This window comes from Mchenga conophoros, linkage group LG18 (assembly GCF_057382185.1).
Source record: "Mchenga conophoros isolate Kocher_MC1m ecotype Shallow Benthic linkage group LG18, M_conophoros_male_GT1.1, whole genome shotgun sequence".
Taxonomy (NCBI): domain Eukaryota; kingdom Metazoa; phylum Chordata; class Actinopteri; order Cichliformes; family Cichlidae; genus Mchenga; species Mchenga conophoros.
Window position 1 is genome coordinate 24,724,483 of NC_140543.1, and position 72,089 is coordinate 24,796,571.

General features: G+C 42.1%; 2 protein-coding genes and 1 long non-coding RNA gene across 4 annotated transcripts; 2 read left to right on the forward strand and 1 right to left on the reverse strand.

Moving 5' to 3' along the window:
* The first annotated feature begins 2,427 nt into the window (after window positions 1-2,427).
* LOC146553859 (uncharacterized) lies at window positions 2,428-20,702 on the forward strand. 2 transcript variants are annotated; one of them, XM_085255768.1, is made up of 5 exons: window positions 2,428-2,853; window positions 3,455-3,774; window positions 15,607-15,668; window positions 17,989-18,199; window positions 18,522-20,702. In XM_085255768.1, exons 2-5 carry the CDS (start codon window positions 3,645-3,647, stop codon window positions 19,019-19,021), a joined length of 903 nt encoding a protein of 300 aa, XP_085111894.1. In that variant the 5' UTR covers window positions 2,428-2,853; window positions 3,455-3,644; the 3' UTR covers window positions 19,022-20,702. The 2 variants fall into 2 exon arrangements, with proteins under 2 accessions (XP_085111894.1, XP_085111895.1); XM_085255769.1 differs by lacking the exon at window positions 2,428-2,853 and having other exon boundaries at window positions 2,993-3,774.
* A 270-nt stretch (window positions 20,703-20,972) lies between these two features.
* Window positions 20,973-23,570, reverse strand: ptger4c (prostaglandin E receptor 4 (subtype EP4) c). Its single transcript, XM_085253673.1, has 2 exons — window positions 22,482-23,570; window positions 20,973-22,353 (listed from the first exon to the last, which is right to left on the reverse strand). The coding sequence occupies exons 1-2, from the start codon at window positions 23,334-23,336 to the stop codon at window positions 21,760-21,762; spliced, it is 1,449 nt and encodes a 482-aa protein (XP_085109799.1). The 5' UTR covers window positions 23,337-23,570; the 3' UTR covers window positions 20,973-21,759.
* A 14,077-nt stretch (window positions 23,571-37,647) lies between these two features.
* LOC146553861 (uncharacterized) lies at window positions 37,648-39,572 on the forward strand. The gene is made up of 3 exons (XR_014889558.1): window positions 37,648-37,934; window positions 38,367-38,454; window positions 38,748-39,572. It is a non-coding gene; the product is annotated as an uncharacterized LOC146553861 (long non-coding RNA).
* The last annotated feature ends 32,517 nt before the right edge of the window (window positions 39,573-72,089 follow it).

Here is a 72,089-nt window from a genome sequence, read left to right on the forward strand (position 1 = left end):
CATAGACGTTTGACTATTGATTGATTTGATTCCTTAGCTCATCCCTTCAGCTGTGCCTCGAGAGATAGAACTGAAGCCACTGACACTGTGAAGTTTCACCGCTGTTTACTCTGCGCACGCTCCATCCATCCATAATAGCAGCCCCAATCAAGCCACATGCCGACGCTTTGCTTTATGATTTGTTTGTATGAACAATGATACAACAAATCTGGTGGACGCCTGCAGGAATGCAGCTTTGAAATGCTGGGATGAGGCGGTAATTACTGGAGATTTATCAGCGCCGTGTGTACACTTGTTGAGCTAATGTGGAAACGGGGTGCTGTGCAATCTGCTGTTTTGCTGCTCTCCCAGCTTCATTGTGCTCTCTCTCTCTCTCACAGGTGTGGCCTGGGGGCTTTAAAGTCAGAGTATTGGAAGAGAGGAGTTCCCACTTGAAAAGTGAAAACAAATTTAAATGTGGGAAGAAGCCCAAGAAAAGAGAGTCACCTTTTGGATAAAGAAAGGACAAATGGGCGACAGGGGCAGTGACCTGTGCCTCCAGAAGAGACCAGAGAAACGTTGGAGAGAATACAAAAATATACTCCGAGTCTCCTTCACATGACAGCACTCTTCTCTCTCCCCTCTGTCTCCCAAAAAGTGATTTCCAATGCTTCTCTGTGTTTTCTATGTGTAATACCTTTGCTTATATTGCTAAGTAGACAGCAGTCAACAGGAATTAAGAAGGGATTATATATAAAATAAAGAAATGACCTGTTTTGCAAGTATCTCTATAACCTACATTACAATCAATCCAGTCCAATACCTCGATAGAACTGTTAGTTGCAATTTCTGCTTCCCTCTCGGCCAGATCTCTCTTAAAAAAAGACATTTTAATGTCAATGACACTTATTTTACCTGCATAAATAAAGGGTATATGAAATTGATGTCGCCAAATATTTATTCCAGCTGTTACCTTGTAATCGGAATGATCTTTCTTGCTCAAAATGGCTTGAAATTATAGGTCAACAAGCCATTTGCGGTAGTTCAAATACATGCAATCACTTTTTGCAGTAATCCAGTGCCTGCGTGTGTGTTTGTGTTTGTATGGCCTGGAAATGTGTGTGTTTTGCTTGCATGGGGTTTAACTGTAGGTGTACAAACAGTGTCATGCTGTAATTCCCTTTAACAATACTGAACAAGTTCATCGCCATAGCTCACAATGATGGATGATGTGGACACACTCGTTAGACACACTTGGATTTGTCGTGCCCTCTGCTCAAACTGCCACCTGCTTGCGGCCTCATTTGAAGTGGTGCCTGGCTCTACCAAGGAGGGAAACTTACATAATTTGGCAGATAGAGATGATATGTGTGAAAACTGCTTCAGGCATATTGAAGGAATCAAACAAAGTTCAGTTTTGACATCTCTAAACACTTGTTTTGACATCTTTGATTCATCAGTAAGTCCCAAATATTCCAGAATTTTATGATCCTGGCGGGTCTACCTTTTCTCCTGTTGTTGCTGAGCTCATCTTTCTTATCTGATGGTACATTCCTGCATGTCAGGCACCTCAGCTGTGCGCTTTGTTGCCTTGTTGGTTGCTACTATTAATAGTACTTTGACATAGACCAGGGAACCTCCCTGCATTTGTCTCTGCCTCAGCAGAGTGGGCCTGCAGAGGACAGCTATTTACCCAGTCTTTGTGCTCAGCGGGCCTCAGTGTTTGCCCTGCAGGGAGTGCCTCTGCTTGAGGGCCTTTTCGTGTGAATGTGGGTGGGTGGGTGGAGTGGGGTAACAGAGAAGAATGGGATAAACCCTATAGGATGGAGAAGGAGTGGGAAAGGTGCTTGATTTGGATTGCAGTGATCAGGGGTCTGGGGACTGTCACATGCCCATCCTTCAAATAACAAGCCCAGGCCAGGGTAGGACATTTAACATCTGAGGGCATGAGTGAGTGTGTGTACATAATGACGTCCCGTGGGTGCATGTGTGCATGGAAAGATGACAGAAGACTACAGAGGCACAAAGGGTCAGGGAAAGGACCCAACAAGGGATGCAGAAATAGTGCAGGGCCAAAGTCTTTCGGGCCGACCGTCATTTGGGGTCCCAAATGGATCACAACTCACCTATGCATGTCTCAGTGTGCGCATTCACGTGGGATATACTGAAATTCTCACATTTATCAGTCCCGGTGTGTAAACAATGAAGGCCAAGAATCTTCCACTGGAACAGTTTTCTAGAAACGCTCCGTGTCCATCCCATATGACAGTCTCCCCCACTCTCCCTCCCTCCCTCCCTGCTCCCAGCGCAGGAACAAAAAGACATCTGAGCCATGCAGATGAGGAACAAAACTCAGAGCACTTTGTGCAGCCGCCACTGCGCTCCAGTTTCACAAAGTCTCTGACAGGGGGAGCGGCGCGCTGTTTTTACGCATAGCCTCCAGTCCAGCAGCCTATTGTAGATATTGTAAAGTAGCCGCGTAGTACATTTGTGGAGAGGACACAGCTCTGATAAATGGATACCTGAGTCCAGAGTAGAATAGCTTTTACCAAGAGAAAAAACAAGATATGCGCTTTTTGGAGACGCTGCGTAAATGCGTGACGCATGGACTTTTTTCTTTTTATTTTGACCGACAGAGGAGAGGTTTTCTCCGTTTTAACTTCAAATTTCAAATCAAATCAAATCAATCAAGCCAACAGATCCACAAAAAGAAGACAAAAGGGCTTTCCATGTGATTTTTTTTAACCAAACCGTGACCGCACAGTCTATTCCCGGACGTTTTGTCGTAAAAGAGACGCAAATCGTGCTTTGAAAACTTATTTAGTCATTAACCATAAGAGCTGTTTGGAGACAAGACCGAACAGGTTACTAGAGGTAAGAAGCGGAGAGTCATGCCTGGAAAAACTGGCTTCTTTTCATTAAACGCTGGTTTGACGTGTCAGCGGAGACGTAGTACAAGAAGCAGATTGAGGGCAAACATTTCTTGCACTTCTGACTGTTTGACCGACTCTCCTCGCTTTCTCTTTCTCCGTGTTGAATTGTTTGTGTCACCGCAAACAAACTCCCCGCTAATTAGATTTTATATAGGCAGTAACCTGCCAACACCAGTTAGCTGTAGAGTTTTATTTTCTTCGTCCTGGGTAGATGTAACCGCCTGCAAAATGTCTTTCTTGACAAGTCATTCGGTCTCGTATTTCAGACCAGAATATCGTTTCCTTTAGACAGCTTCAGATATTTTTGAGAGGGCTTGTAGAAACAAATATCTTGAAGTTTAAAAAATGTTGATTTTTTTTCATCACAAATAATACAGAGTAACAAAATAATGGTAACAAAAAGATGGGAAACTGCCCCATCCTTTGGTTATATTTAATTCATAGTTCAGTCAGACTTGAGAGCCATATAAAACACAACGAACTAACTTAACTCACTGGTTATTACTGTGTATTTACCATCCACTGTCTCTTTTCTTGTTCAGGGTGCTGAGGCTCTACAAGAAGGACTCCGGCCATAGAAAAAAAAGCATTTTTGGCCCCACATAAAGGAGGAGGAGGCGCTTCTTGCCTTGAAGCTGAGACGTTTTTAGATGGATTCTTTATGTCTGCTTCAGCACCGGAGCAGACGGTCTGCTCTGAACATTTGCAAGCCGTGACAGCACGTTACAAAACATGACGCATCGTAGCGTATGGATTGCCAAAAACATGAGCTGCTGCACCCAGCGCGGAAGAAGGAGAAGAAGAAGAAGAAGCGGCTTCCCTGTCCTCTGCGGTGCGGAGCAGGACGCGCGCAGGACAGCTGGTAAGGCGCCATTCAGGGTCCGTGCAAAGTTGCTCGAGAAGTGATTTAAGACTTTGTCACAGCGGTTTAGAGTGATGGTGCTAATATCTTTATGCTTGCTGTAAAAGCAGACCGGGGCCTCTTGTCTTCGTGTTTGCTGTGACAACACTGAAATGATCGTTTGATGTTTGATTTGCTTTCACTTCAGCCGCTCTCAAACCTCCCCGCACGCACCTGCCAGCTGCTTTGGACTCCTCTGACTCTTAGGATCACTGTGACCTGGATTCAGAGCTGGGCTTCATTCACTGTTTATTGGGAGGGCATTAATGAAACGCAGTCTCGTAGGAGGGTAGTGGATGTGTTTGTTCCTGTGGTGTTTATAAAGTTAAGTTATATGAGTTATAGTCAGAAGTGTTTACAAGGTGCCAGAAGGGGAAGGGGGGCCTCGGAACTGCGGAAAAATATAAATCAAAGGTACTGTGGTTTTATAGGTGTGTGTGTATTCTCAAAGAGAGGACAGTGGCAGTCAGAAGTCCTCCAGTGTGATCCCTTCTGTGGTGGGCTGCAAATCTAAATATCAAAGTGCCGATTACACACATACAGAGAGAGAAACAGAGAGAGAGAGAGAGACTTACAGCTGCGTGTGTTCTCCTCCTTTCCAGAGGCTTTGAGGGGATCATGGCCAGATGAAGTCTTTAAGCTTCAGGTGTTGTGACATTCAGGGTATTTTGTGTTGATCACTCTGGCTTTACCGCTCTGTTACTGTTTCGGGATCTATTTCAACTTTAATCTGTATTCTTCTCGTTCCTTGCATTCAGACTTTCAGCATCCGGTGATTTCCCTCCTGAAATGTCAAGATTTGTCTGCTCAAAAACGTGATTATGGCTAACTGACTCACACATTTGTACATGAACTTTCATGCTTACACTCTGACTCAATGACCCTGTGACTCACACAGTCATATACATACAATGTCTCTCTCACACACACTCACACATGAGGCCCATTTGGAGGGAGGCAGGCCTCTGATGTTCAGAGCCACTGAGAGAGTCAGCAGTGTTTTCTCGATTTTTCTCGATGAATCTCTGTGTGTCCAGGCGCTTTGGCATCACCTGAGACTTGTCGCACGTCCCCAGCAGGCGTCGCCCGCTGAATTTCTGTAAAGCCTGTGAAAACTTGTCATGCCATTGAAGCGGCCTTGTTTTTACTTTACTCTGGATTGTTTCAAAATCTCCAGTTTGTTCTCAGGAGGAACCTGAGGGTATGGCCTCGGCTTCAGGCATCTCACACTCGCCCGTCACGCTGCCACAGCTTTCACTTCCTCCAGTCAAAGGTCATGGGGGTCAGTGGCCCCGCTGAGGGTCAGGTACAGCCGGCCGGCATGCTCTCTTTTCCAGCAGCCTGCTGATGTGTGGTCTGGCTTGTTTTAACTGGCATGTGGCTTTGCAAGAGTTAGCGTGCCGTTTGTTGGTGTTACGGTGTTAACTCTTTCTTAATCTGACGCCAGCCGGGGTCGCAGAGGAGCCACTTAAACACTTATAATCAAAACTAAAACACGAGTTAATTTAAATAAAAGCATCCTCGTTGATAGACTTGGATCCGCTGTGACACTATTTGTCTTCCCCTCTGGTTTTATTACTCACTAAGCCTTCATCCGCAGGGCCTGATACCTCAGTTATTACGTGGTGTGTTTAATTTAATATTCTGGGACATATTGAGGATAAAAACACTCATATCTTCTTTTTTCCTTTAAAGCAAGATTGCATCTCTCAGATTTGCCAAAAAAAACATAACCTCTGCTTCTGCTGACAATCAAGTGGAATGAAGTGAGGAAAACAGCAGAAGGTAGGGGGAACATTCAGTCACTTCTGGAGGTTTAAAACAAAAACAAAAAGTCCCACAAAGTTTGGAGCAGAGTTGTTTTACGGGGGGACTTTAAACAAAGTAACCATAAATCTTATAAACTGATCATATTGACAATTTTAACATCACACATCTGTCTCACCAGGCAAAACCTGTTAACTTTAAAGCAGATGAGAACTCGACAATTCAGTACAAATAAATAATATTTACTAAATATTGATCATTAGAACAGCATCCATCAGAGCACAGAGGTTATTCTGAACATCCTGCTTCTCATAGGTTCATTTTGTTTGAAAATAAATCTTTCATTACAGCATGTGTGCTTTAAATCGAGCTGCTCAGATTAGAACGACTGATAGAAAACTGAACTCTTGTTTAACCTTCAGAATGGCATCATGAGGATGACGTAACACTGTTTGTTATCAAATTAATGATCAAATTGGTGAAAATTAACAGAATGATAATATTAATAATTAATCAGTAAAGTTTACTCACCAAGCCACTGACCTATCAGATGATCCGAATTTTTTGTATGCCTTCAAGTCGAAGGTTAAAAAGTGTCTCCAAATAAGAACTCACGTTGTACGTCTGTCGTGGGAATTTAAAAAGAAACGTGATCGCAAAGTAATTAAAGTGTGACCAAATACCTTTTATGCCTAATCGTCTGATAATGTGTGGCTGTATATTTCCTGGATTAGTCATATTGACAACACGAGAGATTAAAAAGCAGATAAAGCCTTGTGCTTTTAAGAATAGAAAAGCTGATTTCCATCACAAACAGTGAAACCTACTCATTGTTCACTGAGCACATTAATCTGACTGACTTCAGATTAAAGCATATGATTCATTTCACAGCAATACTGATGCAGTGCAACATTCAAGCAATACACCAGACCACAATCTTTCCAGATTAATGGACACCCGTCAGTAAAAGATGGATGCGTGCTCTGCGCAGGGAGGCTTGTCTTCGTCTGCGCCTCTGCTTCGGTGTGTGTAACGTTACTCTGGCTGTTTTGTCCCAGCACTAATGGAGAGAGCGCAGGGAGAGAGATTGATTATGCAACGTGAGGTGCCACAGGGCAACTTCAATCTGGAAGTGCTTAGAGTACGCAGCGAACCACAGTGATTCCTTCAGGGCAAATTGAAGGAGGCATGATCTGACATAAAGGAATTTCAATTTGTTAGATGTATTCCTTCAGACAAATGCTTCCCATGCTACTTCTGTTTTCTGTGTCCCTGCTTTTGTAGCGCTGGACAATCTCGTGTAACTACACAGGGGGAATTACTCCTTTCTGTGATCTTGGATTGTTTTCTTGTTGTCGAGCACTTTGGCTTTTTTTTTAAGTTCAAACACTTTAAATTATTTAGAACAAAGCAAAAGTTAATATGTTTGGAGCCGCTGATGAAACATAAAGCTTAACCTTTGTGCTTATCGTAAAATCTTCCTCTTAAAACAACTTTTTCTCCGAATACTGAAGAATGTTAACTAGCCCAGCGCCATGTTTGTGTCTCTGAGAGCGCTTTTTGATACAATAAGCTGTATTCTTCTGAAATTAGCAGGTCAGATTCATTAATCATAGCGTCTGAGGGCCGCTTTGAACTATCAGGCCAGGTCATTAGAGCCAGCCTGTCTGGGGTGAGAGAGGGTGACACGGAAACACTTTGGAGAGCGCTGGTTCAACCAGACCCAAGTCACACTAATAATGACCTGCGTGTGTGTGTGTGCGTGTGTGTGTGCGCGCGCACATGCGTGTGTATGTGTGTGAGAGAGAGAGAGAGAGAGAGAGAGAAAGAGAGGGAGTGTGTGTCACTTATAACCACTTCTCTGAGAGCTATTCTCAGGCACAGTGTGGGCTTAATTTGAAGAAATAACAACATGAGATTGGAACAAGAAAAGGTTGCAAGGGTGCAGGAGGGGGGGGGGGGGATTATGGGAGAAGAAATTTCAGTGTGGGTGTGTGCATTTGTGTGTGATTTGCACTGCCAGTTTTTCCTGGAAATATAAGCTTTACAGTGTTTTGGCGGGGGGGAGTTTATGACAAATGCATGTGTGCGTGTGCATGTGTGTTTTCTATCTATTCCTGTCCATCCCTCTGTGTTCTCCCCCGCTGTCCTTTCTGCGGCCTTTTAAGCGCTGCCGTCCTCACAAACACCGGAAAGTGAAATCCTATCCTCCGATCATCGCTCCAGCATAGCTAAAATGTGTTCCCATTTAAGGTGAGGCTCAACCAACGGCTCTCTGTGTGGCTTCCTTTTAAAACCAACTTAATCAGGCAGGAATTTGGGTTATTAGGGTCAGGGACACTGGGAAGCAGCTTTAGTGAGAAGCAAAGTGAAGGGAAGCGAGACGGTGAGGACACAGATGTGTCGCATCAGCTGTTGCTGTCTTTAACTCATGGGAAAGCAGGCGGTGCGCAGAGAAAGGTGGTGTCCCGTCTAATTTACCTGATCGGGTCACGAGATGCTTACAGGTCTGATGCATTGTGGGATTCTGTGTGGATAATTAGCGATAACTACACTATAGCTAAACTTTCCAGTGACCCTGCACACTTAATCTTGTCTAGAGGCGGTGGTACTAAATTCCAGCTGATGTGGAAAAATCTAGAAGGTTTATATGCTCATTATACCGGAAACCTACTGAAAGCTTGTGTTTTTCTAGCTCTCCTGCTAATTTTAGCAAGGTATTCGCCACTTTAACATCTAAAATTTAGCAACAGATACAAGCAGTGTCAAACACAAGCTATCAGAAAAAATCACATAGATTTTGAATTACTCTATTATTGATTATTTTGGGCTGACTGGGAAACCAGTTGTGTGAACGACAAAGCAGTTGCCCCGATACTCAACAGATTTGGAGAAACATTAGCATTGATTCAGTTGTGTTTGTGTCCTGCAAAGTTAGCAACTAGAGGGTGAATTCATTGAAACAGTTTCTTCTAAAGTAGCAGACATTTCCTTCAGATGATGAGAACAAAACTGAACTAAAGTAAGAGTGAATGCTGGACATGTTCCCGCCACTTGCAAATGAAAAGCTTTATTGAGTGCAGTTAGCTTAAAAAAGCTAAAATAACCTCTCTGTTGCTTAGCTGAACTATCGAGCCTTCAGATCATTTTCTGAAGGTTTGTCACTGCGAATGAACCCTTTACACATCACATGCTGACGTCTGATCCCTTTTCACTACAAAAATATTGAGTAGTGTAGGATGTGACAACATTCGCCATAATTCATAGACTGGGACATGTGCAGCAGCAGATGATAATGGATCAAAACCTCATATCTCAGAGCCTTTTTGCAGCACATACAGATATCTGCAAACACTGATGATACATAATAAAATTATTGGTTTTTTTTTTTTGTTGTTGTTGTTTTTTTTCCTAACACCTCAGTAGGTATTACTATACTTCTGGCTCTTGGAGGCTTTAAACCAGTTTAAAAAATCAATGTGCTTTTTTCCCTCATAATGAAATGTAACTGACAGATTTATGCAAACATACAATCAACAGAAACATCAAACGCCCATTGTATGACGAATTTCTCAAAGAAGGTGTAATTAGTAAGGTCCATATAAGGCATGCAAGACATGTAAAAACAAATGGAAGAGTCTGATTTGCATTTCTGAAATTTCACACCGCTGCAATGTGGTCACTTTACATTTTTACTTGCTTAGTCATACAATACGTCTGATCATTTCCTCTCCGTTGGCTCTGTTACAGCCTCAGCTTTCTGCTTCATTGAGAGCATGTTTCCATTCGTGGAGTCAGGTGGCTTTGGCCATTCAAACGACGACAGCGTTCTCTCTCTCTCTCTCTAACTCAGTTGCAATAAAGCCATCAGGGCTGCCGCTCAAGGTGAGCGCGCTGGTCATGGATGACACTTTTATGACCCGCAGAAAAATGCATTTTACCGTGCTTGTTGTGACCCAATGATCCCAGCACTTTGACAGTCTGCCATAACTCTTTCTGGCAACCTGACCCTAAATGTGTGAGGGCGTTAATCTAGAACTGTTCCACTTCAAACACATTGCTCCCCATGAAAAGTGCTTCATCCCACTTATCCCACCAAGAAACCATTAAACACTTTTTTTTCCTCTGGAGTTTCCTCGCCTCAGAGAAAGCTGCAGGGTCAGTGAAGTAAATCACTTATCACTCAGGTTTACTATTAGGCAGCCAATAAGTTTAACTCCAATAGGTATGTCTAATGAGGTCCAGGTTGTGGTGTTTAACTGCTCGAGTAAAGCATTTTCTTTTCCGTTCTTTACTTTTCGATCCAGATTAAAGCTCATTCTAGCAGTATCTCTTAAGTTCATGTGGCAAATATGTAAGCAAACAGCTGCCTGTTTACACATAATGTGATAAGACTTCTGTCCACGTGATGAATGTAGGAAGCAGGCCTATCAACTATCAAAGAAAATTACTGGTGGACTGAAATTAGAAACTGTCTATAGCAGCCGATTGGTCGCTGGGGCTGCAGAAATCATACATACACCAAAGGCTACTCTTTTTAAGTATATCAAATCATTTCATTAAATAACAATAGACTCTAAACCGTCCATTTTCTTCTGTTTGTCCAGCTCAGGGTTGCAGAGAGCTGGAACCTATGTAATGCAGAGTACACCCTGGTACAGGTTGCCCGTCTGCTGAAGGGCTACCACGGAGAGACAAACATTCACACTCGCAGTCACACATGCACATGCAGCCAATTTAGAATCATAAATTAACCCAAAAGATGCTGGAGGAAGCAGGCACAGGGAGAACATACAAACTCCAACCTGCAGATTCAAACCCAGGATCTTCTAGCTGTGAAGTGGCGGTGCTAAACCACTGTGCCGCCCATATCTGAAAGCTGTTACCTGTGTGAAAGACTGTCAGACACCTACGGGCTCAGATGTTGTCGCTCAGTTATAAAGATGAAGACATGTGGTGAGGTCATACGGATTCACTCCTCACCATCCTCTTCCAGGCACTGCGGTGTCCACACCTCTGATTATCCCGGCCTCCTCTGTGTGGCCACAAGTATGTGTGCGTGTGTGGGAACTGTGAAAATTTAACAAAAATAGTTCGTGTTTCTGTGGCAGGGAAAGGATTACAAGAAAAGACCAACAGGCGGAGAGACTGTACGTGCACACATGTGTGTGTTTCGGGGGGACCTATCTGAACCGAGGCATGGGACCTGCTATCTGTTTCTCATTTTAGCGCCGTTCTGTGGTTTTCCAGCAGTGACAGGCCAAGGAGTGGAAACTGGCACTAACGAGCAATTACATCCTGCCTGCCTGCCAGGGATTATGGGATTACAGGCTGACCGGGCTTCAGTCTGCGCTCCCTTTCTGCACTCTCATTTTGTCATTCCCTTGCCTTCCTTGTGTTCGCGCTTATCTTTGCTTTCAGACCTCTCCCATTCAGTGGTTCAATTATCTTTTTCTCATTTTTCTTTCCCCTGGAAAGTAACCCATTGTCTATTTTTAATTCTCCTTACTCGTTTGTTCATTATTATCTCATTCTCCTTATCGCTCCTCCTCCTCTTCCTCCTCCTCCTAGCCTTTTCTCCTTTTGACTTCATGGCCCCCTCACATAGTTTAAACATGCTGTCGTTAACCGCTGAAGAGTGAAATTGGTTTAGTCGTAAAGGGGAAGAAAGGACACTTATCAAGAGCAAAATACATTTAATGTGCGTGAACTTTTAATAAGAAGGGTGAAAATGAGAAACAAAGGGTAGAGGGTGAGAGTCAGGAGAATGGCACGTTAATGTCTGAGTTTAAGCCGTAGCCCCAAATTACAAATTTGTCCCAGAAGACACAAGTTTTTACTGTTTAACGCCCTGGAGTGTTTTGTTTTGTGCAGATTAATGAAAAAAAAACCCCTGAAAATCCTGTCAACAGCATGTTACAAGCAAGATTAAAGTAAAGTTCACGCTGGTTAGATGCATATATCTGTGGAGCTTTGGGGCACAAGCTGGTATTATGCTACCTTTTCAAGGGGACCTCCCCAGATTTCTTGGTGTCTGGTAGTGATCAGGCGGCTCTCCTGGTGTTCAGCCTCTTTCTCCTCTTACAGGTGTCTTTTATTGAGCCAGCGGTGATTTACTGTACTCTTGTTTTTCTCCTCGCTCCTGCAATCAGGCACCGTGGTAGTGACAGGTTAAAGCTGGAGGTCAGAACATTTTACCGGCGTTCACACAGCAGAAGAGAGAGCGACTCTAATAGGAAGTTATTATCGGCGTTTGGGTTTTGTGGGGAGACTAAACACCAGAGAGCTTGGAGCTTTTTTCTTTCTTCACAATAGTGAGAGGTTTATGGAGGCTCTGTGAGTAACGCTCAGGTCTGTAATAGTATACAGTGAACCCACAGATCACTGATCAGAAAAACATCTTGGTGAGTAATAGACGGGAAATCAATGTAATATTTATACGGCCTTACAAATGTACAGTATAGCTGCAGAAAAGTTCAGGGAAAAAAGAGTGTTTGAGACAAATGTGTGACAGATGTGTGAGGTATGTCACTAATGAGGCCGATTATGACTCAGCAAGTAGAACAGCAGATTCTGCACAATATGTTTAAATGAGGATGAAGGAGGGCCTAAATGATTCTTTGGGTTTTATTATCTTATAATATATATTATATTAACTTTTATCTTTCAGACAGAAAAGTGAAATCTAAAGAGAGACATTTTACTGACTAAGCTTATACAGTTGCTTTTTTTAAAAACAAAATTTAGATGCTGTGTTCCCCTAAATGAATCCCATATTGCACTCTTATATAATAGAAAAGCATGTTTCTGTGTTGCATCACTTTTGTGGTTTGTATGTTTTGATGCTCGTAAGATGAAGGCCCAAATTATCCCAAATTATTCCCTGCTTCAGTTCAGCATGCATTCTGTCCAGTTAACTGATGTTAGTTTTACACTTGGGTCCTCTTTTCTAGAAGCTGGTGTCTTTTCTTATATCTTAAATAAATATTCCCAGAACACAGTCCGCATCCACCCTGTGCAAGCACTTAAACACCATTTGGAGTAGCTATGCACTCCAGTCCTGTAAGCTCCGCGAGTATTAACTGGCTCTGTCTTCATGGGTTGCTCTCGCTTTTGGAGAGGTTGCCCACTTAACTAACTGTGAACAACAACCGCACCGCCGAGGAGCAACAACGTAAATGGAAGGTGACAAGAACTCTTTGCTGCAGACATGCAGGCTGATGGACAAACCAAAGCCTTTAATCAGCCAAACAAGGAAGAAACATATGCTTAGCTGTCTAAACACACACACACATATACTGTATATATCAGCAAGCTTGTGTCAGTCTGCAGCTCTTCAGGACCTTCAGTGGTGTGCTCTTTTTTATTTCCCCCTCTCTCCACCCCTCAACTCCTCCACCCATCTCTGAAAAGCCTGGAGGCGTCGGGCTGTAAACAGCTCCACAGAGCCAGCGTGAAATGAACCAGCAGACAGGCCCATGTAGACTCCCAGCTCATTGATCTAAAAAGGGGTAAACACTCCCAGCTGTGGCATTAGGGGTTGAGAATGGCACCTCTCCAGAGACTCGGTGAGGATCTGCAGCCCCGTGTCCCACTTCACACTGCTGTTAGTTTCTAAATCAGCTCAGAGACAGTCGGAGATACAGAGCCCAGGAGTTGGAACGCTTTGGCTTTATGTCGCAGCGGCGGCGTCTGTTATTCTGGCTGAGTTACGATCAGTTTGTCTCTCAATGTCCTCTTGTTCCCTCGCCCAACCCTCAGTGTGTGTAACCTCACTTTGCCTGGACTGGATCACCACAGCTGGAACAAGCAGGATTGCATAAATGCACCAACAGGTCTTATCAGGACCTGTGATCCATAACCTTTTGTCAGTCTTCCATCTCACTGCACAGACAGAACTTCTTTGTGACTGTTAAATAAACATGGTGCGCTGCATATCGGCGAGATCTATAGAGACGTGAACGGTACACGCTGGAATACGCTACAGTGGGCGTGCAGTGTTGCTGTATGTAGTTCAGTGCCAAAGTTACACAAAGCCTCTCAGAGATGATAGATGTGGTTTCAAAGATGTTGGAGGTAATTGTGGGCAGAGTGCTGTTTCAGAAAAAAACATGTTCGTGTCACATTTAAACAAGTCAAGCATACATCGCTGAAGTAATTCATTTATTAGCAGGCAAGCGGGGAAATTTCATTTACAAATAGTCACAAAGCGAAAAAATGAATTTAAGCAGAAATACAAAAGAGACAAAGAAGGCAAAGACTAAATGAAAGTGAAAAGTGAAAGTTTGGTCTTTAGGCTTTTAAATAAAAATCCCTGATTTGGCATCTTGTAGACTAAGCATCACCTGATTATCTCATGCTTTTAACCTTAATTACCTCATGTTTTAACCTTGATTACATCATATTTTTTAACATTGATTACCTCATGTTTTTAACCCAGATTACATCACATTTCTAACCCCAATTACCTCATGTTTTTAACACTAGCCTTGGAATATACAGAAATCTCGATCCAACCTCAATATTAATTGAAATGTAATCAAAAATCAATCATACCTGCATTTTTTTATGCTAATTAACCTCCTAGGACCTGTGGACATCACATTTTGGGTTATTTAGACTAAAATACTCAATTTGTCTCTACATGGGCCTGATATCCACTCACGAGGACATTATACTGCTACTGTTCTATCAAAATTTTAAACAAATATCCTCATATGTGGCGCTTATTTTTCTTAAAAACAAAAATAAGGTTAAAAAAAATCTGGTAATTCTTTGTTTTTACATTCATCAGGTCCCAATAAGCCCAAATATCAAAGAGAAATTAAAAATTCATGTCGTGGAAGAGTTCGGGTCTTAGGAGGTTAATATAGTTCCTTGTTTTTCCATTCATCATCATTTATCTAATGTGGACAAAATGTTCCTGAAATTTGAACATAAACAATTCCTTGATAAATGGGCACCTGCTGACGAAGATCCTGTAATATGATCAAACGCTCCAGAATGGCTACTAATGGACCTTGTGATTACACAGTGTTGTTGATGGCTGTTTCTGAGATCAAGGATGAACACTCAATCTCAATCAACGCTCACGATATATTTGGGTTCTGGTCTAATATTTGGACAAAGAAATTGATTCCAAGATGCTCCACTGGACTTTCAGAGTGGCAGCTGAGGTGTGTATATATATATATACATATATATATATTTTATAGTTCATACATGCATGTTCCCAGTCCAAACACCAGCTAATCAAATTATTCACTTAACCTGTGAACTGGTTACCTTTAAAGCTTCCAAGCAGTGTGAGCCACTGTTTTGGTGTCCGGCTGCCTTTGTTGAGCATTTTAAAGATGTTTTTCTTAAGTACTAAAGCAATATAAAGAAGAAACACCTACAACTTTGTGATAGTCTGATCTTCTTTGAGTTCCCCTTTTGGGAGGCCACAGTTTAACCTGATGACCTCATGTTGCAGGCGCTCCGCAGCCAGCACAATCCTCCACACAGCACGTACTATATATAAACATCTGCATCCGTGACACTTCTTATCACCTGTCCTGCATCTCTGTGGTTTTTGTCTGGGACCTCCGTGAAGTGCTCTTGCCATGCCTGGTTCCCCCTGCTTGTACCTCTGCCACAGGAATAACCCTAAAGAATGCCTTTGACAAGTAAATTGCAGATACTGGCTTTTGTTGCCGGACTGGGGTTGTTTGCATGGATGTATGAACAGACAAGCCAACACTAGCCACAGTAACTGGCAGCATACACTAGTCTCTTACTGAAGCAGCAACCAAAACATTGTCCTCATGTACTGAGGACGTGATTTATGTGACATGTCGGCTTGCTCAGGGGCCCATGGGCCTGTTTTCTTTTACAGTATCTGGACAATTGTGAATGTATACACACCATATCGCCCGCATGTTGTCCCTTTAGTTTATGTTATCCTTTTCAAAGGAGTTCTAGGAGGAGGAAAGTTGAAGCCTTGTTCTTGTTCTTAAATTCCTCTGTCCCTCTCTTTCTTTCCAGGTGGGACCAGATGGAGGATTCGGAGGGCGGATAGACAAGACGTTACTTCTGCAAAGGGCAAGGTTTGTCTGCAGCAAGCACACTCATACTTACCTCTCCTCCAACTTCTGCCTGTTTTTCTCTTCACCTCCTTTCTGTTCTCCATCTTTTTCAAACTCACTTAAATGAAATCCTCCTCTGTACATATAAGCTCACCTTATAAGTTTTCAGTTTGACTGTGCAGACCACTATAAACCAGAGGAAGAGTTATGTGTGTGTATAAATTGTTAATGAAATCCATCCCCACCAGACTCAGAAATGAGCTTTTCATGAAGCCCTGTCAGCACCGAAGCTTTCGGTGTTAAATGATAAGCCAGCGGACGGAGCTTGATCCAAGGCGGAAATAAAGCACAGTTATTTGACTTAAATATCACTGAAGATGAAACAGGCTTGAGACAAAGCTGCCGCTGCAGCTCTTTTGAGGGGCTTATTAAAAACCTGTGTGTTTTAGAAGCTCTTCTGAGTAGAATCTTATTATCTTTATCAGTTTTATATCTGTAAAGCTCCCCGTCAGCTGAGTTTTGTGGTTAGGCAAATTATTCCTCTGGTGTTAACTGATATTTGTTTGTAATTACACTTCTCTGAAAACTCGCTGCCTTAGAAACCTTAGAACTACTCTACTTACCTTAATATGTCTTAATATGTCTTATACAATCTACATTAAAGAACTGTTATAGATAGATAGATAGATAGATAGATAGATAGATAGATAGATAGATAGATAGATAGATAGATAGATAGATAGATAGATAGATAGATAGATAGATAGATAGATAGATAGATAGATAGATAGATAGATAGATAGATAGATAGATAGATAGATAGATAGATAGATAGATGCCAACCAGCTCAATATTTCTTAGTGCAGGAGGAAGAGAGCTCCAGAGCCGAGGAGCAGAGCGACTGAAGGCTCTGTTCCCCATAGTGATAAGGTGTGAGGGTGGAACAGTAAGATGAATAGCAGATGATGATCTGAGAAGGCGGGAAGCAGTGGTGATATGGAGCAGGTCACACAAATATGAAGGAGCAGATTTATGGATACACTTGTATGTAAGAAGTAAGATTTTAAAATTTATCCTGGCTTCTACAGGCAACCAGTGAAGCTGCTGAAGAACTGGAGTAATATGAGCTAGTTATGACCCGAGCTGCAGAATTTTGAAGAAGTTGGAGTTTATGAAGGGACCTTTTAGGGAGACCAAATAGGACGGAAATTACAGTAATCAATACGGGACGTAATAAGACTATGGAAAAGGATGGTAGCAGCATGGGAAGTGAGGAAGGGACGGAGTCGGTTAATATTACGTAAGTGGAAGTAAGCAGACCGGGTTATGTAATTAATGTGAGACTGGAATGAAAGCGTATTATCAAGTATGACACCCAAACTCTTAACCTGAGGGGAGGGAAGGGTAGGAGAATTTTCAATGTTAATGGAAAAGCTGTGGGATTTGGTTAAGATAGATGGTGTACAGCCTACACATCTAAATTATACAGTGTTTTGATCCTTTTTAAAAAAAAATCACCACTCACGCTGTTTCTGAAGTTTTGCGTGACCTGATGTTGACACGGTTTAAACCAGGGGTGGGGAAACTCCAGCTCTCAATGGCCAGTGTCCTGCAGGTTTTAGATGTGTCCTTGATCCAACACAGCTGATTTAAATGGCTTCATTACCTCTTCAACATTTCTTGAAGTTCTCCAGAGGCCTGGTAATGAACTAGTCGTTTGATTCAGGTGTGTTGACCCAGGGTGAGATCTAAAACCCGCAGGAGTTCTCCACACCTGGTTTAAACATTTCCACGGTAACAGCGGCTTCCACAAGCAGAGATGTCACTTTTATGATTGTGGATAGAGTAGTTCTTTTCCACGCCATCACCATTAAAAATGTTTTTTGTTGAAATAAGGTTGATAAAACAGATTCGTGGTTTACAGGAGCACAGTCATTGTTTCGGTCTGCTTTGGATAGTCTCAACATTCTGGCTCAAAATCCCTATGGAGAATGTGTGGGACGTTTACTTTCAGAGGTACTGAGGGTACTGACAATTAGAGCCGAATTGTCTGTAAGTTGATATTATTATCAATCTATTGGTATCGGTATTTATATTGACTGACAAATGAAAATTAAACTGTAAATAACAGCTGGAAGAAGAACCTTCAACCATGTTATGAGGGTTCACCTTGCATAGTTTGTCCACCAGAGGGCACATTTTCCCTGCAAACACAACAACCAGCTGACCAGAGCGGAGGACTTTATTAACTATACATAACACATTTTAGGGAAATCTTTTTATGTGTTTGAAAGAGAATATATATCAAATAAGAACCAGCTGACATACTCTGTCTTCTTAGGTGCTGCTGTGGGTGCTCATTGCTTTGCTGCCTCTGGTGGAAGGAGCTCATATGAAAGGTGGTGCTGGTGTGGGATCAGACTCAGGCCACACTGTGGGCCTGCTGGGAAACCAGGAGGAGAGACAGCTTCCTGTGACGCTGCCTGAAATGGTGGAGGATAAGGAACAGAAAGAAGACAGTGACCCTTACTCTACTTGGCACCCTCTTTATGGTACTGAAGCTCTTTGGAAAGTGTTTTTGAGTGACTGATAACGCTAAAAAGCTCTCTCTATATATACATGTGCAGTCCATTTACTATATAAGTCATAGCACATAAGCTTTACTGAGCAGTACTAGAATGGAAAGATGGTTGAGAGAAGTCTGAGCCTGCTTTGTGTCTCAGGCCTTACAATACACTTACACGTGAAGTCATTTTATATTAAAATGCAGACGTGAGATTGTAGATTACTTAAGAAATATACCCCACTGCTCATAATTCTGTAAACTGGTGTTCACTCCCAGCCTACCATTTCCTTTCTTTCCTTCTCTTTCAGACCCTTTTGTAATGGATGAGGTGGATGACCATCCCAGCAGTCGCTGGGTAGGACGATCACCACGCTCCTCTGATCCCACAGAACCTCAGCCCAAGGGATCATCGAAGAAAAAGAAGAAGAAGAAAGAAAAGGAAGAAGAGACAGAAACAAGGAACAGAAAGGGTAAGGGGAGAAACGGACACCCGAAGCAGAGCAGCAGGCACTGCCGTGTGGAGAAGAAAGAGATGAGGGTTCGGGATCTAGGACTGGGATTTGATTCGGATGAAATCGTCCTTTTTAAGTTCTGTGTAGGCTCCTGCCAGGCCGAAAGAACAAACTATGACCTAGCACTGAAAGCACTGCTGGAGAATGGCTCGCTGCCTCGACGCACCGCCCGCAAGGTCAGCAGCCACCCCTGCTGCCGCCCCGACCGCTACGAGCCAGTATCGTTCATGGATGCCAAGACCACGTGGAGAACCATCCAATCGCTCTCTGCCGCCAGCTGCATGTGCATGGGCTGAATGATGAGTACAAACAGATAAGTGCCCAGGATGGATAAAGCTGAAGAGCCTCTGGCTGGATAGTGTGTGTGTCTGTGTGTGTGTGAGGCCCCGTGTTTAGGATTTGGCCATATGGGGGCACTGTCTCACACAGAAACAGAAAAGAAGAAGAAAAAGAGGCCACTTGTTTGCCTCCCTGATACATTTCCTGCTGAGAAGGAAGTGGGCTGGCCGCAGCTGGACATTAAGGGCCAAGGTCAAAATCAAGAGACTGAGGGGGAGGTCATTAGGGAAGCCCAGTCTGGATACTGTTCCCTCATTAAAGGGTGAATTCTTTTTAACTGAATAACCGGTAATTAATGCAGGATACTAAAGCCTGGTTATTATACACAGAGACCTTCTTCATGTGTTTGATTTCATTTGGGCGAGACCTGAAGGCTGAAGCTCAAGCGATGTAAAGAAAATTTACAGTTAAAGGACGCTTTGTTTCCATTCAGACCATTCATGCTCGGTGAGAACAGGTGTTTCCACAAGATTCGTTCTCTTCCCGCACACAGACAGGGACATTACATTGTGTCTTCTCTATGTTCAGGTGAACTCAGCCAGATGGATGCCATGCATCTTCATGTATTACTGTATAAAAGTAAAGTATATTTATTTTGGATAAATTATTATTTATTTATTATGGCTTCATATGAGAGCTGTTTTTATGAACTCTATTGTAGATAATATCTATTTATTGCCAAGATTCACTTTTCATGTCGACAGTTACTTGTGCTCGCATACAGTACATTTTTTTTCTTTTCCAGATGCTGATTTTCACACTTACCCAGCACAGAAAGTCAAACTTTGGCTAAACAGTTTCTTCTAGGCAGAAGTAGATTGGATTTCTAAAATCTGGTTATTGATATTTTTTTCTATTGAGCAAAACAATATCCAAGAGGTCAAATTCTTATTTACTTTTCATCCCAGACTAACAGATATTGGGCAAAAATGGACCAACATTGAAACAATGTGGAAGAACTGATAAATATTGAATTTTGTTTACTTTGAGAGCATCTAACATAATTGAGTCTGGTGAGATATCTGTGTTTGTGGTCACCTTTGTGCTGGAAATAGTCATTTAAACTTTAATACATACTGCATTGTATGTACAGTGTGTAGTGAAGAGGATCAATTATGGTTTTCCTTTGCTGTTACATTGGTGGATGCTCTGTTTTAAACACTAAATACTGAGGTTATTGTATGAACAACTAATCCCAGTGAGCCAAACACTCAACTTCAGACAGTTTCTCGATGTGTCTTCAGAATAACCCCAGCCTTGATGACTGACATCAGCCTTTGACCAAGTAACATACTTACCAGTGGCCATGTTTTGTGTCCTATCAGTCCCAGCAATTTTGTGCTGACTAAATGCTCTAAGATATGAACTGAAAGTTGTGTTTTACAATGCAATAACTTTGTTTGATTTTTTTTTTTTACCAGCTATCAGTTAAATTGTTACCGACCCAGAATTTTAGAACTCGTGCATCCCTAATCTAGACGACAAGACCTTGAAGGTGATTTTTAGTTCTCATTCATACTCTCACTATGTCGCTCTGTCCTTATTATTATTATTATTATTATTGTTATTATGATGATTATAAAGCTTCCTTTATTTTTGTATGTTATTATCCTCTAAGGGAATAAAGTTTTTTTTTATAATATACATCATGTTAGTACACCTATTATTCAGACTATTCTGTCCAGTTATCTGTGCAACAGTTACTGGTGTGAACTAACACCACAACTTAATTTGCCGATGAATTATCCTGTAGCGCCACCTGCTGGACTAGAATCTAAAGCGAACTGCAATGCTCGTTTTGACGCGAGAGGAACTTGCTGTCCTGCCACCTGTCTGCTGCCAGCTGGTGATGTCTGCTTTAAAAACTTATTGTTCTTTATTGAGCAGAACAGGCAAAACCGGTGATTTCGCTGCCTTTATTTATCTGCACAGACCAAATAACACATCCAGTAAGCACCTGAGCTCACACAGGTGAGGGGAACAGTGTTTTTTTCTTCTTCTTTATTTTAAAATAAGATTTGATCACATTTGCTTTTTACAACAGCAGTTATTAAAACACGAAAGACCATACCTGCATCATGAAGCACTGTTACATGGCACTGAGCGAGTTGGCAGCATGTAGAAAAAATAAATAACTAAATAAATTACACCGCCCCCCGTAAAAGAAATGTAGTGCAACAACACATGTAAGGGCGTCGCATATTTAAAGAGTTTTAAACCCATGAAATGACAATGACACGCACTTTATTTGTACCCACGGGGTATGAATATTTAAATTTCCAAGTTTGGAAATTTCTTTTATTACGGTAAAAAAAAATCTACCACATACTGTTCTGGCTAAACTTTTTTTTTAAGGTTAAGCAGCATGAAGAAGTAAATGTTTGGTCTCTGTGATTCTTTGGAACTGACGTGGTTCTTCAGTTCACAATCTACTGTTGAACTGCTGCGCTGGATCACGTGGATCAAACCTGAAGCACTTTGCTAGTTTTCAGCTCACGTTAAATCATATGAAAACTGTTACCTGCTGTTAATGGTGACGTGCTGATTACTGCTGCAGTTGTTACTGGATATTATTTTACACGATGTGACACTTGGCGGTTTAAACCGATCAAACGTGATTAAGTCACAGTTCGGAGATCTTCCCCGGTTTGGCCGAGGTGCTTGAAAACTGCTGTCGGGAGTTCGTGAACTTCACTCAGAGACACTTCGCAGACTCACAGGAGCTCGGTGTGCTGAACGTGCAGGTAACGATGTCCATTCTCCTTATGTGCGCAGGAAGCAGCGGCGTTACGCTGCGCCCTGGAGATGCCTTGGCTGCCTCCTGTTTGGAGTTACCCTCCACCTCGTCATCACAGCCAAGGGTCGCGGTCGATTCGACGCTGAACGGGTGAAAGCTGACACGGGCCGTGTCGTACTCCCACGCTTGTCTCAGGGCAAAGTCTGTAAAAGATTTATTCTGGATGAGTCCGTGATGGTCCCGGTCGTTTCTGTAGCTGGATGTGCGTATGGAAGCGTAACTGGTATCGTTGCTGTTTAAAGACTGTGGAGAGTTTTGACCCTCTGCCCAGCCGATGTTGTCGCCGCCTCCATCCCTGACCCTGTTAACTGTTCTCTTTAGCTTCTCGCAGCCCTTCAATAGCAGGTTTTTGCGACACAATATGTACACCCAGGGGTCTAATATGGGATTGAACGAGGCGAAGCGGACTGCCAACAGGTCGCTGCGATAGTCGGGCTTCATCCCAGCAGAAATGTAAGATGGGCCATATAGTTGGTTAACAAAGATTCGCACCTGTGAGACAAAAGCATGACAGAAGATATCTGAGTTATGATATCAAATAAAGCTAAGACCAGTAACTGAATGTGCACTGGGTGCAGACATAAGAGAACAAATAGAAACAAATAGTCTGTTGCCCTTACCACTAATGGGATAGAGCAGACCAGGAATACGATGGTCATCAAGATCATAAGCCAGAACATTTGGATCTCTGCCGCAGAAGTGACCGAAGGCAGCCGAGGGAAGCGTCGACGGGAGCACCCCTGCTCACACAGCTCAGTCCTGACTATTCCTGTCCTCTGGTTCATGCCCACCAACGTCCTGCACACCGCCAAGTTACACAAAACAGTCACTGCGATCAACATAATCATCACGCCGCCGTACAGAAACGAGTAGCAAGCTCCCAGCGGATCCATTGCTCTCCAGTCGAGAAAGCACCAAGTCCCGGGGATTTGGCTAACGTGCTGTCCGAATCCAAAACTGGGCATAATACACAGCACGATGTTCGCCAGGTAGGTGACCAGGAGCGCAAACCGCGCCATGGTTCGGTCTATGTGCTGGGAGTAAAAGTACGCGTGATTTATGGCCAAGTATCGCTCCACAGCCATAGCGCACAATATAGACATGCCGGCGGAGCCGAAGAAAAGCATGGAAAAGGAAAAGAAGTGGCAGAGCAGCGCTCCCCCTGGCCACCGGCTAGACACGTACGTGGCGATTACCACCGGGCTCGTGAAGCACGTCCCCAACAGGTCCGTGATGGCCATACCGCAGACCAGCGTGTAGAAAGTGGTTTCCTTCTGTTCTTTTTTGGAGACACACAGCACCACTATGGCGATGAGGTTTCCTAGGACGCCCACGGCGAACATGGTGGCTGAAGTGATCAGAGACTTGTACTCGAGCCGAAGCGCAGGGAAAGCGCTCTGGTTAAGCGAGAGAAGCTGTGACGGCTCAGAAACGTTTGTGTCCAGTTCTTCAAACGCGGCAGTGTGGTTGATCATTATTAAACAAAACAAAAAAGCAGTAACAATGCACGAAGATTAAAGCACGAAGGACTTTCAGTGACCTTCAGAAAAGTCGCTCTCCAAAATGCTTCTCCAAAAAAATGAAGAGGAAAAAAAATCACATTGCGTGGAATCTTGTGCTCATAAACGCATAAAGCACACAGCAGTGAAACGTATGTTGTGTTCCAGCACTGTGTTCGGATCCCGGCATAACCACAACAGGTGTGCCTGTTTTTGTTTTACACCACTCGGATTTGCTGGTATTTAAGCTCTGTGCTGATGTCAGGACAGTGACGTGCGGGCTGGAAGCGCGCAGGTTTCCGAGGATCTCATGTCTCAAAGTACAATCATGCGTCTTTTCCCCGATGGCCTTATTAACCCCGCAAGTAAAACTCCATTAGTCTCAGCTCACTAAAGCCGCCAGGCAAATGACAATAGCTGGTATCGTTTAGTGATTAAACTCCTTTTGTCTAATTTTTGGACGGACTTACAAAGTGTACGCCATAATAACCGCATTAAATAGGCTACATTTATATATCTCTACAGCCACGTAGAGCAAAAGGTTAATCTGTTTTTAATAACTTATTTTACCTGAAATTTTTAAATAATGATCACAAATTTTCATAATAAAAATACAAGCTCTCACTGATTCTCACCGATTTCATAAGGAGGCTTTCTGAGATTCACATCATGTGAGAATGCTCTGGATTACGGCTCACTGACGTGCAGTTTGCAACAGTATCCTCTTTATATGGTCCACATATAAAGGTGGAGATCAGCAAAAACTAAACTTCAGCACCAAGGTCAGCGCCTCCCCAGCAACTGGCACCACTCCCCACCAAAGTCAACCTTCAGCAGGCTATTGGTTATTGGTGGCTGTCCGATTGAGATGCAATCGATGACCTTCCAAAGAGAAACGGATTTTGTTTGCTTGTTGCTATTTTGTTTTGTTTTTTGTAGTTTGAAGACAGCTACCATTCCTTCACAAACTATAAAAATACACCCACCTCTTTCATATCTTTTTTTTTTTTTTTGTGTAATCTGATGTCAAAATCGAGCACGGTGCTATCAAATGAAATCCACACATTCCAGCGAAAAGGGCAATCAATCAAACGAGCATGGAGGTGCACATGTCTCTGTTGAAGAGGACTCGAGGGAACAAGCTGTCCATGTTGCTGTTAGCTAAATTGATGGCTCTACAGCCACTAATGTTAATCTGTGGTGTATTGTCGCATGAATGTGGCCCTATCCGAGGCAAAACAGTCTGAGTGAGGTTGAGCTCAACACCGAAATATGACATAAAGGGAAATCAGAAACAAAAATAGAGATATTCTTGTGATGACGGTGATGCTTGTCAAGTGAATCAGCCCTAACAGATAAGCGAACCGTGTTAAGAGTTTGCATAATGAGGGGTTCTTTTTGAATTCCTTGTTTAGAGTCCTTGGGTCTTTTGTAGCACACGCTTCATTCAGTTTAAAAAAAATCATCCAATGCACGAGACGTTTCAGGTGTTGTTCCAAGAAATGATTGTCTGTGATTTTTATGTCTTACACTTTTGCTTTTGTTTGTAAGTCAAGACTGTTTTGCAAAAATCTTCATGACTCTGCGTCATTTTGCCTACTCTGTATTCTATAATGATCAATCCAGTCCTTTCTGGCTACTTAAAATATCTTTATATAAAAGTGATGTTGTGTTTGGTGCGGCTTTTGAAAAAAGACACTTTTAATGGCAATGAGACTTTTTACCTGCACAAATAATGGATATATAAAAGCCACAAAAAGTGGAACGTTCTTTCGGGCTGAAAATGATTGGATGCCATTCATGAGAGATATGTTTGGCACATATTTGACACATTAGAGGCCAAAAGGTCATTTATAACAGTTTACAATCACTTTTTTTGGCACCATACCGGCACCCCAAGATGCACAGTCTAAACATCAAGAATAACGTCACAACAATGTGATTGGTCACTTGCAATGTTGAACCTGGAACAACATTTTCATGATGGTCTGGGAACAACACCAACACGAGGATATCAGATCATCCACGAGTCAACACAGTACACGGTTGCCCACCAATTTATCAAACCTCACCCAGTTTCATTTACAGGAAGTTGCACTTGGTTGACTAAATTCATTTATTTATGAATCTATTTACTTATTCAGATAAATATCTGACTTGCGGCAAACAAAGATGGGGGAGTGTGTATTAAAACTGAATTTGAAGTTGACGTTCAGTGAGCTGTGAGATTGCTATCAGCCTCGTCGCAAGCTCGATCGCCTCCTTTCTCTCTCCTATACGTTCATACATACCTCCATACATCGGATTAGTCATTCCACTAAGATCGACTAAATGTCGAGAGGAATTAGCCTGTGGGTGAAATTATAATTTCAGAAGTCATCATAATGAATAATTTACTACTTCTCTAAATGTTGTTTAGTCTTTAATCCGTTCATATTTTTTTTCAAAGCGTTTGGATTGAACCAGGGCAGTCTAGGAGTCAGACTGCACGACGTCAGCCCACAGGCTCAGTGATGAGGAGCCGCTCCCTTGCTAATTGGGAGTTAATTACGCACAGACTGTTAGAGCAAACTAAATGGAGCTCAAAAAACAGTGGACGTTTGCTGCAATTGTCAAGAACGAATCTCTTATCGTCTTATCGAGGTGGTGATTCACAAACTAACCACACAGTGACAAGTCGTTCTGCTGAAGTCTTTGCTTTAGTTCTAATGGTAAACACTGATAACGGTGGAGAGCGTTGTTGATGTTTCCCTGCTGATTGTCAAACTTATATGCTGCTAATCATTTCTGACATTTTTATATAAAGTCTGAAGTAGAATTATTTACTAATGTGAAATGGAAAGCACAATGTTATCCCTGAAAACAACGGAAGTACTCAGATACATATATCTCAATATTAAAATCGATTTTAATGTTTGATTTTCCACACAATGCAGCTTTATACACACGTACAAACATACATAAACACACAGAGCGGAAACAGCAGGATAATCTAATCGGTGGAAATGAAAGAATTCATCATACACAATAGGAGTAAGATTTGTCTGACGGTGCGCTGTTGCAGAGTCTCTCCGTCTCTGTCGGTGTAAGTGGATTCCTGTCCCGCCGTCAGGGACAGATGCCTCCTGGGTGTGTGTTCGATTGTGGGTTTGAAGCGTCCCTTTCTGTTGTAATAACCAAACGCCTTCAGAGATCAGCAGCTCTGATGCTCACACAATAGTATACTCTTTCTCCCTTCGACTGAGCACACATGGGTTTAACGCTTTTGTCTGTGTGTCTTATTCTCACCCAATACATGACGGACGATCCCTATTCAAACTACAGGGCTTTAATCACTTCCAGAGATGGGCAGTAATCTCATTACTTTTTTCAAGTAACGAGTAAAGTAAGGGATTACTATTGCAAAAACGGTAATTAGATTACCGTTACTTTCCCGTAGGAACGCTGCGTTACTGCAACCGTGATTTTTTTGCCAGAATGTCTCACGACAGTGATGTAAGCGAGTGCGACGTTCGTGACAACAGCTGTGTGCAGATCAACAATGGATCACATATCGATTGTGGGAGAGAGTATGAGCATGGAAGTACTGACCTTACTTTGAGTTTGATTCCATAAAAAGTGACAAAAACATTAGCCTCCGTTGTGCATGGGAAGAAAACTTCTTTTTACAGCGAAAAAAAACCCCTAAACAAGCACCAAGTGTGCAATGACATAATGGGAAACTCACAGAGAAACTGCGGATTCTTCCACTGACCGCTGCGGCACACCTGCACCAGGGTAAACCTCCGCCTACCGCAGTCCTGCTTTACAGGTGAAAATAGAGCAAAAGGACCGCTGAGTCTTTGACTTTATTTATTTTCTGCTGTGTTTTACTTGCATCTATTTGAAAGACTGAGTGTAAACACAAAAAATATTTTATTTTATGTGCTGGAATGTGCAGAAAATAGGTTTAAATGTTAAACTAATTTATTCAAGTCAGAGAATGTTGCATATAATTAAATTTTTGCTTGATGCATAAAGTTAAAAGATTAAAACTGATAAAACAAGTAAAAAAAGAGACTTTTCCATTTGATTACATTTTGTATGATGGATTATGCAGAAAAAGTAGAATTGGGCTGAAAGATCTATCGCTTTATCACCTCTTCAGGTTGTAAATCGTGTTTTTAAAAAGTAACTAAGTAACTAAGTAATTAATTACTTTTGAAAATAAGTAATCAGTAAAGTAACGGGATTATTTTTTGGGGGAAGTAATCAGTAATTAGTTACTGATTACTTTTTTCAAGTAACTTGACCAACACTGATCACTTCTCAGACCCACTAATCAATTGTCCTTGGAGGTCATAAGCAGTACTGAAGGATGCTGAGATCCTGTTGAGCAAATTCATTACGCTGGCTGTAAAGGAAGGTTGGCCATTACAGGTGTGGCAAACAACAGTTGGTTAAATGGTGTTAATGACTTTTAGAGGGCACTTCAGTTCTCACTGTGAAATAACACAGAGCAGCTTTAGAAGATTCTCAATGGTTGTTACATTTTTAAAAAATCCCAGGAGTTGTTTCTGTCTTCAACACAGGATCAATATAGAAGCTGGCTATTGATCAGCATGTGATGCCTTTGCAAACAAAATGAACGTTGTCATACTGGCTTAACTGCTGGCAAGATAATGTGATATCACCTGTTCACAGGGGAACGTGTAAAGCAACTTCAGCTGAGCACATGAGTTCATCTGGTAAGCTTTTACAAATTGGTGGACTAGCTGTTGTGTCCTGTTTTCAGTTCTAACGTTACACTATATTAGCAAAAGTAACCACTCGCTCATCCAAATTATTGAATTCACATTTTCTAATCACTTTCATGGCCACAGATGTATGATATCAAGCACCCAGGCATGCAGATTGCTTCACCAAGTGCAATGCAAAGCATTAGATGGTGTCTAACCAGATCCCTCCTCTGGATGGCATTTCCTTGGCCTCCAATTACACTGTGAGAAATCTTGGAGTCATTAATTTTGACCAGGATCTTTCCTTCAATGTGCATTTTAAACAATTATATAGGAATGCTTTCTTGCATTTGTGCAATATCACTAAAATTAGTCTAATTATTAGACAGTTTCAAATTAACACCATTCAGAGTGTGCCGAGACACCCTCCCTAATTTTAATATTAGGCTTTAAACTTTCCTTTTTGATAAAGCATTTGGCTAGGACTGGATCAGGTGACCCTTAATCTTCTCTTAGGATCCTGCAGTAGGTCAAGGCTGCTGGGGGTTTCCCATGATGCATTGAGTGTTTCTTCTCGACTCTCCTTTTGTTCATTCACTGTGTGTTTATAGACCGTTCTGTATTTAATCATTAGTTATTATTAATCTCTGGCTCTCTTCCTCACACGCCTGAATCCCAATTAGCAATTCCTGACTAAAACCAGGAAACGCTGGTTTATACTTGGGTTTAATATCGGCACATGCACATATGACAAAATAAATAGTTTCTCTCATTCCATTTCAAACAGGACAGTGGTAACAACAGCAGGCTATGGGCAATTTTAAATTTTAGATTTTAAATAGGCTGTATGTATTTCAATGGGAGCAACAGGACGGTGTGATGTCGCAAATTTTACTACAGACTAGGACGGATTGTAGGGTAGCAAACATCGTCGGAAAACACGTTTTCAACACTGCAGGTTACCTGGGTGTAATGTTTTTCAGCTAAAAAGAAACATGGTGTGACTCCTACCTAACTAACAGTAACTGAAGGGTAAGCTAACATGTCCTGTTTTAAGCCAGGCACTCACCCCTCCGCTCCGCTGCGTCTCAGGCACCATCGCTCTGGCAGAAAGGGAGCTAGAGCCAGAGCAGGGGGGAGGCGAGCTGGAACATCTATGGTATCTATACTTTTGTTCTTAAAATATTGCGTCTCAACAAAGTACTGTATGGTTTTTATATTTTTAGTAGTGTGTCACACAAACAGCAAATGTTGTCAAAAAAAGTAAGAAATATTTGGGGATACTTTGATTCATTTTGGGGGTGCTTCAGCAAAGGTCATTTGGCAAAATTCCTACAAACTTCCCATCATGTACAGGTGGTAGGACAAAGAGTTGCACCTTGCACACAAGTTATGGAAGCCACAGCGATTCAGTTTATTTGTCAACGTATGTGCATGCAAGACACAAAAGAGTTATCAAGTCTCTACATTCTGTCTCCTTTGTTGCTTTATCTTTGTGTAAAAGGACTAAGACAAACCCACCCACAGAATGCCAGCGCTTCTCATCATTGTTGCTTTTATAAGGCAGACCTGCAGTTAGTCATAGATGAGATTTAATCTTGTTTATACGTTATTTCAGTATTCCCTTTAAAAGAAATGTAGGACAGACTTTTCACCGTGATGTACGTGGATGCCCTGGAGGTTTAATAGTTCCTATTAGGTTCTCTATTTTCTTTCCCCCTCAGGTGAAATTTGCCTCGAATGAACAAGAAAAACTTAATGTGGCAAAAGCAAAAAGTGCTTTATTTGTGTAGAAACCCCCAAAGAACAAAGTGTGCACAGAAAAAGAAATAAAGACGCCCCCTTAACTTAACCCCACTCTGACGACATGTCTCCTTTCTGGGAAAAGTGATAGAATTAAAGTGGTGATGTCACCGCGTTCGTGACGTGCACTCCACTGCTATAACTGGATGGTGATGTCTCCCAGTTCAGCGCTGCCAGTGGTATTGTGCTGCCGTTATGTCATCATGTGCCTTCATCTTATTTTTCTTTTCCCACAACTGATATTCAATCAAAACTCTTTACATTGCTCTGCTGCAGCCTGCCACGATGCTTCCACCAGGGAGGCTAAGGCTCATTTAATGTCTGTAAACCTAAGCTTCCCCTATTTGGAGCTCTTTCTTTGTCCCTGTACGCCAATTAAGTCTTATTTGTTTTTCTGGCAATGCCTTTAACCTCTGGAGCAAACTATTTTTAAAACTGTCTTAAAACTGTCTTTTTCATTTCTGCATTACCAGTGGATTCCAATTAATGGCCAAAAATAATCTGCGTCTTATAAAGCTACAGTGTTGTTTTCTTGTACACTGCTGTTGTGGTAAACTCCGAAGGCCATACACATCTGTCCTTCGAGCATTTGCAAATGCACACTCACACACACACGTACGAACAAACCAAAGCTCAATGTCAGTGTTTCATATTTTTCAGCACTAACATCCCACACATGCCCTGCTACATATGTGCCTCAGTCAAGTTTGTTTATGTGTATACAGTGTTTGTGTGTCCGACACATTTCCATCTGTGAGCTGTTTTCATATTTGAGGAGCCTGGAGATCATAGCACAGTCAAGTGGGAAATTCATCTGCCATCCTCTCTGAATATGCTCCAAATCTGCTTGAGATCCTGAGATCTGTTAGAGGTGTTGGTGGCGAGATATATATATATATATATTATAATATGATATATGTGTGTGTGTGTGTGTGTGTGTGTGTGTGTGTGTGTGTGTGTGTGTGTAGGAGGGCTGATATTTTAAAAGGGTTTAAGAGTTAGGTAGCTTTTTACACTAAAAACTAAAATATATAATGAATAACAAGATTAACATTTCCCTATAAATTCTAGTGGTTGTCCCCCTTGTGTGTTTGCACTGTTTGCGCCTGAAGAAAATTCATTATTATGGTCCTAATGTAGAAGACCCCCTCTCTCTTTTTACACCCCTCTCAGTGGAGATGATGACAATGCAGCCGTCAGCATTAATGGTCTTCCATACTGTGTCTTGGTCTCATGCGTCAGGTGGCAGCAGAATATTACACATTTTCATCATGTGAGCTAGCACTAATACTACCACCAACATGAGCATACTGCTCACTAATAACAAGACGTGTGCCAAGCGTCTAAATAACAGAGCGTGTAATGTTTATGGTGTATGGTTGCAGGTAGGTGTGATTTGCACTTTCATTTTTGTGTGGGACTGCAGTTGTGTGGAATCAACACACCCTTGTGGGTATGTGTTTGTGTGAATGTGCATGTACAGCAATGGGAGTGTTTAACTTCAGCTTATTGTTATTTCTGATGTCGCCTGCACCTGCTGAGTTTGAAACACTGCTGTGAAATTAGATGTTCTGATTTGCACACAGGATAGATCTTCTTGTTTTTCTTCTTTTCACTGCTTCCTTTGGGGGTCGCAACAGCAGACCATCTTTATTCATACAGCATTCTACTCTGTTACCCTCTAAGTGTCCTTCTTCACTACAGCCATGATGTCTTCCTCTTTTACTCATGCCTGGCAGCTCCATATTTAACATTTTTGGTCCATCCACTGTCCATCCTCTGCACACGTCCAAACCATCTCAGTGATGTCTTTCTAACTTTGTCTCCAAACCACTCAACCTGAGCTCCTTCTGATGCACCTATTTCTAATCCTCCACAAAATTTCAAAATTATCTAAATGAATCTAAATGAATAATGTTCCCGTTAAGAATCTGTCCTCTTTGTCCTTTCCGTTCAGTTTACTGTCCTCTGTGTAGCTTATGATTTAAAACTTACAACACGGGAAAAACAAATTCTCTCATCACTGCGAGGACACACACACACAGTCATGTTTTCATATCGTAGTCGGGACGTCTAATTGGCATAATACTTTCCCTAACCACTTACCCTTACCCTAACTATCAAAAATGAATGCCCAACCCTAACCCTTAGCCTAAACCTAACCATAACCTAATTGTAACCCTGACGCTAAAACTGCATTTTGAGTCTCAAAAATGCCTTCAAACTCATTGGGACGGGCATTTTGTCCCCACAAGGGCAGTTGGTCCCCACAAAGATATGTAAACATAGTACACACACACACAAACACACACACACGCACACTTTAAATGTCAAGACTGGGAATCAACTGGTTTCAAAAGATGAAAAACTGAAACTACACTGAAATATGAGCAATAAAAACCTCAAACTAAAATTTAAAAGAAAAGGAAAATACAAAATCATAAAAACTGATTATTACTACACTAACGATGCCTCAGTGCTCAGTGAATAGTCTTCACTGTGAACACAAAAGAAGTCTCTGTTCTGGCTTCCGGCTCTGCGTTTTGTTTGGTTTCTCTTCAAAATCCTCGTCTGTGAATCTTGTTTTGCAGTAGTTCAGAAAAAAGAAAAAGGATTGCAGTCATTATTTTCACAGGTGAAGTTCCCTAGCTTGTAAACTGAGGAGCAGGGTTTGATTAGTGACATGAAAATTCACTGATACACAATGAATTTCATAACATAACACTATTTACTGTTATTCAAGAGGAAATAAAAATACACTATACATATTACACATTTAAGTGACAAATTATTGGAATTGTTTAGCATAGAGAGGGAAAACAGAACTAGTGGGAATGTGTAACAGAGAACTGTGCTGATGATGGATGGAGTGCACCAGAGGGGACTGTTAGAGGGCACTGGAGACCAGCAAGGAGAATATTAGGAGAGGAGCTCCAAAGAAGATAAACTGAAGCTGGAGGCTGTTAGACTATTAAAGCAATATAACCTTATAATCACAGCAAGTCTCACTACCATCTTGTAAATGTTAACTTTGCTGTTATCTTTTTTCACCTCTCTTGTGCCTTGTCTGTTGCTTTGAACGGTTGACACCTTTTGGTACTTACTTAGTCACCTTTTCACCCGTCTCCCTCTCATTCACACTTGTATATTCTATTTTGCTTTTACTGACTTTCATTCCTCTTCTCTTTAGAGCACACCTCCATCTCTCCAGGCTCGCTTCCACCTGCTACTCTCACTACAGATCACAAAGTCATCTGCAACATCATTGTCCACAAAGACTCCTGCCTGACCTCATCCGTCTGGCTATCTATCAACTTTGGAAACAAGAAGGGACTGAAAGCAGATCTCTGATTTAATCCCACCTCGAAGTCGTCCTTCCATCTTCAACACACTCCCTCCACTCATTAGCACATTTCCATCTCCATCCTTAATCACCCTAATCTGCTGCACATCCTTTCCAGTCTCTCTCTAGCCAATTGATATAATCAACCCTTTACTCCTTCCTTACAGTCCAACCTCACAATTTACTGTAAGACTTTTCCTTTAGTCTTGCCACCTCTCTCTTTGATGTAGACCTAGCTTCCCAGCACTCCTGCCTACTTTCTTCATCATTCTGACTATCCCACTTTTTCTTTGCTAACCTCTTCGTTTCCTGTACTTGCTCATTCCGACCTAAAGTCTCCTTGCCCTCTTTCCTCTGTCCAGTAGACATACCAAACACCTTTTGGTACTTTCCCAGTCATCTGGTAACTCTTCCCTACCACCCAGAGTCTGTCTCAACTGCTCCCTGAACTCTGCATAACCTTGCATGTGTTTTCTCTTGCTTCTTCTTCTTGATCTGCCAGTTCATGAAAACAGACATTTGATACTGCCTAATATTATTCTTCCTCAATGCCACCCTGCAGCCTCATATCTCTTTGAGATTGCACCTCCATGAGATGTAGTCCACCTGTGTGCAGCTTCCTCCACTCTTATGTCACCTTGTGTTCCTTCCTCTTCTTGAAATATATGTTCTTTACAGCCATTTCCAACCTTCCAAAGTCCACTACCATCTGTCCATCTGCATTTCTCATCTCTCTACCCACTTAACACCCTCTCATCACCTCTTTTCCTTTCACCAGCATGTCCATTGGCATTGACATTGTCTCCCTCTCTCCTCCGTGGGAACACTCCCTACCACTTCATCCACTTACCGCAGAATTTCAGATGGCCTTCCTGATGCAACCTTCCCCATATGTAATCAAGACTTGGACCTTGCACTATGATTAGGTTGTTCTCTTAATGTCCCACCACAGAATTTAAATCAGGTTGAGGTCTGAACCCTGAGTGGACCATGACACAGAGTGTCACCCTGAATTGTGTTAACTGACTTCCTTTAACAGGTTTCCTGGCCAATCAGAGCAATCCCAAAGCTGTTTGGAAGAAAACAGACCTGCAGTGCTCCTAACAGCTACAAGGACATTTATAACATATGTACATAAGTAGAAACCACTTAGTATACGTAATGTAATACCATTTCAGGTGCAATTACATTATTTGAACAAAACAAAATGTGATAATGAAACAGGGTTACCTCCCCACCCTTACTGCCTGCAGGAGGGAGATGAAGCTCTGGTCTGTTTGCCTCCGCACTTCCGTTAACTCCATATTGATCTGGATCACCTTACGCCAACTCCTGGCCTGAAGGGTCAGAAAGTGGATAAATTGGTCAAACATCCATTAATGCTCTCAAGGAAATACGCAGAACAGAACCTGACTTGTGAACCGAATAGACAGTTTTGAAAAAAAGCAAGGTGTAGTAATGACTAATATGTGGACCAGACTCTCAGCATATAGTACATCGGAAAAAGTAACCAGTTTAAAGCACATAGAAATAACAGATTTTCCATCCAGTTTTAATTTCACTTACATAACGAAATGCATTTAATATTGAAATTGTAAGCCGGTTCCATAAACTACTAAGCAGTTCCATGATGGTCTGACCAGAAAGCAGAAGCTGGCTTTTTCCTTTCCCTTGGAAACTGGAGCCAGCTGAAGGAAGCTGGATACCTTCAAATGGCTTGGTAGACCTCGTCACTGGCATGCAAGATTTCAGGGAACTATGTATCACCAAAGGAAAACTATAGTAATGGACTATAAAATGAGAAAAGATGACCACATACAGTCATGTTAAAAGGAAAGTTTTCACAGGACTCAGTGGAAAAACAATGTATTCCATGTTCCTCATCAATAACTTGAGGTAATAATTTTCTCACCTTGCTGCCCAGTCTTCTTCAAGGTTCAAGGTTCTTTATTTGTCACATGCATAGTTATACAAGTATAACACACAGTGAAATGTAGCCTGACACGCTCCTCGACATGTGCAAAAGTTGGGGGGGTGTAGAGGAAGAACATATATATATATATACACATATATATATACACATATACATATATATATACATATATATATATATACATATATATATATATATATATATATATATATATATATATATATATATATATATATATATATATATATATATATATATATATATATATATATATATATATATATATACATATATATATACACACATACACACATACACATATATATATATATACATATATATATATATATATATATATATATATATATATATATATATATATATATATATATATATACACATACACACATATATATATATATATATATATATATATATATATATATATATATATATATATATATATATATATATATATATATATATATATATATATATACACACACACACACACTGGGTGAATGTGCAGTAGTGGCAGCAAGCAGGTGAATTCTGTACATTAATATGAATAGACATCTGACTATTTTACAGGATAGAAAATATAAACATATTTAAAATTAAAGGAATTGAAATGTACATTGTGCCTTGGTTTAGAGTGTCTGGAAGAGAGTCCTGTCTCAGTCAATTATAGATGATGTGAGAGGGCGGGTGTGTGTGTTTAGGGCACGGATGGCTTGGGGATAGAAGCTCCTCTTGAGTCTCTCTGTCCTTGCCCGGAAGATGCGGAACCTTCTACCAGATTGCAGAAGTTGGAACAGTTTGTTGCCAGGATGGGACGGGTCCTTCAGTATCTGCGCTGCTCTAGTCCGGCATCTCCTGGTGTAGGTGTCCTGAAGCGGGGGGAGAGCAATCCTGCAGCAGCGTTCTGCTGTACGGATTACTCTCTGGAGAGCTTTTTGGTCCTTCACACAGCTGTTCCCAAACCACGATGTCATGTTCTGTGTGAGGATGCTCTCCACAGCGCCTGTATAGAAAATCCTGAGGATCTTTGGAGAGACCCTGAACTTCCTCAGTTGTCGTAGGTGATACAGGCGCTGCCTAGCCTTTTTGGTGTGGACCTGAATGTGGGCAGCCCATGTCAGGTCTGAGGAGATGTGGACACCAAGATACTTGAAGGACTGCACCCTCTCCACTGGAGCTCCATTGATGATAATGGGCTTGTAGTCTCTGTGCTGACCCCTTCTGAAGTCCACCACCAGCTCCTTGGTCTTGCTGACGTTCAGCTGGAGGTGGTTGTCCTGGCACCACGATGCCAGATTCTTCACTTCATCCATGTAGGCCGTCTCATCGTTGTTGGAGATGGCACCCAACACCACTGTGTCGTCAGCAAACTTCACAATGGTGTTGGAGCCATGGGTGGCCACACAGTCTGAAGTGTAGAGGGAGTAGAGCAGTGGCGAGAGGACACATCCCTGAGGTGCTCCTGTGTTGATGGTGATGCTGTTGGAGAAGCACCTGCCCACCCTCACCACCTGAGTTCTGCCAGTGAGGAAGTCCAACACCCATGCACACAGACGGCTGTTAAGTCCCAGATCCCTCAGCTTTGTGAACAGTCTGCAGGGCACTATTGTGTTAAACGCTGAACTGTAATCAACAAACAGCATTCGCACATAGTTACCCTGTTTCTTGTCCACGTGGCTGAGAGTGGTGTGTAGGACGTGGGCGATGGCATCCTCTGTGGATCTGTTGGATCTGTAGGCGAACTGCAGCGGATCTGTGGTGTCTGGGATGGAGGAGGAGATGTTCTTCAGCAGCCTCTCAAACACCTTCATTACTACCGAGGCCAGTGCAACTGGCCGGTAATCGTTCAGGGATGAGGGTTTGCTGTTCTTGGGCACAGGGATGATGGTGGATCTTTTGAAGCATGTGGGGACCACAGACTTCGCCAGGGACTCGTTGAAGATGTAAGTGAACACACCTGGTAGCTGGTCAGCACAGCAGCGCAGCAGACGGCCGGTGATGCCGTCTGGCCCCGCCGCTTTCCTTGTGTTCACTCTCCTCAGTGCCGCTCGGACGTCATGCTCCGCGATGCTGGTCACCGGTCTCTCGCTGATGACGTCACTGTCCTCGGTAGTCAGGCAGTAGATAGCATTAGCCGCCTGGCTAACCTCGAAACGGGCGTAGAACCGATTCAGCTCGTTGGTGAATGCAGAGTCGGCGTTGATCGGCGCAGTGTCCCTGGCTTTGTAGTCCGTAATGGTGCGTAGTCCGTGCCACATACTCCGTGTGTCGCCCTGGTGGAAGCGGGACTCCACACGTTCCCGGTACCGGCGTTTGGCATCTCTCACCGCGCGCCGTATGAGGCCGCTTTGTAGGCGCTCATATCGCCAGTGGCGAGACCCGCGTTGTAGGAGGCGGTCCTGGCGTTTACTGCAGTGCGGAGGTTTACATGTCTTGAGTTCAGTCAGTGTGTTTCCTGTTTTACTTTGAAGATCTTTGTCCCATGTCAGTGTTTCTAGTCTTGCTTCCCTTGTCTCGTTCAGTCTAATTACTCCCAGCTGTGCTCTCCTTCTGTGTCTCATTACCCTTGTTATCCCTCAGTGTATTTAAGCCCTGTGTTTCTTTCTGTCAGTGTCGTGTCCTCCCTCATAGCTGTGTGTGGTTCTCCCGTGTCTCCTGGTGTATTAGTTTCCCCCAGTTGAATTTGCATTGTTTTGTATCACCTTTACTTCTGCTCAGCAAATAAAGCTGCATTTTTGAGTCAAGTTCCCATTTTGGTGAGTTTGTGTTCTCCTGCTTGCACACAGCCGTTTTGTGACATACTTGCTTTCACAATGTCGTACTGTATTCAGAATAAGCAAACACCACCCTTTCTGTAACTCTCTGGCTGTTAAAAGCAAACGATTGTGGGAAGATTCACTTGCATTAAGTCCACCAAAGAGCAGTGGAAATTATGCTTTTCAGGGGTCAAATGTTGACTGAGTGACAAAGTTTGTGTGACTGCCGAAGGAAACTGCAGTGAGTTCACCGCAAAGAGGAATAATTGTGAAAGAAAAAATGGCTGCAGTGAAAGTTTTTTGTTTTTTTTGTTTTTTTTAAATACTTATGACCAATGTGAAACCAAGAATAGCACAAACCTACACCTACGCAGTACCCATTAACGATTTTTCGATACGTTTTGACTGCCAACATGTCATCTGTGTGTGCAGAGCTCTATCCAGGAGAAAGGGACTGCTGCCAAGAGCACGATGAAAGGCTGCATAATTTTGTCTCCCGGGTTATAAACCACACCGCCTGGTAACTCCAAAGTTCTCTAATTTACACAATGCGTCAGATGGCCTTTAGTCTTATTAATATCCTGGTTTTGTTCAGCTCGTGTTTGTGCAGCTTCACTGTGAGCAAAGCCACACTGAAATGTTCATCCACTGCAGTTCTTTAACAGCTTCAGGGGTGTTACTACTGTTTTCAGTGTGTGCATGTACCATCATACCCAAAACATAGCCATCATGGTCCCTCGTGCCCTGATACTTCTGCCTTTCCTTTGTTTTTCTCCCCTTTTCTTTGACTTTTCCTCACTTATCCTCCAACAGTTCCTTTGTCTCTCTTCCCTGAGGTCTGGTGTGTGAGCAGGTAAATCTTACTACAGCTATGAGGTCATGCAACCGGCTTCGACTGGATCTCTGGCTAGCACACCTGCTCTCCCTCGGCTTATCAGCCAGCTGCATATTTAAGAGTCGTTCACTCAACATCAGGTTATACTGCTTCAGTAGTGCTAACAGCTTCCAGCCCAGCTTAGCGTCTTTGCGTCTGGTCTCCTCTTTAATATTCTCCAGTGGGCTCAGCTCTGGAACAGCTCCCTCTGCTGCACTCCATCCATCATCAACAAAGTTCTCCCACTAGTTTTGTTCTTCATCTGTATGCTAAACGATTCCAGTAACTTGTCACGTAATTGTTATAGGGTAACTGTCTGTTTATGACTTTGTAAATTATCTAAACCTTCACTGTCACATTTGCAGGTAGAAAAAAGCAATATCACCTGCTCTATAAGATTTTGCCGCAAAATGTATTGCTATAATGTGTTAAGTGTATTTTTAATTCCTCTTGAAGATGTAGTGCTATCTCGTGAAATTCAGTGTGTATCGATTACATTTTTCATGTAAATTACCAAACCTTGCTCTTCAGTTTATGAGCTACGGAAGAATGTCCTCTTTTTTTTTTTTTTTTTTTTTTTTTTTTTGTCTCTCATAAAATTCTCCAGTAAAAATATTGTTTGGCATCCTTGTTCCTTTTTCTGAATTATTGCAAAACAAGATTAATAAATGAGGATTTTGAATAGGAACCAAGCAAATTGCTCAGGACAATGAAGTTTAAATCAGTTCATATTTCTATTCACAGTGAAGACCATCCACTGAGCACTGAGGCCTCGTTAGAGCAGTAATCATTAAGGTTATTAGGAAATAAATCTCCTTGTCTTATCTTCAGTAAAAGTATTCAAATAATATTAAATATTATCCCTGCGATCTACAGCGCTGAACCATTTAGTGTCAATGTCATTATAAGTATCACTTTCACACAATGCATATCTTATTATAGACAAAATTTTGATGAGCTGAAGGAGAAAACTTAATAAAACTTGCCTCATGATGGCCCAGTATTAGATTTCATATCACTGTGATAGCAGTGATAACAACATGAAACAGTCACGTCAGCTCTCACTGTGTGGAAAGAAAAAAGATGATCTGATGATCCAGGATACCAACATTAATTCCTGAAATAGGAGAGCTATGTAATGCAAAGACAATGCTGACACACACACGCGCACCCACACACACACACAGAAATACACAAACATGTTACATTTAGTGAAGTTGCGTGGACAGTGTGTGGGATGTCAGAACTGAAACCACACAGTCAACAGTTGCAGGCTATAAAATTTGAACTTTGAATTGTGTGTCTGTGTTAAGGTGAATGTGTGTGTGTGTTTGTGGCCATACAAAACACTCCACTGGAAAGATGTGAGAGGAACATTTCGTAACAGGAACATGCCATTATTCATCTAGATAACATATCTTGATATTGGGTGGCGCAGTGGTACCATTGCCTCAATCTAGATCTCATCTAGATTATCATATTAAGATTTGGGACACATCGTCAGTGGTGGACCTTGGATTCATCGGGTGTTTCAGCCATTATCACTAGACACCCTCATCCAAGGAGGCCCTGCCGGGGTTGATCAGGCCCTGGAGTGTGTCACTGGTTTATGTTAAATTCGTATTTCTCTTATTCTTTCTTCTGTTTAGTTTTCTACAGTTTATTTTCTCCTATCTATTCACTGCAACTGCAACGTCTTTAGCATTTATGGAACCTCACTTCTTCAGAGGGATAGAAAAGGTGATAAAGAGAAGTAAGACAAACGGGACAAGATAGGAGAGAGCAGAAAACAGAGCCGGAAGGGGCCAGCTCTGGCTTCCCACACCTTCCCGCCGGATCGGGCTGTACGCTCCACCTCCCAACTGCCTCCCAGAGAAGGGGAGAAGAGCAGAGGGGAGAAGAGCAGAATATTTTATTTTCTCTCCTGGTTAGCTGACTGCCTTAGCTGCCCAAGGGATGTCAGCCCTTTTTAACCATAGCCAGTGACTGGTCCTCTCAGCAGTGTTAGCTAATTCTCTTATAGCCTGCCGTTGTGCCTGTCCTCTGATCCCTATCTCTCAAAGCAGTGGAGAGCAGTGAGTAGTCAGATGTAAGGGGTCTGGAATTAGTTTTGAGGTCAGATTTTGAGAAAAATAATCTGGTGCCAGCAATGAAGGACTGAAATAATTGTCATTACACCAGAAAAATGCATGTCTGGGATAAAGGAGACACTTGGACATCTTGTTTTTGGCACAAACCTCTGTTAGACACCATGGTATAACCTTTGATTCTGGTTTTACTTTGGATGCACATGTCAATGTCTGTTGTTCATTCCTGTTTTCATCATCTAAGAAATATTGCTCCATTAAACTCCATTTTGTCACATTCTGAACTGGAAATTATTATTCATGCTTTTGTTTCGTCACAATTGAATTACTGCAATGCACTATATACATCTTAGCAAAACCTCCCTAGAACGGTTGCAGGTTGTTTAAAATGCTCCTGCAAGCTTTCTTCTCTCAGGAACTCTCTGCAGGAGGGGGAGATACAGGAGAGGTGGAGGAAGATCTCAGCCTGGGCGTTTACCGTCTTATGTAGTCTGGAAGATGTGTGGTTGGTGGGGTGGGTGCAGTTTTCTCTGTGGTGGGGTTGGGTGGACTGTCCAGGGCTCTGTGGAGCCGGGGGGCGCTACTGCACTGGGCCCCGGTCTGATGGGCCTGGGCCCCCCTTCCCTGGTGGGTCGCGGAGGGTGGGAGTGCCTACTGGGGTCAGCGGGGGAGCTGGCCCCAGGGAGGGGTTACCTGCCCCTCCCTTCCTTCCCTCCCCATCTCCAGCTGCCTCCCTCTTCCCGCTCCTCCACAACCACCCACACATGCAGGGCCTTGGAGTGGGGGTATGTCACCAGGGTGCAGAGGAGGCTACCCCCCCCCCCCCCCTGTCCCCTTCTGGCTGCCTCTGCCTCAATTTTATCCCACAACTTAGACATTCACATTATTCACACTCTCATTACACATACATATAGGATCTTGGGGGTGGGCACAATCACGGAGTCCAAATCACCATCAGGGTGTATACCTCACCCCTGACGTCGTTGCCCACCTCTCAATTTTAAATACACTTAGTCATTGAGGGTTAGCAGGAGGGACTATGCGCTTACCTGCTGCTCCTTGGCAGGTAGCTCCATGCCCTCCTGGGTTTTAATTGCACCTTAGAACACATATGCATCAACACTACAATGAGCGGGTGGAGGGAGGTTTGGAGTCTTCTCCCACCCCCATTCTCTGCGGCCTGCTGGAGCGGGAGGGCTAGTAGGAGGAGTTGGCCGTCCGACTGCGGTCTGGGGTGTGGGGCCTCCCTGCTGCTGCGGAGTCGGGGTGGTCTGCCTCTCCCCACCGCAGGGAAAAGGGTAACACCACCTGGGTCTGGGTGCAATTCCCCCCTCCAGGGGCAAGGGTACCTAGACCCGGTTTGTAGAGTACGCTTGGGGAGTGTGATTGTGTGTACAGCGTCTCTTTATGTCTGTCTCCACGTTGGTTGAGTGTGGAGTGAGTGCATATGAGAGCATGAGGGTGGGAATGGATGTTTGTGTCTGTGTGTGCCTGTATGTCTGTGTCTATATGTCAGGTTGGGTATCAGACGTCACCTCTCTGGGGACACCTCAGGCCCTCCAAGGTTTGGAGGCCTATCTCCACCCACCACCACTTCCCCTGCCGGTGGCGGACTCCCTCAGGTGTCGGTGTGTTGGTGGTTCTTTGTGTCTGGGGGTGGGCGTCCGGGTGCACACCGGCTCACTCCTTGGCGGCCGCTTGTCGGGGCCTGGGGCCTGGGGCTCGCTCGGGCCCCTTTGGAGGTGGGGTGCCCCCGGCCTCTCGGCCTAGGGCTCGGTCACTCAGGCGCAGCTGGGGGCCGGCGGAGCTCACGGGCGCGTCACTGCAACTCCCCCTGACTTCTGCTCCGCGGCTGCTGGGCGAGCCCTCATCTGGGACTCTCCTCAGCTCTTACTGGGACAGTGGCGCGGCTGCCCCTCTGTTGGTCTTCCATGGTCTCTTGTGTTCTGGGGGCCTCTGGATGTCTGGAGTTTTGATCTCCTCCATACCCGCTTCACACCCTGGAGGACGGGGCTGTGGCCCCCCCACACTCCCTAGCAGATCATTACATGGAGAAACCTTTGGAATGCAAGCATGCTGATCCACACAGGTATGCACACATGGGTATTCACAGACGCGGACTAAAGCTTTCTTGGCTGCTGCCTCAAAGCACACTGTGCGCTGTCTATCTTGCGTGCTGCACAATATCGTTTATTACTTAGTAAATACTGATATCTATGACTAGCTAGTTTATTGTGATGGTGCTTTGTTTTCTCTATTATTATGTTGCTCTTTGTTGTTTGCTGTCTCCTCTGTTTGTTTTTGTTTGTTTGTTTGTTTGTTTGTTTTTTCTCCATACAGGTGACCCAGGAGTTTTTTTTTTTTTTTCTCTCTCTTCCCCCCCTTCTCACCGTCTCTTCTCCCCTTTGGTTTTCTTTCTTTCTCTCCCCCTCTCTCTCTCATTCATTCCCCCTGTCCTATTTATTAAAAAAAATAAAATAAAATAAAATAAAATAAAATAAAATAAAATAAAATAAAATGCTCCTGCAAAATCCTCCCAGTTTTGACATGTAACTCCAATCTTGATGCAGCTACATTGGCTTCTGGTTTATTTCAGAGCGCATGATTCTTTTACTGACTTGGAGAGCTTTTCACGGACAGGCACCAGGTTATATGAGAGGGTTTCTGCACCTATATTACTTATAAAACAAATGAAAGAATGTTTAAATAATTCTTTACTTAAAATAAAAAAAAAAGAATCTACAGGGAAGATGTGGCATCTCGTATTGGTACAAGGCTGAGTGGCAGCTTCATACATAAAGAAAATTACAGTTGTCAAGGCAACAGAAAATTAAAAATTAAAGAAAGTTAAAAGTCTTTAATGTTTAATAGACACATTTAATAGGGCATAACTAACTAATTTGATTTCAGAGTCAAGAATGACTGTCACGACCTGCGGGGTCGGCAAGGCACTGATCAGCAATCTCTCTCCCCCTCCCCTGTTTTGCCGGGGCGGAACTCATGGCGGGTTCACGCCCTCGGCCCACGCCCTCCCGGATCATGCACACCTGGGCCTCATCAGACCAGCTGGTATATCAGAAGGAGGAGATCAGCTGTTCAACGCTGGATTGTTGTGAAGACTCCTGTCAGTACACGTCGAGCCCTAGTTTCCCACACTTCCGACTCAGAAAGTAACACTTGTCTCTCTGTTCTAGATTCCCCGGACCCGTCCCCGTGTTTCCCCGTGTGGAGCGTGTATGAGGTGGCTGGTCACTAGCGGAGAGAGGTTGGCGTGAGCATGTGTGTGATCCCCTTGTTTTCCCTGGAGCCCTGGAACCCGTCCTCGCACATCTTGTATATAGCACTGTCCTCGCACTGCCTGTAAATACACTTGGTGAAGATATTTGTGAATAAACTGTCTCTGTTACAACACACTCCGGAGTCCTGTGAGTGGATCCTCAGAGCAACCCGTGACAATGACACCAATATTTATTGCATAAGGCTTTACATTCAGTGACAGAGAACCAAGGCAATTGATAATGCTGGGAAACTTTATCGAAGACTTATGGAGAGGCAAAAAGCGTGAAATGTACATGGTAGATTGGCGTGTCTATTACACATTTTTCTGTGATACTGGGTTGAAAAGACATATACAGCTGAAAGTCATCAGCCTAAAAAATATAAGAAATGTTTTTTAAAAAAAAGAAATGTCAGCTAAAGGAAGCATGTAGAAAGAAAGTAATAATGGCCCCAAGATTGAACCTTGTGGAACCCCATAGGTTAGTGAGAAGATCCTATCAGATAAGTAAAAAGAAAACTAGTCTGACGCAGAGACAGAAAAAACAGTCAAAACCTTATGCCTATTAAGTAAGGTTTTATGGTCAGTGGTATCAAAAGCTGCACTAAGATCAAGTAAAATAATTACAGAACAATCTCCTGCATGAAAAGCCATTAACAGATCATTATAGACCTTCAAGAGAGTGGTCTCAGTGGAGTGCTGCTTTTGAAAGTCAGACTGAAAGGGGTAAAAAATCAGTCATTTCCATAATAAAGATCTGAAGTGATTTTCTACCATTTTTTTCTAATAATTTACTAGCAATTTTTAAATAGGGTGATAATTATTACTTGCGCTGGGTTTAAGATTAGTTTTCTTTAGTAGGGGAGTTACCTCAGCATGTTTAAAATAGGATGGAAAACAACATTGCCTCAGTGAGATGTTAATGATAGACAGCAATAAAGGACCAATGCTGACGAAACTCCCAGATAGGATAGAAGAAGGTAATTTGTCTAAGGAGCACTTCAATATTACTGAAGTTAAGTCATTAAGTGAAATTGGTGAAGAAGAAATAAATGACTCAGTGCACTGAGGACCATCTTCATAAGGTGAGCGACTTGAGGAGATTTTCGATCTCAGGTTCATCGCCTTATTTACACAGTGATTGAGAAATGTGTCACAGTCGTCATCAGAAAGTAGCGCGGCATGCTGATGTTGAAGAGAAACAATGTGGTTTATAGTATCAAATAATACCCTGGGATTAATCTTATGACAGTTCATAAGATTATAGAAATATAAGGATCTAGCCTTTTTGACTGCCTCATTTTAAGAGCAAAGGAGCTCTTTGAAGAATTCACAATGGTCAACAAAACCAGTGGACTTCCAAAGACGCTTTACTTTTTACAGGAAATTCAGAGGTTGATTATGTAACCAGGGTATGAGACTTATATGAGACATGTTAGCAACTGAGCAAGCATTACTTTGCATAATTTTAATAAAAACACCCACTGGGGCACGTGTAGAGTCCAGACAGAGAGGTACAGCTCACTGCTGTGCCTCTCTGTTGACCTCCTCTGTCCAGAATTTTAACCAGAATTTTCAAATTTGAATTTATCACTCCATCAGATCTGTTGCCACTGATTTTTAGTCCAGTTCTTGTGTAATTTAGTACACTTCAGCCTTTTCTCTCTGTTTCCCTTACTTAAGAATGGTTTCCTGATTGACAGCTACCTTTCCAATGAGACCATTTCTGATTAGGCTTCAGTGAATACTAGATTGATAAACTGAAGGGTCTGTGGTGCCTGTGTCCTGTGTCAGGGTTTGATGTACTGCTTACTATTTCTTAAGGACATGACTTCCAACGAGTGTAGATAGTTTTGATAGTTTCTAGGCCTGCCACGTCTTCTTTCATCTTTGAGTTTCCAGAAGGAACGATCAATATGAATGCAGAAGAGGGTTCTAAAAGAATTAAGGTGGTCTAGCTTCCTGAGTTTGAGCACCGACACCGTCATCTCAGCCTAGATTCGCTATAGCCTCCATTACTTTATTTTTATATCATTTAAATGGCATTCCAAGCCACAGAAACATCATAAAAGAAATCAGTCTCATGAGCTAAGAGATTCATGGCTTCCATGACTTCAACCTGACTGCCTTCAGCTTAATTTCATTTGCAGACAGAGTTGTATTGATCTTCTTATCTATGAAAACAAATAAGTGTATTTCCCAAAATGTACATAACACAGCACAATAATTCCAGTTTCCATTAAGCGGATAAGAGAGTAAACACTAAGGAAGTACCTGAATTACTAATTCTAAAAACGGATGACATGAAGATGAATGAAGAAAAATAAGAGAGACTGAGAGAGGGAGGCGGATGGATGTGGGAAGGACAGTTATTTAATCAGGAAGTGCAGAGGATTAGTGAGGAGAAGGTGAGGGCAACTAAGAAGAGGATGAAGAGTAGAAAAGCAGTTAGTCCTGATGACATACCTGTGGAGGTACAAAAATGTTTAGGAGATAAGGCAGTGGACGATTGTTTATATTGTTTAACACAATTCTGGAGAGTGTGAGGATACCTGAGGAATGGAGAAGAAGTGCACTGATACAGATTTTCAAGAACAGGGTTGATGTTGCCACCTGTAGCAACTACAGAAGGATAAAGCTGATGAGTCATACCAGGAAGATATGAGAAAGAATTGTTGAAGCTGTGTCAAGGAGAGCGGTGACGAACAGTGAGCAGCAATATGGCTTCCATGCTGAGAAAGAGCACTACAGATGTGGTGTTTGCTTTGAGAGTGTTGATGGAGAAGCTTGGAGAAGATCAGAAGTCGCTTCACTGTGTCTTTGTGGATCTAGAGAAAGTGATAAGGTGTTAAGAAAAGAAGCATGGCACTGCAGGAGGAAGTCAGCTGTCACAGAGAATTATTATTGTTAATAGACATAACGCCCTGGGAACTGGGTGCATCCAGCAGGGTGATTGGTTTAAGCTACTTTAAGGGTTTCTTCAAAATAAGCATGTGTGTACTGCCAAAGCTGCATCAGAGACCATCTGTGTCGAGGTAGACCTGCAGTCTTGTGTTATAGATGTATTCTGGATTACTGGATGTGCAATGCAGGCTTGGGTTTGTGTCAGATGTCTACTGGCATTGGTAATGTTGCAAGGATCATCTCTTTAGGATTAGATCACCAAAAACAGATGCAATGAGGGGAAGTAGTTTTGACGTTTGCAGGTGTGCAGCAAAACAAACGAAATGGGAACATTTAAGTCATGTAATTCATATTACAAGCCAACAGTTTTCAATCCAAGGTAATTTTAAAAATGTTTTATGGCAACTGCTTTGAACCTTGGAGTGCAGATGCCAGTAATTCAAATTCTGCAGTATGTGCTGGTAGTTCTTTTTCTCCACAGTTTGAGAACAACGTTGGTGAAAATCAACTGGTAGAACAGCTGATCACTCACACCCACCACATTTCTGAATAAATGCCTTTATTTATTTTATGAGCGTCACATTAAATTTTATTTTTAATGATTCCACTGTGACTGCTGGGAGACAACATCAGCTTCTTCTTTCAGGGTCTTTTGATCCTTGTAGGGTCCAAAGGCAAACTTGTGCTGGGTGAGGGGCCAGACAAAGAATGAGTTACAAATACCAGGGCTTAGCTCATGGGGCCTGGTCGTGATCAGCCTGAAGGGGCAACATGGGCCTCTTGTGGGTTCACCACCTGCAGGAGACGCCGTATGGGTCTGGTGCAATGTTTGTCAGGCAGGTGTAAAGGAGCTCATGGAATAAGGAACACCACTTCTATGGTGGGGAAGGAGCCTGAGTTAGTGTGTGAGGTGACAGAAACGAGCCAGATATCGTCAGGTTAATTTCAATACATGGCTTGAGTTCTGGAACCATCCTCCCGGAGAGGGACTGGACTCTGATCCAATCTGGAAATGCCCATGGTGAAAGGAGCTGGGAACGGGTGGATGTACTGCGACCAAGAATAATTGGCAGAAAATGGATGGATGGATGGATATAAGCATCATCACAGTCAATTTTGATCATATTCAGCAGACTGACATTTAATTTTTCATCCCAAATATAACTTGCTTTTAATATCACCATAGGAAATCATGTAAATTCAATCTGACTTGATTCAGGCAACCTAAACATCTTTGCTCCTGTAAAAATATTTAGCAGAACAGTTTAGCGTTATTGTTTCAGTTATGGCCACATCATGAAATCTTCCCAACAGCAAAGAGTGAACATGAACTTTCACAGGCAATTAACAGCTGTTTAATCCATCTGTTGAAACAAGTGAGTCAGTAACCACAGAGAGGCAAAGATGTGGTGCCAGAGGCGAACTGATTAATTGATAGAAATGACTAGCTTAATTGTCATCACCGCCATGCAGTGTCATGATCTTTACCACAAAAGCTGCCAAACTCCACTAATTAGAATACGTTAACTGTGAAAACCACACAAACCACAGAGAGTGAAAGCAGAGACAACAGCTTGGTAATGTTTTTCCCACATTGCTTTCAGATGTCTCACAATTGTTCATCATTTAGTTTTCTGCCTCTCTTGTAGATAAAAGCCTGCAAACGTGGGGGTCTCATTAACCCTGACAGACTGTCAAATCTCTGCCAGCACCTGTGGCACTTCACTGACTGCTGAACATGTGATGTCACCACCATCAGTCTCAAATGTACAGAACAAGACAAGTGAGTTGTTTCTGCAATTTATTCATAACATTATGCATGAACAGTGGAAAAATATGTAGGTCTGCCTTTTTAATATGGCGATTAAAATTGATTTTTTTAACCTTCTATAAACTCGGGGCCCCACAAATCTTTGTTCAGCTCAGTAAACCCAAATGGCCAGATTTAATGAACAGCCATTATCTCCTATGTGTTATGTTTCCATGGTGATGGTTAGCTCAGAGCGGTTTTTAAACACTTTATCAAATAGGTGATCAATATATTTTTTTAAAAACTGTGTTAAAACATCAATTTTGCTGCAGTGCATGTTTTTTTCTGTTTTTTTCAAACATGTTTGAAGATGGAGTCATGGAGATTATTTCTTTAACTTAATTAAGTCTGCGAGATCTCTTTCTCGCTCCCTCCCTCCTGACCGTATCTCTGTCTGAACATTTAAAGTCGCCGCACACACAGTGAGGTCTGCAGGCGAAAGTCTGATGACCTTATCAGTTTATGAAGGCACAGCATTCAGTATGTGACGGATCCAGAGTTTAGGTTTTACTGTCCCACCTAATTTTTCATATTTAGGTTTTGCATTTGCCAAAGTTACAGCGTAAACCGTTACTTTAATTCAAATCAAATCAAATCACTTTTTATTGTCACATCACATGTGCAGGCACACTGGCACAGCACATGCGAGTGAAATTCTTGTGTGCGAGCCCCACAAGCAACAGAGATGTGCAAACACAACAACACAAACGAGCAAAATACAAGAATGGCCAACCTGAAACTAATAAATATATGTACAATATATAATAGTGTATGCATTTCTGGATGTTATTAGATTATTCTGTTATTATATGTTACCTTATATATGTAATCAAAGTAGTTGAATTAGAATACTGCTGTAGATCACATTATACCCTTTAATATAGAGTGTGTGAGCTGTATGTAGTTTAGTTCTCATTATACTTTTGAGTTAACAGAACATATTCACATATTAGTTCATTAGATAAATGTGCATCACTCTGTATCCTTGATCTGCTGGGAATGTGTTACACTGTTTTCTTGACATGCTTAATTGTTGAATCATGAAGAGAAGGTTGTAAGCAGGAGACTCTGTGTCTAAAGACAGGGGAGATAGATAGACCACATTCCACACCCCCACCTTACAGAAAGCAGAGAAACAACTGCCGAGGTCATAACTTAGGCGCTGTAACAGAGAAAAAATGTGATGTTTTGGCTTTTACGACTAGCTGGGGGCCACTAGAGACTATAAAAAGCTGAGCAACCCGTCACCATTTTGAGACATGTGCCTGACCCTCTGGTAGCATCTCTCCCGTCCGGACGTTGTAATGCTCTGACTGTTGAATTGTATGGAAATAAATGATTGTTGATTGAGCATTTATACACCGAGTATTGTCCCTCCTTCAGCCCAAAGATTCAAAGAATTGGGAGAATTCAACAATGTGTATACTAAATATTTTCCTACGTGTGTGTGTGTGTGTGTGTGTGTGTGTGTGTGTGTGTGTGTGTATACACATTTTTACAAATTAAATAGTAAAAAAATAAAATAATGATAATAATAATAAAATATATAAAATATACAGAGTTGAATATGTGCAAAACAAGTGGCATTTATATACAGTGTGGAGTGCATAATGTTGAAGTTCCAGTAGTGAAGCTGAGGTGTCTATGACGTGTTCAGCAGTCTGATGGCCTGATGGAAAAAGCTGTCTCTCAGTCTGCTGGTACGGGACCGGATGCTGCAGAACCTCCTTCCTGATGGAAGCAGTCTGAACAGTTTATGGCTGGGGTGACTGGAGTCCTTGATGATCCTCCCCGCTTTCCTCAGGCACCGCTTCCTGTAGATGTCTTGGAGGGAGGGAAGCTCACCTCCAATTATCCGTTCAGAGCACCGCACTACTCGCTGGAGAGCTTTGCAGTTGTAGGCGGTGCTGTTGCCATACCAGGTGGTGATGCATCCAGTGAGGATGCTCTCAATGGCACAGCGATAGAAGGTCCTGAGGATGCGGGGGCTCATGCCGAATCTTTTCAGTCTCCTGAGAAAGAAGAGGCGCTGCTGCGCCTTCTTCACTGTTTTGTTTGTGTGTACTGACCACGTAAGATCCTCAGCCAGGTGTACGCCAAGGAACCGGAAGCTGCTCACTCTCTCCACAGCAGCGCCGTTGATGGTGATGGGGGTGTGTACTTCTCTGCACCTCCGGAAGTCCACTATCAACTCCTTTGTCTTTGCGACGTTGAGGGTGAGATGGTTGTCTTGACACCAGTGGGTCAGGGCGCTGACCTCCTCTCTGTAAGCCATCTCATCACCGTTGGTGATAAGACCCACCACTGTAGTGTCGTCCGCAAACTTCACAAACTAATTAAGGTGATTAGTTTGTTTTAGTATAGAATATGACATTACACTGTGTTGTAAATGTTGGTGCGCACATTTAGTTTGCATTGTTCTGTCAATGATTTATAACTCGCCTTACTTTTTTTTTCTCTTTTCTTGAGTTACCTGTCTGCTATTTGTTTGCTTTAAACAAAAGAGGCTGGAATTGCTTTAAATGGACTTAAGCATCTACTCAGACCATATAGGGGAGGGTGGAGCTTCCTTGCATTAGATTAATTTTTTCCCAGTGGTTTCTAACTTGGGGTGATTAGCAGTGTTGCCTCACAGCAAGAAGGTCTTGAGTTCAACTCCACCAGCTGGCCAGAGCCTTTCTGTGTTGAGTCTGTGTGTTCCCCCCTTTTCCTGCCACATTCAGTTGGTGGGGTTAGGTTAATTGGTGAATCCAAATTGGCCACAGATATCAAATCAAATCATATGATACGAACGTGAATGGTGTTGTTTGGGACCAACATTTGTGGTCATTTGTTCATGACCACCTTGAGCAATAATTTACATAATCATGTTTGTAGTTAAGCTAAGAAAAGCTGAGTAAAAGCGCCTGTTCAACAGCTGCTTTTACGTTTGCCTGGTTCTTAAAAGATTGACATAGCTGTGATGTGACCCTTGAGTTGAAGCCTCGTCCAACTGCAAACTCAAAGGGTATCAACATGTCACTCACAAGGTAGGCCATCCCTGAAGCATACCCTTCTTTATCATCCTTTTTGACTGGAATGAGGACCACTCCCCAGAAACCAAGTTTATGCGTACACCATCTATGCTGCATATCAACTAACTTTCCAACAAGGAAATTAGAAGAAGTGTGACTCTTATATAATAAGTGAGATGTTAGGATGAAAGGCCAGCTGGCTCAAGCACAGATATCATGACAGACTTTTTAGAAAAGTGGTGCAACAAGACTTTACTTTCTGATTTCAACACTGACTGACAGCAGTAGGATATTTTAATATTTCTGCTTCAGTTGCTTTTCAACTAACTTTCTCTGTTTATCTCTTTCACACAAAAAATTATTTTTGAATTGTTTTCCAATTTTTGGTGCCCTAGTGTTCGTGAGAAATATTAATTCCATTACTGGCATAACTCACAATGGTCTCCATTTATCATATTTACATTTAACAATAATTTGTTATCACTTTAGTTTAGTTTGTACCAACCCCCCTTTTGCCAAATTCAAATAAATGCAGCATAAAACCTGCTACTTTTCTTTTCTTAAATAAACCAGAGGAAATCGGTACCGCGACCACGTCTATACAACCCAAGTTATCAAGGCACCCATTATTATTATACCAGATTCAGTGTCACAGTCTGCATTTATATACTCACGTATACCAGGCTGCATAATAACCTATCCTTTCCAGCTCTGAAATAATGAACCACTATGAGAAGACCTTATCCTCTGATAGGCATTAATGGGATGTAGGACTTTATTGCTCTCATTACACTTCTCCCGGGATAAATTGCACAGTCAGAGCCGGCAGAGGACTTGGCAAGAGCAGGAAAAAGCAAAAAGGAAAGGCGAGTGCACGTCTCCCCGCCCCCCAAGCCAAACGGCCGGCCGAGAGAACGGTTAAAAAAAAGGACATTTATCATTTCTTCTCCAGCCAGCCAGCCAGCCAGCCCTTCTCATGGTTTTTCCAAAGTACACAGCACAGCAGATTCTGCAATATTCTTACACACTAATTAAGCATTGGAAACCTACCTACTTCTTTGTTCATTGTAAACAATTGTACTTTCTGTAAAGTGGTTTGAATTAAAGAGAAAAGAAAAGTATGTTTTGTTTTGTTTTTTTTCTTCAAGATCTGTTCACATGTACTTAGCAAGAGTGAGTACACAGCGTTAAAAAATGGTACTTAGTGTAGTGAGGAAGGCGAAAAGCAAAGAGAGCATATGAAGGTAATATTGAAGTAGGCGCAGTTTTGAAGTGGTGAAAGGCAAAGGCATGAGTGCAAGCGTAATAAAAGGTAATAGGAGAGATGTCGAGCAGGCGGAGGACTTGGCTGGAGCAGGCAAAAGGGGAAACGCGAATGCGCATCCCCGCCCCCCAAGCTAGGGCCGTGGCAGCGAGATCGTGGGGGTTCGAACTGGCGGCGCTCTGTACCAGAGTGCTCTGCCACACATCATACGCCAAACGGCCAGCCGAGAGAATGGTTAAAAAAAAAGGACATTTATCATTTCTTCTCCAGCCAGCCAGCCCTTCTCATGGTTTTTGCAAAGTACACAGCACAGCAGATTCTGCAATATTCTTACACATCAATTACACATGGAAACCTACCTACCTACTTCTGTCTTCATTCTAAACAATTACACTTTCTGGAAAGTGCTTTCAATAAAACACAAAACAAAACCATCTTTTCTTTGCTTTTTTTTATTCAACATCTCTTCACGGTGTAGTGAGGAAGGCCAAAAACAAAGAGAGCCTATCAAGGTAATATTCAAGTAGGCGCACTTTTGAAGTGGTGAAAGGCAAAGGCATGAGTGCAAGCCTAATAAAAGCTAATAGGAGAGATGTACACTGAAAAAAGTCTAACATGCAGTCATTCATTCAATCTAATAAGTGCCATTCAAAACAGAATAAAATCATTGATTTGATTGTGAAACCCTTTCTTTTTGCATTTTAAAATGCCACTTTTGATTTGGATGAAACTAAATATCTGTACAAAGGACACAACGCAAAGTTTTTGATTTCTCTCAAAACATATATTTCTTTTCATGTTGAACAGATAATATCTTTAATTTGAGTCAAAGTGATTTGCACTTGAACACGCCCACCAGAAATAGACCGGGACCCATTTTTATTCTGCATGGCTGCTGGAAACATCGTGTCACATCTTTGATTAATTTCATCTGAAAATAAACGTAAGTAAAGCCAAGTGTGTTACAAAAGCTTTTATAATTTGTATTGCCAAAATTGCAGAAAATAACCCAATTTAAGCTGGGTCGACAGCCACCCCTAATTTTTGCATGATTGTAGCTGCTAGCTATAAGCTAGCTAGCTATCCTGCGCAACGTTAGAACTGGTTACCAGAAACCGACCATCACAGTCGGGAATGCAAGTTAGGCAAAAAGCCGTTTTTTACCAGTATACTAACTAGCTAGCGTTACCACGATGCATCGGTGGTGGATACAGCTAGCTAGCATAAGTTCATAGTTCATAACATTCATAGTATAACTCCGTGCTCCGCTTCGTTTGAATTTTTCTGGTGAGCTCGCGGTTTCTAGACACAAGCTTGTGTTTGTGCGCGCACGTTTGTCTCTCTTCATATAAATATCTGTGTGTTATGTGTGTGTACACCGAGCGCAAAAGATAATTATTAATGTGCATGATTTAGAGACAGAAATAACACGCCAGCATATAAGATCAATGACATAAGACTAATTCCTTCAATTGACTTTCAGGCGCGGCTCGGAAAAATGTGCATTTTCTGAAGAAATTGTAATTTTAACAGCAAAAAATTGACCCTATGCCAAACTTAGTCGCTAATGGCTGGTCTGTAGACTGTTTGGTATGTCATGTTACGTATTTCTTGGTTTTTCTATGTAATGTGTTTTATAGAGAAGTAACATTATTCTTTTTTTTCTGTATGCTTTCAGAACCACAGATCGCTCCATCCATTCCATGGCTGAAGCATACATTTTCATTTAATCTGAACAGGTATCATTTTGCATTTACACTGCACATCCTTTTTAAACATTTCATAATAATCTAGACTCTCCCTCATTATCCTCTCATTCACCTTGCTGATGTGTTGAGGTCTTGATAAAAGAATACATGGTATGTCCATATCTGTTCTGTCTCTACATGAGATGCAGTCTCTTGATGTAAATTTGACAACTCTGCTATTAAATGCAGTGATTAATGTAGGACAGCAACGATTAATCAACTCATCAAGTTAATATCTTAGGGTTCTGTATTGTTTTCTTTTTTTTTTCTTGGGCTTTGTGGAACATTTATGAAAATGTTCCACCATTGATTTAATTTAATGATTATGCAATTCACAAATCTGATTAGTCAAATAATTGTTCTAATAGTCTGTGACCAAACAACTATCAAAATAGTAGTTTATTATGGTCAAAGATTTATCAGGTGTGCCAGACTTCAGTTCTTCACTTGTACATTTTGTTCCATATTTTACCTCAAGATATCCCAGAAAGATGAAGCTGAGGAAGAGCTGCAGAGTACCACCATGCTACTCTTCGTCTTCAGGGACAACTCAAGCCTCCTACATCAGCCTCGAGACATCGGGATAATCATTGATGGTGTGGAAGTCCTGAATGAGTTGCCTTCTGTGGCAGCTGGAGTGGCAATGGTCTTTGGACTCTGTTATGCTCTTAATATGGAATATCCACGAGGATTCAGGTTCACCTTTGAGGCTCTTCAAAAGATTATGATGGAGCTTGACTTTAACAAGATGACCTCTAAGATTCGCAAACTTAATTGTGAACTTAACACTGCACAGTAGTGTGTTTGCATGTGCATGTGTGGATGTGTATGTGCACATGCATGTGCATGTGTGCTTGGTTGGCCTGCAGTGGTATTCTACATTCAAAATTTATAAGAACACCCATTTGAAAGGGAGATTTAAGTTGATTTCATTGATACATGTGTAGATTTTTTTTTTTTTACATTGTACACGCTCAGTGCACATATAAACATTTTTGAGTACTTGCAAATTGGTTTAAAAAGAGTTTTTATAATGGTTTTATGCCAGTTTTAGACAGGTTGCAGATTTTATACTGGTTTTCAAAAGATTGCAGGTTTTATACTGGTTTTCAAAAGATTGCAGGTTTTATAAAACAAACATTTCTCTAATCATTTCTGCTGTAGCACTAAATCTGTATATTACTAATATAATAATATTAGTAATATACGCCTCAACATACGCTCATCATATTCTGTGATTATAGTTCAAATGGTTTGGAACAATAAATAATTTTGAAATAATTGGTTGGCCAACTGTCTTGTTTTTTATAGGAAATGCAGAGCATGTTTGAACTGAAATAAAATGAAATGTAAAAAATATAGTTTGAATATATGTAAATCAATTACCTGGCTTCAACACAAACATATTAGTTCATGTTAATTTGGTTCGATGTGAATACATTAGGTTGGTTAAATTTCAATATATTAGCTTGGTTCAATAATTAAAATATGGTTCTATGTAAAAAAAAAAATCAATTTGGATCAATGCAAAATTTAAAGTTTCAGTCAAGTCTAGTAATATTGTTTATATCAACATAAAAGTATCAGGTCATATCAAGTGACTCAATTTGGATTCTATAAAGCCAAATATTTTGGATGTGACAACTGGACATCATTTTTTTTTATTTGAATAGGGTTATTCTTTTTACAGTGTAGAGCCGGCAGAGGACTTGGCAAGAGCAGGAAAAAGCAAAAAGGAAAGGCGAGTGCACGTCTCCCCGCCCCCCAAGCCAGGCCGAGAGAAGGCTTGAAAAAAAAGGACATTTATCATTTCTTCTTCAGCCAGCTGTTTTTCTCATGGTTTTTCCAAAGTACACAGCACAGCAGATTCTGCAATATTCTTACACACTAATTAAGCATTGGAAACCTACCTACTTCTTTGTTCATTGTAAACAATTGTACTTTCTGTAAAGTGGTTTGAATTAAAGAGAAAAGAAAAGTATGTTTTGTTTTGTTTTTTTTCTTCAAGATCTGTTCACATGTACTTAGCAAGAGTGAGTACACAGCGTTAAAAAATGGTACTTAGTGTAGTGAGGAAGGCGAAAAGCAAAGAGAGCATATGAAGGTAATATTGAAGTAGGCGCAGTTTTGAAGTGGTGAAAGGCAAAGGCATGAGTGCAAGCGTAATAAAAGGTAATAGGAGAGATGTCGAGCAGGCGGAGGACTTGGCTGAAGCAGGAAAAGGCAAAAGGGGAAACGCGAATGCGCATCCCCGCCCCCCAAGCTAGGGCCGTGGCAGCGAGATCGTGGGGGTTCGAACTGGCGGCGCTCTGTACCAGAGTGCTCTGCCACACATCATACGCCAAACGGCCAGCCGAGAGAATGGTTAAAAAAAAGGACATTTATCATTTCTTCTCCAGCCAGCCAGCCAGCCAGCCAGCCCTTCTCATGGTTTTTGCAAAGTACACAGCACAGCAGATTCTGCAATATTCTTACACACTAATTAAGCATTGGAAACATACCTACCTACTTCTGTCTTCATTCTAAACAATTACACTTTCTGGAAAGTGCTTTCAATAAAACACAAAACAAAACCATCTTTTCTTTGCTTTTTTTTATTCAACATCTCTTCACGGTGTAGTGAGGAAGGCCAAAAACAAAGAGAGCCTATCAAGGTAATATTCAAGTAGGCGCACTTTTGAAGTGGTGAAAGGCAAAGGCATGAGTGCAAGCCTAATAAAAGCTAATAGGAGAGATGTAGAGCCGGCAGAGGACTTGGCAAGAGCAGGAAAAAGCAAAAAGGAAAGGCGAGTGCACGTCTCCCCGCCCCCCAAGCCAGGCCGAGAGAAGGCTTGAAAAAAAAGGACATTTATCATTTCTTCTTCAGCCAGCTGTTTTTCTCATGTTTTTTCGCTCTGTACCAGAGTGCTCTGCCACACATCATACGCCAAACGGCCGGCCGGGAGAACGGTTAAAAAAAAGGACATTTATCATTTCTTCTCCAGCCAGCCAGCCAGCCAGCCCTTCTCATGGTTTTTCCAAAGTACACAGCACAGCAGATTCTGCAATATTCTTACACACTAATTAAGCATTGGAAACCTACCTACTTCTTTGTTCATTGTAAACAATTACACTTTCTGTAAAGTGGTTTGAATTAAAGAGAAAAGAAAAGTATGTTTTGTTTTGTTTTTTTTCTTCAAGATCTGTTCACATGTACTTAGCAAGAGTGAGTACACAGCGTTAAAAAATGGTACTTAGTGTAGTGAGGAAGGCGAAAAGCAAAGAGAGCATATGAAGGTAATATTGAAGTAGGCGCAGTTTTGAAGTGGTGAAAGGCAAAGGCATGAGTGCAAGCGTAATAAAAGGTAATAGGAGAGATGTCGAGCAGGCGGAGGACTTGGCTGGAGCAGGAAAAGGCAAAAGGGGAAACGCGAATGCGCATCCCCGCCCCCCAAGCTAGGGCCGTGGCAGCGAGATCGTGGGGGTTCGAACTGGCGGCGCTCTGTACTAGAGTGCTCTGCCACACATCATACGCCAAACGGCCAGCCGAGAGAATGGTTAAAAAAAAGGACATTTATCATTTCTTCTCCAGCCAGCCAGCCAGCCAGCCCTTCTCATGGTTTTTACAAAGTACACAGCACAGCAGATTCTGCAATATTCTTACACACTAATTAAGCATTGGAAACCTACCTACCTACTTCTGTCTTCATTCTAAACAATTACACTTTCTGGAAAGTGCTTTCAATAAAACACAAAACAAAACCATCTTTTCTTTGCTTTTTTTTATTCAACATCTCTTCACGGTGTAGTGAGGAAGGCCAAAAACAAAGAGAGCCTATCAAGGTAATATTCAAGTAGGCGCACTTTTGAAGTGGTGAAAGGCAAAGGCATGAGTGCAAGCCTAATAAAAGCTAATAGGAGAGATGTAGAGCCGGCAGAGGACTTGGCAAGAGCAGGAAAAAGCAAAAGTCTCCCCGCCCCCCAAGCCAGGCCGAGAGAAGGCTTGAAAAAAAAGGACATTTATCATTTCTTCTTCAGCCAGCTGTTTTTCTCATGTTTTTTCGCTCTGTACCAGAGTGCTCTGCCACACATCATACGCCAAACGGCCGGCCGAGAGAACGGTTAAAAAAAAGGACATTTATCATTTCTTCTCCAGCCAGCCAGCCAGCCAGCCCTTCTCATGGTTTTTCCAAAGTACACAGCACAGCAGATTCTGCAATATTCTTACACACTAATTAAGCATTGGAAACCTACCTACTTCTTTGTTCATTGTAAACAATTGTACTTTCTGTAAAGTGGTTTGAATTAAAGAGAAAAGAAAAGTATGTTTTGTTTTGTTTTTTTTCTTCAAGATCTGTTCACATGTACTTAGCAAGAGTGAGTACACAGCGTTAAAAAATGGTACTTAGTGTAGTGAGGAAGGCGAAAAGCAAAGAGAGCATATGAAGGTAATATTGAAGTAGGCGCAGTTTTGAAGTGGTGAAAGGCAAAGGCATGAGTGCAAGCGTAATAAAAGGTAATAGGAGAGATGTCGAGCAGGCGGAGGACTTGGCTGGAGCAGGAAAAGGCAAAAGGGGAAACGCGAATGCGCATCCCCGCCCCCCAAGCTAGGGCCGTGGCAGCGAGATCGTGGGGGTTCGAACTGGCGGCGCTCTGTACTAGAGTGCTCTGCCACACATCATACGCCAAACGGCCGGCCGAGAGAACGGTTAAAAAAAAGGACATTTATCATTTCTTCTCCAGCCAGCCAGCCAGCCAGCCCTTCTCATGGTTTTTACAAAGTACACAGCACAGCAGATTCTGCAATATTCTTACACACTAATTAAGCATTGGAAACCTACCTACCTACTTCTGTCTTCATTCTAAACAATTACACTTTCTGGAAAGTGCTTTCAATAAAACACAAAACAAAACCATCTTTTCTTTGCTTTTTTTTATTCAACATCTCTTCACGGTGTAGTGAGGAAGGCCAAAAACAAAGAGAGCCTATCAAGGTAATATTCAAGTAGGCGCACTTTTGAAGTGGTGAAAGGCAAAGGCATGAGTGCAAGCCTAATAAAAGCTAATAGGAGAGATGTAGAGCCGGCAGAGGACTTGGCAAGAGCAGGAAAAAGCAAAAGTCTCCCCGCCCCCCAAGCCAGGCCGAGAGAAGGCTTGAAAAAAAAGGACATTTATCATTTCTTCTTCAGCCAGCTGTTTTTCTCATGTTTTTTCGCTCTGTACCAGAGTGCTCTGCCACACATCATACGCCAAACGGCCGGCCGGGAGAACGGTTAAAAAAAAGGACATTTATCATTTCTTCTCCAGCCAGCCAGCCAGCCAGCCCTTCTCATGGTTTTTACAAAGTACACAGCACAGCAGATTCTGCAATATTCTTACACACTAATTAAGCATTGGAAACCTACCTACTTCTTTGTTCATTGTAAACAATTACACTTTCTGTAAAGTGGTTTGAATTAAAGAGAAAAGAAAAGTATGTTTTGTTTTGTTTTTTTTCTTCAAGATCTGTTCACATGTACTTAGCAAGAGTGAGTACACAGCGTTAAAAAATGGTACTTAGTGTAGTGAGGAAGGCGAAAAGCAAAGAGAGCATATGAAGGTAATATTGAAGTAGGCGCAGTTTTGAAGTGGTGAAAGGCAAAGGCATGAGTGCAAGCGTAATAAAAGGTAATAGGAGAGATGTCGAGCAGGCGGAGGACTTGGCTGGAGCAGGAAAAGGCAAAAGGGGAAACGCGAATGCGCATCCCCGCCCCCCAAGCTAGGGCCGTGGCAGCGAGATCGTGGGGGTTCGAACTGGCGGCGCTCTGTACTAGAGTGCTCTGCCACACATCATACGCCAAACGGCCGGCCGAGAGAACGGTTAAAAAAAAGGACATTTATCATTTCTTCTCCAGCCAGCCAGCCAGCCAGCCCTTCTCATGGTTTTTACAAAGTACACAGCACAGCAGATTCTGCAATATTCTTACACACTAATTAAGCATTGGAAACCTACCTACCTACTTCTGTCTTCATTCTAAACAATTACACTTTCTGGAAAGTGCTTTCAATAAAACACAAAACAAAACCATCTTTTCTTTGCTTTTTTTTATTCAACATCTCTTCACGGTGTAGTGAGGAAGGCCAAAAACAAAGAGAGCCTATCAAGGTAATATTCAAGTAGGCGCACTTTTGAAGTGGTGAAAGGCAAAGGCATGAGTGCAAGCCTAATAAAAGCTAATAGGAGAGATGTAGAGCCGGCAGAGGACTTGGCAAGAGCAGGAAAAAGCAAAAGTCTCCCCGCCCCCCAAGCCAGGCCGAGAGAAGGCTTGAAAAAAAAGGACATTTATCATTTCTTCTTCAGCCAGCTGTTTTTCTCATGTTTTTTCGCTCTGTACCAGAGTGCTCTGCCACACATCATACGCCAAACGGCCGGCCGAGAGAACGGTTAAAAAAAAGGACATTTATCATTTCTTCTCCAGCCAGCCAGCCAGCCAGCCCTTCTCATGGTTTTTACAAAGTACACAGCACAGCAGATTCTGCAATATTCTTACACACTAATTAAGCATTGGAAACCTACCTACTTCTTTGTTCATTGTAAACAATTGTACTTTCTGTAAAGTGGTTTGAATTAAAGAGAAAAGAAAAGTATGTTTTGTTTTGTTTTTTTTCTTCAAGATCTGTTCACATGTACTTAGCAAGAGTGAGTACACAGCGTTAAAAAATGGTACTTAGTGTAGTGAGGAAGGCGAAAAGCAAAGAGAGCATATGGAGGTAATATTGAAGTAGGCGCAGTTTTGAAGTGGTGAAAGGCAAAGGCATGAGTGCAAGCGTAATAAAAGGTAATAGGAGAGATGTCGAGCAGGCGGAGGACTTGGCTGGAGCAGGAAAAGGCAAAAGGGGAAACGCGAATGCGCATCCCCGCCCCCCAAGCTAGGGCCGTGGCAGCGAGATCGTGGGGGTTCGAACTGGCGGCGCTCTGTACTAGAGTGCTCTGCCACACATCATACGCCAAACGGCCGGCCGAGAGAACGGTTAAAAAAAAGGACATTTATCATTTCTTCTCCAGCCAGCCAGCCAGCCAGCCCTTCTCATGGTTTTTACAAAGTACACAGCACAGCAGATTCTGCAATATTCTTACACACTAATTAAGCATTGGAAACCTACCTACCTACTTCTGTCTTCATTCTAAACAATTACACTTTCTGGAAAGTGCTTTCAATAAAACACAAAACAAAACCATCTTTTCTTTGCTTTTTTTTATTCAACATCTCTTCACGGTGTAGTGAGGAAGGCCAAAAACAAAGAGAGCCTATCAAGGTAATATTCAAGTAGGCGCACTTTTGAAGTGGTGAAAGGCAAAGGCATGAGTGCAAGCCTAATAAAAGCTAATAGGAGAGATGTAGAGCCGGCAGAGGACTTGGCAAGAGCAGGAAAAAGCAAAAGTCTCCCCGCCCCCCAAGCCAGGCCGAGAGAAGGCTTGAAAAAAAAGGACATTTATCATTTCTTCTTCAGCCAGCTGTTTTTCTCATGTTTTTTCGCTCTGTACCAGAGTGCTCTGCCACACATCATACGCCAAACGGCCGGCCGAGAGAACGGTTAAAAAAAAGGACATTTATCATTTCTTCTCCAGCCAGCCAGCCAGCCAGCCCTTCTCATGGTTTTTACAAAGTACACAGCACAGCAGATTCTGCAATATTCTTACACACTAATTAAGCATTGGAAACCTACCTACTTCTTTGTTCATTGTAAACAATTGTACTTTCTGTAAAGTGGTTTGAATTAAAGAGAAAAGAAAAGTATGTTTTGTTTTGTTTTTTTTCTTCAAGATCTGTTCACATGTACTTAGCAAGAGTGAGTACACAGCGTTAAAAAATGGTACTTAGTGTAGTGAGGAAGGCGAAAAGCAAAGAGAGCATATGAAGGTAATATTGAAGTAGGCGCAGTTTTGAAGTGGTGAAAGGCAAAGGCATGAGTGCAAGCGTAATAAAAGGTAATAGGAGAGATGTCGAGCAGGCGGAGGACTTGGCTGGAGCAGGAAAAGGCAAAAGGGGAAACGCGAATGCGCATCCCCGCCCCCCAAGCTAGGGCCGTGGCAGCGAGATCGTGGGGGTTCGAACTGGCGGCGCTCTGTACTAGAGTGCTCTGCCACACATCATACGCCAAACGGCCGGCCGAGAGAACGGTTAAAAAAAAGGACATTTATCATTTCTTCTCCAGCCAGCCAGCCAGCCAGCCCTTCTCATGGTTTTTACAAAGTACACAGCACAGCAGATTCTGCAATATTCTTACACACTAATTAAGCATTGGAAACCTACCTACCTACTTCTGTCTTCATTCTAAACAATTACACTTTCTGGAAAGTGCTTTCAATAAAACACAAAACAAAACCATCTTTTCTTTGCTTTTTTTTATTCAACATCTCTTCACGGTGTAGTGAGGAAGGCCAAAAACAAAGAGAGCCTATCAAGGTAATATTCAAGTAGGCGCACTTTTGAAGTGGTGAAAGGCAAAGGCATGAGTGCAAGCCTAATAAAAGCTAATAGGAGAGATGTAGAGCCGGCAGAGGACTTGGCAAGAGCAGGAAAAAGCAAAAAGGAAAGGCGAGTGCACGTCTCCCCGCCCCCCAAGCCAGGCCGAGAGAAGGCTTGAAAAAAAAGGACATTTATCATTTCTTCTTCAGCCAGCTGTTTTTCTCATGTTTTTTCGCTCTGTACCAGAGTGCTCTGCCACACATCATACGCCAAACGGCCGGCCGAGAGAATGGTTAAAAAAAAGGACATTTATCATTTCTTCTCCAGCCAGCCAGCCAGCCAGCCCTTCTCATGGTTTTTACAAAGTACACAGCACAGCAGATTCTGCAATATTCTTACACACTAATTAAGCATTGGAAACCTACCTACTTCTTTGTTCATTGTAAACAATTGTACTTTCTGTAAAGTGGTTTGAATTAAAGAGAAAAGAAAAGTATGTTTTGTTTTGTTTTTTTTCTTCAAGATCTGTTCACATGTACTTAGCAAGAGTGAGTACACAGCGTTAAAAAATGGTACTTAGTGTAGTGAGGAAGGCGAAAAGCAAAGAGAGCATATGAAGGTAATATTGAAGTAGGCGCAGTTTTGAAGTGGTGAAAGGCAAAGGCATGAGTGCAAGCGTAATAAAAGGTAATAGGAGAGATGTCGAGCAGGCGGAGGACTTGGCTGGAGCAGGAAAAGGCAAAAGGGGAAACGCGAATGCGCATCCCCGCCCCCCAAGCTAGGGCCGTGGCAGCGAGATCGTGGGGGTTCGAACTGGCGGCACTCTGTACTAGAGTGCTCTGCCACACATCATACGCCAAACGGCCAGCCGAGAGAACGGTTAAAAAAAAGGACATTTATCATTTCTTCTCCAGCCAGCCAGCCAGCCAGCCCTTCTCATGGTTTTTACAAAGTACACAGCACAGCAGATTCTGCAATATTCTTACACACTAATTAAGCATTGGAAACCTACCTACTTCTTTGTTCATTGTAAACAATTGTACTTTCTGTAAAGTGGTTTGAATTAAAGAGAAAAGAAAAGTATGTTTTGTTTTGTTTTTTTTCTTCAAGATCTGTTCACATGTACTTAGCAAGAGTGAGTACACAGCGTTAAAAAATGGTACTTAGTGTAGTGAGGAAGGCGAAAAGCAAAGAGAGCATATGAAGGTAATATTGAAGTAGGCGCAGTTTTGAAGTGGTGAAAGGCAAAGGCATGAGTGCAAGCGTAATAAAAGGTAATAGGAGAGATGTCGAGCAGGCGGAGGACTTGGCTGGAGCAGGAAAAGGCAAAAGGGGAAACGCGAATGCGCATCCCCGCCCCCCAAGCTAGGGCCGTGGCAGCGAGATCGTGGGGGTTCGAACTGGCGGCACTCTGTACTAGAGTGCTCTGCCACACATCATACGCCAAACGGCCAGCCGAGAGAACGGTTAAAAAAAAGGACATTTATCATTTCTTCTCCAGCCAGCCAGCCAGCCAGCCCTTCTCATGGTTTTTACAAAGTACACAGCACAGCAGATTCTGCAATATTCTTACACACTAATTAAGCATTGGAAACCTACCTACCTACTTCTGTCTTCATTCTAAACAATTACACTTTCTGGAAAGTGCTTTCAATAAAACACAAAACAAAACCATCTTTTCTTTGCTTTTTTTTATTCAACATCTCTTCACGGTGTAGTGAGGAAGGCCAAAAACAAAGAGAGCCTATCAAGGTAATATTCAAGTCGGCGCACTTTTGAAGTGGTGAAAGGCAAAGGCATGAGTGCAAGCCTAATAAAAGCTAATAGGAGAGATGCAGCGACATTAAATACCATAACCAACTGTGGGGTTTGGATTCATCTTTAATTTAAGGAAATATCTGCACCATTTAAACACCAAGCAGGCTACACACCAAACGTTCATTCCTTTGTATTATTGTACAATATAAAGCACGTCAAGGAACCTCCATTGTTAAATAAAACAGCGCTACATACAGTGAGGTAAAAAAGTATTTAGTCAGCCACCGATTGTGCAAGTTCCCCCACCTAAAATGATGACAGAGGTCAGTAATTTGCACCAGAGGTACACTTCAACTGTGAGAGACAGAATGTGAAAAAAAAATCCATGAATCCACATGGTAGGATTTGTAAAGAATTTATTCGTAAATCAGGGTGGAAAATAAGTATTTGGTCAATAACAAAAATACAACTCAATACTTTGTAACATAACCTTTGTTGGCAATAACAGAGGTCAAACGTTTACTATAGGTCTTTACCAGGTTTGCACACACAGTAGCTGGTATTTTGGCCCATTCCTCCGTGCAGATCTTCTCGAGAGCAGTGATGTTTTGGGGCTGTCGCCGAGCAACACGGACTTTCAACTCCCGCCACAGATTTTCTATGGGGTTGAGGTCTGGAGACTGGCTAGGCCACTCCAGGACTTTCAAATGCTTCTTACGGAGCCACTCCTTTGTTGCCCGGGCGGTGTGTTTTGGATCATTGTCATGTTGGAAGACCCAGCCTCGTTTCATCTTCAAAGTTCTCACTGATGGAAGGAGGTTTTGGCTCAAAATCTCACGATACATGGCCCCATTCATTCTGTCCTTAACACGGATCAGTCGTCCTGTCCCCTTGGCAGAAAAACAGCCCCATAGCATGATGTTTCCACCCCCATGCTTCACAGTAGGTATGGTGTTCTTGGGATGCAACTCAGTATTCTTCTTCCTCCAAACACGACGAGTTGAGTTTATACCAAAAAGTTCTACTTTGGTTTCATCTGACCAAATGACATTCTCCCAATCCTCTGCTGTATCATCCATGTGCTCTCTGGCAAACTTCAGACGGGCCTGGACATGCACTGGCTTCAGCAGCGGAACACGTCTGGCACTGCGGGATTTGATTCCCTGCCGTTGTAGTGTGTTACTGATGGTGACCTTTGTTACTTTGGTCCCAGCTCTCTGCAGGTCATTCACCAGGTCCCCCCGTGTGGTTCTGGGATCTTTGCTCACCGTTCTCATGATCATTTTGACCCCACGGGATGAGAGCTTGCGTGGAGCCCCAGATCGAGGGAGATTATCAGTGGTCTTGTATGTCTTCCATTTTCTGATGATTGTGGACTGTGGCTGTGGACAGGTGTCTTTTATACAGATGATGAGTTCAAACAGGTGCCATTCATACAGGTAACGAGTGGGGGACAGAAAAGCTTCTTACAGAAGACGTTACAGGTCTGTGAGAGCCAGAGATTTTCCTTGTTTGAGGTGACCAAATACTTATTTTCCACCCTGGTTTACCAATAAATTCTTTACAAATCCTACCATGTGGATTCATGGATTTTTTTTTCACATTCTGTCTCTCACAGTTGAAGTGTACCTCTGGTGCAAATTACTGACCTCTGTCATCATTTTAGGTGGGGGAACTTGCACAATCGGTGGCTGACTAAATACTTTTTTGCCCCACTGTAAATACAACTCAATTGAACTGAATTTTCTCCATTAGCTTTATGCACTTTCAAAAAGCAGTAAACTGTGTGTACAAAAGATACAGAGATAATCTGTTTTTCTTTCAGTATACTCTCCTCGGACACTTTCTCAGGTACAGCATGACAGGGACCACTAAAATCCCTTCTGTGAGACCCTCATTTGCCTTCAGAACTGCCTTAAAATTCAACAAGATGCTGGAAACATTCCTCAGATATTTACAAAGCAAATTTGATTGAGATTAGGAGACTGTGAAGGCCATTTGAGTGCAGTGAACTTATGGTCATGTTCAAGAAACCAGTTTGAGATGATCTGAGCTTTTTGACATGGTGCGTTATCCTGCTGGAAGCAGCCATCAGGTACACCACGGTCACAAAGGCATGGACATGATCAGCGGCAATACTCAGGAAGGCTGTGGTAAATAAAACGATGTTCAGTTGGTGCTAAGGGACCCAACGTGTGCCAAGAAAGTATTGCCCGTGTCATTACTCCACCACCACCAGCCTGAAGCGCTGATACAAGGCAGGATGGATCAATGCTTTTATGTTGTTTACACCAAATTCTGACCCCACACCACCGGAAAGTTGTAGAAAAAACTGAGACTCATCAAACCAGACTATATTTATCTAGTCTTCTATTTTGGTGAGTCTGTGTGAAATTATAGTTTCCTGTTCTTCAGCTGACAGGAGTGGGACCTATTGTGGTCCTCTGCCTCTGCAGCCTGTCTGCTTCGAGGTTTGATATGCACATTCAGAGATGCTCGTCTGCGTAACTTAGTTGTAACAAGTGGTTATTTGGAGGTCATTCTCCTTTAAACTCTGACATTTTAGCGCAGACCATCATCTGCGGTAAAATCCCAGCAGATGAGCAATCTCCAAAATCCAAAGACCAGCCTGTCACAGCACTGGATCTGTGACCCAGTGTTTTGTGGTTGTGGATTAATTGATATTCCTTGATTATTGTTATTCATGGTTTTGATTCTCATTATTGTTTTCTGTTTATGTTATATTCTTAGTTCTAGTCCTTAGGTTTTGTTACCTTACCTTTCCAGTGTTCCACGTTTCATGTTAAGTTACTCTTGTCTCTGTGCGTAATGTTCGCTGTCTCTGCGTTCGTGTGTTTCCTGTTTCACTTTGATAGTTCCGTGTCCTTTGTTAAAGTTTTCAGTTTTGCTTCCCTTTGGTCTCGTCTTGTCTGGTCAGTTACAGCTGTGTTCCCCGCCTGTTGGCTGTTTCCTCATTATCCTCTGTGTATATATAGTGTGTGCTCTCCTTTACCCCCCGTCAGATTGTCTGTTCATTGTTGCCTCCTTGGTGTTTATGTCTCAAGCTCCTCACGCCTGCTGCTCAGGGGTTTTTTGGGTAATGTTTTCTACATTCCTCATGTTGTTTTGTTAGTTTAAGTCCCTACCATGATCCGCTTTTGTTTGCATTTTGTCTTTCACTATAAATAAAACTCACTCACAGCTACTCACTACCTGCACTTGGGTCTGCTCTCTCGCTCTGCTCTCTCTTCTCTCCACACGGTCCGCCATGTCAGACTGACACAGCCAGTCTGGCACCAACAACCATATCACAGTCACCTAAGTTACCTTTCTTCCCCCATTCTGATGCTCAGTGTAAACTTCAGAAGGCGATCTAGACCACGCCTAAATACAATGAGTTGCTTTCATGTGATTGGCTGATTATATATTTGTGTTAATGATGAAGGTGTACCTAATAAAGCACTAAACAAACTTGCCTAAATGCTTTTAGTAATTGGTTATTTTCTCTCACTGGAGCCTTTTGACATTCTCTGTCTGTGGAAGTGAAAACAAACGGATAACGTGGAGAGCTTCGCTCACTGTGTGTCACAGTTGGTGTACAGGTTGTTTTTAATATTCTGTCTCATAACAAAAGAGCCACATAAAAAATACATACAACAATGGTGAGAAACTACACATTATTTATATGTGATTAGTGTGGGATTGTGAAAAGGCGCAATCAAGTGTCATCAGGCATATGTTTGGGTGGATGGGCTCTTTATTTTAACAGCGTACAAGTAAGATTTATTTCTGCCTGCTCTCTACTACTGTGGTGAAATGCCACAAAGGCAAAAAGGAAGAAGAGAAGAAACCTAGAAAGAAATAGCCTAAATATTATGTAAAAATTATGTCAAGTGTAATGCAGGCATCCACAAGTCAGTGCAAAATCTCACATGTATCTTATCAATCACTTTTATTTGGTTTATAATCTGATACAAACACATTTCCCACAGGTCGCCACCAGTAAATTAATTATGGGATTGTGGGAGATGTAAGCCACCTACAGTTACCATTTGCCCACCTAATGGCCAAAGTTAAAGGTCAGATGAAAATTGCATATACTGTCCTGGGGTTCCATCTCTTTATATAAAAGCAGACCGATCCCAGACCGTCACCTTTAATGAAAATGTGTTCTAATCAAGTCAAGTCAAGTCAAGTCAACTTTATTTGTCAATTCTGCCACATGTACAGGACATACACAGAATAGAAATTGCGTTACTCTCAAACCCTAGTGATTAGAAAAATGCAAATAAAATAATTAAAAAGTAAAAATTTAAATAAATTTAAATAAATACAATACAATTTTACGTATAACAAAAAAAGCTATGCAATATACAATATACAATATTCAAGTAAGAAGGCATAGTGGTGCAAAATAGGCAAATAGTGCAAATGGGGATTTAGTAGTGAACGGTAATGCATCAACTGCTGAGGGAAAATGGGTCAAAATGCATTTAAATGATCGCATCTGCACTTAAGCTTTTAAACAGCCTCTTCTGAAATGCATATTTCCATCTCCTCATAATGCTGGGAAACCAGTATTGATGCTGCCGGCTTTCTGTTTGTCTAGAATACAAAGTCTTAAAACTTGTTTTTTCAACAGGGCCATGTGATGTGTTATGGTCACCATAGTATCTGCAGAAACATCAGAAGCCAGTGTTTACTATAAATGTACCACCGGTGCAGATGGTGAAGTCCATTGTCCGAAGGGAATGCAACACCTCTGATTACATTTTAAATGTTAAGCAGCTGAACTGTAAGAGAGCGCAGCCTGATGTACAACGTGCTGTTTTTCATAACAGGAACACTCTCACCCAAAAGAATGAGCTCTACAGTAAAACACGTTCAGAGCTTTAAATGCGGTTTGCTTTTGCTTGCAGAGCATCTAAAGTTCCTCTGACGTTATACAGCTTAAGGTCGAAACTCTAGCTGACTATCATTTTGCCTGCAGCAAGGTTAGCACAGTTGCAATTTCAATGGACATAATCCCAGCAGTGCTAAAATCAAAAGAACGTGTTCTGGTCGGGACCAGAAGCTTTACTTTTTTTTCTCCACAACATTAAATTTGGATTTTTATTATTACGCCACAAAAAGTTTGAAACAAAATGGGTGAAATGGAACTGACGGACAGATTAAATGTTAAGGGCAAATAGTGACCCCAGAAAAAAGGCTGCATTATTAGTTTTTTTGTGAAATGAATGAGTATTTATATATTTAAAAAACAACATTAAAGATGTTCCAGACAGACAGGGATTCAATGTAAGATGAATATATGGTACCTGTCTGCCGAGTAATTAAATAATACATTAATCATATATTTAAATACATGTCAAGGTTGAGTGTCTGACTTCTTAAAGCGATCAGACGCCCTGATATTGCCTTAAAAGCACACAGTGTTCCCTGACAGAAAGATCAGGGCATTCTGTTTGAAATTCATTGAGTCTGAACTGAGTTATCAGAGTTTTATGGGAGTGTGCAGACACACTGCATCTTTAAATCAAGTCTTGAATATCATCATTCGGCTAAGCCCTTCTCGTCCTTCTTTGCCACTCTCTCTCTCTTTGCTCTCAGGTGGAGTTTGGGTAGGGTTCTGGTTTTGTCCTGGACTTATGTGAGGTTACTGCTGTCTCTAGCTCCAGCTAGCACCGCTGCTTAACATCTGTTCATTACACTGAGATTCAAAGGGCCAGGTGAAACTTCCACTATTTCCCATAATTTGACTTTGCCTTCTCGTTCTCAAGGTTTGGCTGTTTCATGTAATAAGTAAAGACTTTCCTGAAAAACTACGATGGCTGCTGTTTGTCTCGCTTACCTGGAAATTCCCTGCATGTCTACCGTCCACTGTCACTGCTCCCCACCTCACCCACCTGAGAGTAAACAAGGTAAGCACGAGTAAATAAGAGCAATAAAATCTCAATCAGACTTTCTCTCTGGTGTCCCGATGCTCAGCCTCTGCACTGTAATTTCATTCTCTAATTGTGTTTGAGCTCTTTTAATAAACTTGCATTGGTCTTCAGGGTTTTGAGTTTGAGTCCATTTATTCATGCAAATATGACACTGAGATACTTCATAAAATCTTTGATATGTTAACTAACATTGAAGACATGACAATGAAAGTTAGATGTCACATAAAGCAATGTAAAAAAAAAAAGAAAAAGAAAATTTGCACCATAATCACATCAATGTGGATGATCACAGCTAAGTGTAAGTGAAATGTTTAGCAAGACATTTTTTATTCACTTAAGTAAGCCTTTAAAAGTCAGAAGCAAAGGAAAATGGGAAAAATGTGCAGTGATTTATTGAAAGACGTGCAAACACACATGGAAACACAGTAGTAGCGGCAAAGATTGGGTTTTACGATTCTTCAACACAGCCTGAACTTGCTTGGGCAGCTTTATTGTAATTTCTCTGAGTAGTCTTTAGGAATAGTTCTGCAGGGTTCTCAAAGGACATTCAATGCTCATCTTTGGATGTTGGCTGCCTTTGTTCCATTTACCGTCAAGATGATCCCACACTGCTTCATTAACATTGAGGTCCTGGCTCTGGGGAGACAGGTCATTTTATGAATCACAAGTGGACTTCATCCTGCTATCCCGCTTTGACTTTTCATTTTCACTCACATTTCTTAAAAGGCCGTTTCCAAAGGAAGCGACTCAGATGCACAGAGAACGAGACTGGCAGCAAAAAGATTGAAGAGTAAAACTGAGATTTAAACACACAAAGGGAATATCTTCATTCTCTGCCAAGGACTCATTACTCCACATTTATTCTATATGCACACTGCAAACTGGTGCTCTTACTATAGTAAAGTGAGAAAGTGATATTACTATAACTAATGTGATATGATTAAATATGTGATTAATACATGAGAAAAGAAATCTGCCTCCACAATAGTCATAATGTCAAGAGAAATACTATTAATGACTAAAAGAAATCAAAAGAAGAGAAGGA

Excerpts from the sequence above, each read along its gene's own strand:
- LOC146553859 (XM_085255768.1), top strand. The coding sequence starts at position 3,645 with ATGACGCATCGTAGCGTATGGATTGCCAAAAACATGAGCTGCTGCACC. Across the intron at positions 3,775-15,606 it reads GGACGCGCGCAGGACAGCTG|GTGGGACCAGATGGAGGATT; the intron begins GTAAGGCGCCAT and ends CTTTCTTTCCAG. Across the intron at positions 18,200-18,521 it reads TACTTGGCACCCTCTTTATG|ACCCTTTTGTAATGGATGAG; the intron begins GTACTGAAGCTC and ends CTTCTCTTTCAG.
- ptger4c (XM_085253673.1), bottom strand. The coding sequence starts at position 23,336 with ATGATCAACCACACTGCCGCGTTTGAAGAACTGGACACAAACGTTTCT. Across the intron at positions 22,354-22,481 it reads TCTGCTCTATCCCATTAGTG|GTGCGAATCTTTGTTAACCA; the intron begins GTAAGGGCAACA and ends TTTGTCTCACAG.